Source organism: Oryctolagus cuniculus, chromosome 19 (genome assembly GCF_964237555.1).
Source record: "Oryctolagus cuniculus chromosome 19, mOryCun1.1, whole genome shotgun sequence".
NCBI lineage: Eukaryota > Metazoa > Chordata > Mammalia > Lagomorpha > Leporidae > Oryctolagus > Oryctolagus cuniculus.
In genome coordinates, this window is record NC_091450.1 from 61,931,451 (window position 1) to 61,992,398 (window position 60,948).

The following is a 60,948-nucleotide window of genomic DNA, read 5'->3' on the forward strand; positions in this document are numbered from 1 at the left end:
AAATGGAGGCATAGGAGACCTCCAATAGTTAAAGCAATCTTGTACAACAAAAAGAAAGCCGGAGGCATCACAATACCAGATTTCAGGAAATACTACAGGGCAGGTATAATCAAAACAGCATGTACTGGTACAGAAATAGATGGATAGGCCAATGGAGCAGAATAGAAACACCAGAAATCAATCCAAACATCTACAGCCAACTCATATTTGATCAAAGACCTAAACCAATTCCTGGAGCAAGGACAATCTATTCAACAAATGGTGCTGGGAAAACTGGATCTCCACATGCAGAAGCATGAAGCAACACCCACACCTTACACCTTACACAAAAATCCACTCAACGTGGATTAAAGATCTAAATCTAAAAACCGACACCATAAAATTATTAGAGAACATTGGAGAGACCCTATAAGATATAGGCACAGGCAGAGACATCTCGAAAAACACCCCAGAGGCACAGGCAGTCAAAGCCAAAATTAACAATTGGGATTACATCAAACTGAGAAGTTTCTGTACTGCAAAAGAGTCAGTCAGGAAAGTGAAGAGGCAACCAACAGAATGGGAAAAAATATTTGAAAACTATGCAACAGATAAATGGTTAATCACCAGAATCTACAAAGAGACCAAGAAACTCCAAACAACAAAACAAACAACCCACTTAAGAGATGGGCCAAGGACCTCAACAGACATTTTTCAAAAGAGGAAATCAAAAGGCCAGCAGACACATGAAAAAATTTTCAGGATCACTAGCAATCAGGGAAATGCAAATTAAAACCCTAATGCAGTTTCGAAAACCTCACCCCGGTTAGAATGGCCCACATAGAGAAATCTACCAACAACAGATGCTGGAGAGGATGTGGGGAAAAAGGAACACTAATCCACTGCTGGTGGGAATGCAAACTGGTAAAGCCACTATGGAAGTCAGTTTGGAGATTCCTCAGAAACCTGAATATAACCCTACCATACAACCCAGCCATCCCACTCCTTGGAATTTACCCAAAGGTAATTAAATTGGCAAATAAAAGAGCTATCTGCACCTCAATGTTTATTGCAGCTCAATTCACAATAGCTAAGACCTGGAATCAACCTAAATGCCCATCAACAGAAGCTTGGAGAAAGAAATTATGGAATATGTACTCTACTGAATACTATACAGCAGTAAAAACATGAAATCCAGTAATTTGCAACAAAATGGAGGAATCTGGAAAAATCACGCAGAGTGAATTAAGCCAGTCCCAAAGGGACAAATATATGTTCTCCCTGATTGGTGACAACTAATTGAGCACCTAAAAGGAAACCGGTAGAAGTGAAATGGGCACCATGAGAAACAATGACTTGGTCAGCCCTGGTCCTGACTGTCAAAGAACAAATTACTACTTTATTTCTTTTAGTATCTTTTTATTCTACTTAATACCATTGGTTGAAGTCTTTAATTAACACACAATTATGCTTAGGTGTTTAAATTTAACTGAAAAGTGATCCATGTTAAATACAAGATTGGGAATAAGAGAGGGAGGAGATGTAGTTTGGGGCATGCTCAATCGGACTTACCCCTAATGGTAGAGTTAGAAATGTGCCAGGGGATTCCAATACAGTCCCATCAACGTGGCATGTACCAATGCCATCTCACTAGTCAAAGTGATCCCTTTCAGTTATAATTGATCATAATGATAGGATTAAGAGTCAAAGGGATCACATAGACAAGACTGGTGTCTGTTAATACTAACTGATAGAATTAAAAAGGAGAGAACAATCCAACATGGGAAGCGGGATACACAGCAGACTCATAGAATGGCGATGTCTTAAACAGCACTCTGGCCTCAGAATCAGCCCTTAAGGCATTTGGATCTGGCTAAAAAGCCCATGAGAGTATTTCAGGCATGGAAAGCCAAGACACTGGCAAAAAGTAAAAAAGTGACCTAAAGTGAAAGATATCTTCGAGTGAGATCCCAGCGGAAAGAATGGGCCATCAAAGAAGGAGGTATCTTTCTCTGAAGGGAGGACAGAACTTCCACTTTGACTATGGCCTTGTCTAAATAAGATTGGAGTTGGTGAATTCAAGAGGCTTCCATACCCTTGGCAACTCATTGCAAGAGCCTCGAGGGATTATTTATTACCATAAATAAAAGTGTCAATTGTTAAATTAACAACAGGAGTCACTGTGCACTTACTCCCCATGTAGGATCTCTGTCTTTAATGTGTGGTACTATGAGAATTAGTGGCATAACTAGTACTCAAACAGTACTTTATACTTTGTCAGTGTGGGTGCAAACTTTTGAAATTGTTACTTAGTATATACTAAATTGATCTTCTGTATATAAAGGTAATTGGAAATGAATCTTGATGTGAATGGGATGGGAGAGGGAGTGGGAGATGGGATGGTTGCAGGTGAGAGGGAGGTTATGGGGTGGGAGGGAAGCCGCTATAATCCAAAAGTTATACTTTGGAAATTTATATTTATTAAATAAAAGTTAAAAACGAATAAGAATGGCTGGCACCGCACCTCACTAGGCTAATCCTCCGCCTGCGGCGCTGGCACCCCGGGTTCTAGTCCCGGTTGGGGCACCGGATTCTGTCCTGGTTGCTCCTCTTCCAGTCCAGCTCTCTGCTGTGGCCTGGGAAGGCAGTGGAGGATGGCCCAAGTGCTTGGGCCCTGTACCCGCATGGGAGATCAGGAGGAACCACCTGGCTCCTGGGTTTGGATCAGTGCAGTGTGCCAGCTATAGCAGCCATTTGGGGGGTGAACCAATGGAAGGAAGACCTTTCTCTCTGTCTCTCTTTCTCACAGTCTGTAACTCTGTGTGTGTGTGTGTGTGTGTGTGTGTGTGTGTCTCACTGTCTAACTCTGCCTGGTAAAAAAGAGAAGAATGTTCATGGAAGATCTCCTTCATTTAGAATGAAACAATGGAAAATTTCAAAACTAGTGATAAATTTGGAGTGCCCTAAAAATTCCAAGTTTGCAGAAAGTGTATGATTCAATAGCTTGAAAAAACATATTACTATTAGACTGTCCAGATATTGTTTACAGGAAAGATTCCAAGACAGCTTGTGCTACTAAACTTATAATGAAACAAAAATCAAAATATACAGACTCATGATCTAGGACCAAGATAATATAAGAAACTAAAATTATATATAGGTAACAGCATTGAATTCAAAGTGAAAAGAAAAAAGGACATAAATGTTAGGATGAAATTATGTGGCCAGCCCCACGGCTCAATAGGCTAATCCTCCACCTGCGGCACCGGCACAGTCCTCTTCCTGTCCAGCTCTCTGCTTTGGCCTGGGAGTGCAGTGGAGGATGGCCCAAGTGTTTGGGCCCTGCACCCGCATGGGAGACCAGGAGAAGCACCTGGCTCCTGGCTTCGGATCAGAGCATTGCGCCAGCTGCAGCATTTCTGCCGCAGCAACCATTGGGAGGTGAACCAATGGCAAAGGAAGACCTTTCTCTCTGTCTTTCTCTCTCTCACTGTCCACTCTGGCTGTAAAAAAATGATATTAGTTGAACAACACCAGCATTTAGAAATATACTATTGAAAAGTTCAACATCAAGGGGAAACACAGTCCCATAACAATATCAAAAAGATAAAAGAAATCCGTGTAAGAGTAAAAGGGCAACATGGCACTAAATGATCCAATAAGTTTCATAGATAAAAATTTCTTGACTTTCTTAAAAAACTTTCGTGAATTGACAGCATAATGAAAATCCAACAAACATGACCACCTGTCACAATGCTAACACTGGTATACACTACTATTTGATGACATAATCAGGCAATATTCATATATTCAAGTATAAAGTAAAGATTACATTTTTATCATACTAGGGTATATATTAAATTGTGATTACTATGAGTAGAACTGTTACCTTAAGGAGCAATAATTAAATGACAAGGACAGGGACCACCATTGTACTGTAGTGGGCTAAACCATCACCTTCAGTACTAGCATCCTATACAGGCACTGAGGAGAATCCCGTCCAGTCTTCATCCAATCCAGCTGCCTGCTAATGTGCCTGCAACAACAGTGGAGTGTGGCATAAATGTTCATGCCCCTGCTGCTCTCATGGGAGATCTCCAGGAAGCTCCTGATCCCTGGCTTCGGTATGGCCCAGCCTCAGCCATTGCAGCCATTTGGGAAATAAGCCAGCTGATGGAAGATTTCTCTTTCTCTCTCTCTCTCTCTTTCTCTCATGTGCACATGCTGTGCTACCCTGACTTTCAAATAAATGAATAAATAGATCATTTTTAAGAAGACAAAAATAAATAATAAAATGATAAACATATATAAGGCATTTTTTGAAAAAAGTATGTTAACTTGCAATTAGAATGGAAAATAAATGAAAAATAATGAGATCAAAGCAAAGATCTTGGTAATTACCAAAAAAACTTGAGAAAAAGAAACTTGTATCTATAGTTACAATCTGGAAATTCAAAATTAAAGTGAACTGTATAGTCCTCTAGAATTCCAGTTAAGCTCAAATAGCATAAAAACAGAATTGAGAATGACTGAATGGGTCAAGATAGCTCTGAGAGGGACTGGCAATGTAGCATAGCAGGTAAAACTGCCATCTCCTATGGCAGCATCCAATATGGGCACCAGTTCATGTCCCATCCTATCCCAGCTGCTCCACATCCTATCCATCTCTCTGCTCTGGTCTGGGAAAGCAGAAGATGGCCCAAGTCCTTGCACCCCTAAACTCCCATGGGAGACATGAAAACAGCTCAGGCTCCTGGCTTTGGATACGTGCAGCTCTGGATATTTCAGCCATCTGGGATGTGAACCAGCAAATGGAAGACCTCTCTCTCTCTCTCACTCTCTCTCTCTCTTTCTCTCTCTGTCTCTGCCTCTCTGAAACTCTGCCTTTCAAATAAATAAATAAATCTTAGAAAAAACATAGCTCTGAGAGTTTAGGGGCATAAAAGAGTTACAAAGAGATTTTATATAGTTTCCATTAAGTTGATATCACAAAAAAAGCCACCCAAGAAGGCTTAAATTTAATAGTAGTAGGATTAACTTATAATAGGAGATTTTTTTTGACAGGCAGAGTTAGTGAGAGAGAGAGAGACAGAGATAAAGGTCTTCCTTTTCCGTTGGTTCACCCACCAAATGGCCGCTGCGGCCGGTGCGCTGCGGCCGGTGCACTGGGCCGATCCGAAGCCAGGAGCCAGGCACTTCCTCCTGGTCTCCCACATGGGTGCAGGGCCCAAGGACCTGGGCGATCCTCCGCTGCACTCCCAGGCCACAGCAGAGAGCTGGACTGGAAGAGGAGCAACCGGGACAGAATCCAGCACCCTGACTGGGACTAGGACCTGGTGTGCTGGTGCCACAGGTGGAGGATTAGCCAAGTGAGCCATGGCGCTGCCCAATCGGAGATTGATAACATAAATAGGTCCTACAGTTGAATTAAAAGTCATAATTAACTAAAATAATATATGTTTTAGAACATAAATTTTAATAATTAGTAGAAGGAAGAGTATAAATAATACAATGATTAACAGACATAAAGGAATTTGGTGCACAATAGTCCAGTACATTATTTTACTATCAGAAAACTTTTAAAGTCAAAATAGTAAATCAAGGAAAGTTGAAAACTTAATTTTCATAAATTGATGAAGCCACAGTGAAAAAGTTAACCATGATGGGCTATGGTTTTTTGTACTAGGATTGGCTTGCACTACAACATCATTATGTATAAATGTATACATGATTTTATGTGTATATAGAATAAAAAATTAAAACAACTGCATATGTCAGTATATAACATATTCTGATTACCATAAGTAGCAGTAAGCAGTAATATAGGGAAAACAACAGCGTGACAAAGATATACAGAAAATTGTGTGAACCAATGTGTATTAAGTGTGCATTAAATATAAGTGAAAGAGAAGATCAAAAATGATAAGTAAAGAAAATATCAAGCCCTTTCCCAGAAAAACCTTAAATGAAAGCTATTCAGTTCTAAAGATATTTAAAAATATCCATTATCAAAAGTTTATTTACATTCATATCCCACAAAACTTAAAACTATATCATATGGGAAGGGAAAGTTATATTATGGTCCAAAAGTGCTTTTGATGGAACTGCATACATAAAAGTGGCCAACAAAAGTATCACAGTTTTGAGTATGTTGAAGACCTTCCAACATAAAGTCAGGCCAACACACTGATAGCTTTAGGCATAAGATGGCCTTTCATTAAGTTACTGATCATATACAGGGGTGATAAGAATAAATCCAAAGAGGGGATGGCATTGTGTCATAGTGGGTTAAGCTGCCTCCTGTGACACCCGGCATCCCATACGGGGTGCTGGGTCATGGCCCAGCTGCTCGGGTTCCAATCCAGCTCCCTACTAATAGCCTGGGAAAGCAGTTGAAATATGTCCCAAGTAGTTGTGCCCTTGCCACCCATGTGGGGGACCCTGAAGATGCACCGGGCTCCTGGCTTTGGCCTACCCCAGCCCCAGCTATTGTGGCCATTTGAGCAGTGACCCAGCAGTTGGAAGATCTTGATCTTTGTCCCTCTTTCTCTGTAACTCTGTCTTTCAAAGAAAAAAGAAAAAAGAATAAACTGAAATCCAAACCAAAATTTGAAATGAGGTGTACTCGTTACAATAGAAATTACATTTTCGTTACTGTGTATGGAATTCAATTACTTGATAACAAAAATAATGTGACAAGCACATCTAAGTGATTTTTGTGATAAATAGTCCATTACTTCTACATTAAGGCCAGCGCCATGGCTCAATAGGCTAATCCTCTGCCTTGAGGCGCTGGCACACCGGGTTCTAGTCCCGGTCGGGGCGCCGGATTCTGTCCCAGTTGCCCCTCTTCCAGGCCAGCTCTCTGCTATGGCCCGGGAGTGCAGTGGAGGGTGGCCCAAGTGCTTGGGCCCTGCACCCACATGGGAGACCAGGAGAAGCACCTGGCTCCTGCCTTCAGATCAGTGCAATGTGCTGGCCACGGTGACCACTGGAGGGTGAACCAAAGGCAAAAAGGAAGACCTTTCTCTCTGTCTCTCTCTCTCTCACTGTCCACTCTGCCTGTCAAAAAAAAAAGTCCATTACTTCTACATTAAAAAGAGAAAATAAGAAAAAAATTAAGGAATAGAAATAAAGATCAGGCATAACTAATGAAACAGATATTTGTATCTAGAACTATACCTTCAAAATTTATATATGCACAAACATATACTAATGTATAAATTATTAATATATTTATATACATTTTTTTATCATCAAGGAATGATAGCTCAGAGTTCCCTAATAATCCAGTTCCTGATCAATATGGAATTGGGGAGTGAAGTACCAGATTTTAACTCACTCTCCCTGTCCCTCTGTTGTCCCCTTGTCTACTAATTTCTGAAATTAAATAAAGAAAAAAAATATATATAAAATTTTAGGGCCAAAAATCATTTCATGATCCAGCCACTTCCTCATATAATTGCCAGGATGTGCACAGTATCTAGAACCACAGTGGAAAACTTGAATAATCAACAAAATTTAATAAATGATTGCTCAGAGTTCTATAAAAAATCCAGAAATGCACATATATATTTACACATATTATTTTTACATATAAATCTGTGTATTACCTTGAGAAGAGAGAATGATCAACCTTCACTAGGATAGCTCAAAGACACTATGTACATGAAGGTTTCCAGGACACCCATAGAATGTTGGGGGTGATGATGATCTCACAATGAAAATTTAAATCATCATGGCCACCAGTTCATAGAGCTGGGTTTTATCTACAATAGATTGTTAATGAAAAAAGTGAGCTCTATTCAAATATGAAACAAAAAATTAAACTAAATTTCTAAAATAAAACTTAATATCAAGTTCCATAAAAGTCCATAAAGTCTAAAATAATCCCCTGCTAATGCAAGTGATGGGCTTGGCCCAAGATTGTGCTCAGATACTGTGAACTAAAATTTGTTTGGAGAAGTTCCAGAAAATTAGAACATTGATGGTCAAACAATGATAAAGAAAACCAAATTATCCTGAAGTTTCCTGTGCTAGAATTGGCATAAATTAGGTTATTGATTTTATGATGGTTATAATAAACTTAAATATAGCATTAAAAATAGAAAAATGTGTATATTTCCATATACATTGTTTTTTTTTTTTTACTGTTGGGTGTACCAATGGGAAATTTGGGAAATGCAGAAATAACATCACAAGATGTAATAGAGATAAAAATAGTTCCAAAATTATATTTTAAAATATAGAAAATTATCAGGCATTTAACACAAGAAAATCTTATTCAGTTTAATTCAGTATCATAAAGCTTATACAATACTGTCTCAATCTAATGCATAGAAATTTTAATGTGAATGAATTTTGAGTCCCTAACAAGAAACTGTTTTTAAAAAGTATCCTCAGTAATGTGTGTATAATGTCCTGACATTTTTGATAGACTAGAAAAATAGAGGTTGCTAAAAGAACAATTTTGAGTGGCTTCATGACATTACACTGTGAATGTCAAAAAAAAGAACATGTTTGTATGCTAAAATTGTCTTCCACATGGATATTGATGATATACAAAGTTGAGAGCAATGAAAAAAAAAAGAAATCTGTTGCACATGGCCAGCAATGTAAAATCCCCTGAACAACAGAGTTGTATTATAGGATCAGTGTTTGAGTGAGAAAATACTGGTAGAGAGAATTGTAATTGAAAAACTTTAAAAAGCCAAGAAAATATTTTAATTCCATGAGAATCATGAAAACATACACACTATATATGTAATATGTCTATAATATATAATATAATATAATATATATTATATTATCTAGAGATGAGCATTATGACAATAAGGCCTAGTGGCTTCTGAAAAGTGATGGATGGGAAAGTTGCTGGGACAACTTTCAGAATAAATGAGTAGTTGATAACTTTAAAAGGAAAGCACAAGCCAGAGTGGAGCCAGGTTCCCTGTGCTAGAAATGGCATAGGACAAGTTATTGATGCAATACACAGAATAAACTCAATCACCAACTAAAATACAAAAAGATTCAAGTGTAATGCTACACATTATATTTTGATTGCTGTGAAAAGCACTGGGAAATTTACCTGGAAAAGTGATAGAGTTCCAAGTACATAAAGGGAGTATTTTTAAGAACATCACTAAAATTTCATTTACAAAATACTAAAAAAATTTTAAGTACATAAATTGAAAAAAATGATTACTACTTAATAAAATAACTTAAAGAAAAAATGCAAGTATTTAAATCTAATTTATTGAAAACTTAAATACCAATTTTCACTTTACTGTCTTAAAAAATCATACAAGCATATATGACTTTATAGGTATGAAGAATCCAGTATCCAACGAAAACCAGTATCCACCCAGAGATAATTAGCAAAAGGAGGCAGGCGCCTGGGTGAAAACTGAGAATGATCTTCATCAAAGAAGATGTTTAAAACCCTCACTCTTCTGTTTGGAGTGCCTTAGGCTACTAATACACATTCTGGAAAAGGCGGAGAATGTTCTGGAATGTAGATGCTAGGTAGGATAAAAAATTATGTCTGTCATCTGATATTTGCAGTTTTAGTCATGTTACATTTTATTGTTCTATAAACCAATCAACTCAGCCTAGAAATTTTACTCTATGGTTTTGCAATTCTAGTCAGTTATCCACAATTAACTGAAGCTTGCAAGTAATCAATGTGAATTGATGTGAATCTGCTGAAACTTACTAAAATATTAGAGAATTTCAGAATTTATTTGCTTCTAGTAAAAAAGCAAAATAAACTCTCCCATTGTCAATTTAAAAATATGTTCACATCAAAAATTGCTTTTAACATATCAATGGAATACATGCCCAGAAATGATAGGTAAAGTTTCAGAGGATGGCTAACACAGCATCATCAGTTTCTATCATCCTCCTTCTGCTTAGGGCCACATACCTTCAAGTTCTACCATATTTATCTATTTTATATCTTAAAAACATATTAATGATTTATTTTCAATCAACAACTATTGTGATTTTACTCTATTTAAAAAAGCTTGATTGAGGTACCATGTGTTATTTTGATCCATGCTATTTTGCAATATTTAATAGCTCTAAAACCTATTTTTTTACCTAATTACAACATGGGCAAAATCACAGGGTGTCTTGATATTGTTGAAGACTTCTTTAAGGTGTAGCAGTAGCATGTAGATTTTCGCAGACTTTTGCAGATTTGAGGAGTGGTGCAGCAGAATGAGAATGTTATTGAATTGTACAAGTTCTCTATATTTTACATGTAGGTATATTTGAATTTGTTTATTTGATTTTTTAATTTCATTGTGAGTTTTTATCTTTAACTGCTTATCAGTAAAGAGCCTTGCTATGATTTTAGCTTTATTTACTTTTTCAGTTATACTTTTTGATTTATATATCTTCAGGTGACTTGGTACATAAGGCTCAGATCAGCATATTTTTGTTAATTGATAATTTTTCCCTAAAAATATTTTTTATTCCTTAAGGTCTGTTTTGTCAGATTCAGTGATTGTGAGTTTCTTTTTTTAGTGTTTTGCTGAAATAATGTGTTCCATCTTTTACTTTAACATTTCATAACCTTGGCTTTTGTTTTGTTTTGTATTTTGGTGTATCTCTTAAAAACTGCAAATAAGCTGAGTTTGTTTATCATACCCTTCCTGATAATTTTTTAAAATATTTATTGATATATTTGAAAGCCATAATTACAGAACAGCAAAGAGAGAGGGAGACAGAGAGGGAGAGCAAGAGTGAGAGAGATCTTCCATCTGTTGGCTCACTTCTTCCCAAATGGCCACAGCAGCTGAAATCGAGTCAGTTCAAACCCAGAGCCAAGAGCTTCATCCAGGTCTCTCACTTGTATGGTAGGGCCCCCAGTACTCAGGTCATCCTCTGCTGCTTTTCCCAGGTCACTAACATGGAGCTGGCTTGGAAGTGGAGCATCCACAACATGAAACAGTGCCCATATAGGGTGCTATTGTTACAGCGACAACTTTACCTGCTCCACTGCAATGGCAGCACAAATTCTGGTAATTTTCAGAGAATTTATTTAGCTATGTTTATTGCTATCATTAACACATCTATGTTTATTTTCACCTTAGTAATTCAGAATTTTATTTTATGGAGTTTTCATCCCCTCCCTTTTGGAGATTTGAGCATACAGTTTTTATTATCCTAGACATTATCTTTACACATTTCTCAGACTTTTTTCTTAATAAATTATAAGTTTAAGTTTTTACCTCTTTCTTCAAGATTGTAGGGAGTGTTATAATGAAACTATAATCGCTTCTCTCCTGACTTACAGCTGTTTTTACTCAGAACTGGAGTCCTTTCTTGTTGCAGCTCCACACATTAGACATCATGTTTATTATCTTAAATAGATGATTAGATAAACATGTGTAATTCACATTGTATTTCTCACTATTCTTTTTTGCATCTAACTCTTCTGAAATTACGTCCTTTCCTCTTGAGGGACATGGTTTACCTCACATTTGATGAAGATCTCTTAATTCAACTCTTCGTTTATGTCCATGTGAATGTTTTCATTTTTTTGTCAATCCTGAAAGCTAATTTGTCCAGATATGTGTAGGATTATAGTGACTGCATTCAGTACTTCAAGGATGTTACTCAATTGCCTCTGGTTTCACATACTGAAATGTTTTCTGTAAGTCGAGTTATTCATTCTTCAATCATCTTATCCCTATGAATGTTTTATAATTTTATTTGACTATTTTCTATTAAGAAGTTATGCTTTGATCTGTAGGTGTAGATTTCTTGTCACTTATTGTGCTTAGCACACCCATACTTTGGAAACATTGTTTCTTGCACTGGGGGATTTGGAAAACCACAGTTATATTTTCAAATAATGTGTCTCCAACATTCTTCTGGGCTTAGATGTCAGTCAGATTTTCTCATTTTTTTTTCATTCTGTATTTCCTATCTCTTAACTTTTAAATATTACAACATCATTTCTTAAGCTATGCTCAAATTTTCTATGTCAATGATTCTCTCTTCAGCCTAGAAAGACTAAGACAAAGAATATGATCAAAGTTGTTAAGGATTTTTCACTGAATTCTTAAACATCAGTATGAGAAGGACACTCTCAGTAAAATGCCTATGAACTATTCTTAGTTTCTTAAAGCAGTTTCCTAACTATAACCTAAATGCATATAGTTGATTGACATTTCTCAATGTAAACCAAACATATATGAGATTTTTACAAAAGATTTATGTATTTGCTTAATTGAAAGACAATGTATGTGTGTTTGTGTATGTGTGTGTGTGTGTATTTATGCCAATGCCATGGTGATTTTTTTTTTGAAAGAGTGGACAGGGAGAGAGAGAGACAGAGAAAGGTCTTCCTTTGCCATTGGTTCACTCTCCTATGGCCGCTGTGGCTGGCACGCTGTGGCCGGTGCACCGCGCTGATCCGATGGTAGGAGCCAGGTGCTTATCCTGGTCTCCCATGGGGTGCAGGGCCCAAGCACTTGGGCCATCCTCCACTGCACTCCCTGGCCACAGCAGAGAGCTGGCCTGGAAGAAGGGCAACCGGGACAGAATCTGGCACCCCTACCGGGACTCGAACCCGGTGTGCCGGTGCTGCAAGGTGGAGGATTAGCCTAGTGAGCCGCAGCACCAGCCCGCCATGGTGATTTGAGCACTATATCTTGGTAGTATGTTTTTAAGTCAGGTAAGTTGTCACACTTCCTGCAATGGCCTATTTTCCTCTTAATCCAACACTGAACTGCTAGCTCAGAGCTCTCTTCATGCTATGGCAAATGTGCAGCCAGTTTCCTGGAGAGGTCTTAAGGTCAAATCACAAATTTCAAGTCATTATGTGGAGAGGGTCTCCCTAGAGGCAAGAGAAAACTACAATTAGGGTCTGCATATATTTTATTTAAATTCTCAGTAGATTAAACTCCTTCAAGGAAGAATGTTGTTAGAAAATATTATTTGAATGTAACTGCTTTTTGTCCTAGAAGAATCTTTTATGTTACTCAGCCACTGGGAGTTCTGAGGTCATTTTATTGTTCTGACACCTAAATTATCCTATTCTTGTTAGGGACAGAGATTCTTCCTAATTAACAAGTGAGACTACACTATTAGGTTAAATACCTTCTTCAAGGCTTCTGTGCATTTTGCAATGGCTACATATTTTTCTGCATGGTTGTCTTCTCTTTAAATCTAATATTATTTTTTATTTGACAGAGCTAGACAGTGATAGAGGGACAGAGAGAAAGGTCTTCCTTCCGTGGGTTCACCCCCCCCAAATGGTCAGTACAGCTGGAGCTATGCCGATCTAAAGCCAGGAGCCCGGTGGTTCCTCCTGGTCTCCCATGCGGGTGCAGGGCCCAAGCACTTGAGCCATCCTCTACTGCCTTCCCGGGCCACAGCAAAGAGCTGGGCTGGAAGAGGAGCAACCAGGTCGAGAACTGGCACCCATATGGGATGCCAGCGCCGCAGGCAGAGGACTAACCTAGTGAGCCACGACACTGGCCCCTTAAATCTAATTTTCAAACTATAGTTTTAGTACCTCTTCATTGGGATTAATATTTCTACTCCAAAAGAGATGCCCTGAGGATAGAGAAGATATTGACAAGGCATTGATAAGTAGAGAGCACCTACATAGATAAATGTTGGTGTAACATTTATATAAACATATATATATAAACATATATATATGTGTGTATGTATGTATATGAATTAAATATTAGAAAATTATAAATAGCAATGTTTACCTTTGCTCTATCTGAATTTTACTTGGAATTATTCAGCTAATAGACATGTATGAACCTAAACATATCTTAGTTAATGACAGATTGCATTTCTTTTGGATATATGGAAGAGTTATTTGTGGGATTGGTGCTGTGTCATAGCAAGTGAAGCCAGAATTTGCGATGCCAGCATCCCATATGGGCGCTGGTTTGAGTTCAGTCTGCTCTACTTCTGATTGAGCTTTCTGATAGGGCCTGGGAAAGCAGTAGAAGATGGTCCAAGTCCTTGGGCCCCTCCATCCTTATGGGAGACCCAGAAGAAGCTCCTGGCTCCTGGCTTCAGATTGGCACAGCTCTGGCCATTGCAGCCATCTGGGGTGTAAAGCATCAGATGGAAGACCTCTCTCTCTCTCTCTTTCTGCCTCTCTGTAACTCTGCCTTTCAAATAAAAAATATTTTCTTAGAAAGAGTTAATCTGTACTCCCATGTTTATTGCAGCTCAATTCACAAGCACTAAACTATGGAACCAGCTGAGCAGTCCATGAACCAATGACTGGATAAAGAAAATGTTATTGGGCCGGCATTGTGATACACTAGTTTAATCCTCTGCCTGCAGCGCTGGCATCCTATATGGGCACTGGTTCTCATCCCAGTTGCTCCTTTTCCAGTCCAGCTCTCTGCTGTGGCCTGGGAGGGCAGTGGAGGATGGCCCAGGTGCTCGAGCCCCTGTACCCACATGGGAGACTAGGAAGAAGCACCTGGCTCCTGGCTTTGGATCAGCGCAGCATTGGCTGTAGCAGCCATTTGGGGAGTGAACCAATGGAAGGAAGACCTTTCTTTCTGTCTCTCTCTCACATTGTCTGTAAATCTACCTGTCAAATAAATAAAAATGTTATGTAGTTATATTATTTTATATATATAGTTATATATATAGTTATATGTGCTTTCAGTCATTTAGATAAGGAGCTAAGACTAATGCTTATGTCCTTGCTCCATCATGTGTGACTACTACTTTTTTACACATTTTTATATAAGATGAACAAATTTATATATACATATAGTTATATAGTTATATACACACACAAGCACTAATACTGCGGAATACTACTCAGATGTAAAAAAAAAAAAGGAATGAAATGCGGCAACTAGATAGATGCAACTTGAAACCATTATAGTTAGTGAAGTGAAATAACAAGTCCCAAAAAGACAAATACTATGTTTTTCCTGATCTGTAGTAACTGATATAGTATAAAAAATATAATGAATATGACCAAGATTGACATTTTAATATATTGTGATTGTTTACAGTCTTGTCTCTATTGTTGAGGAAGAGTGTTTTTTTCCTTTTTACTGTTTATTGAATTTTTTACTTAATGAAGGGTTAAGCTTATGCTTATAAAATTAACTTAAAATATTTCATTGTAAAAATTAAAATAAAGATTAGAAAAGCAAAGAGGAGGCAGACTGAGAGTGTGGATGGGAGGGAGGATAGGGTAGGAAGTATCACCATGGTATTAAATCTGTATATATGAAAATACATGAAACTTGCTCATATATATAAATAAAATGTATGAAAAAATAGCAGTAGTCACAAATGATGGAGCCAGGACATAAGCATTTGAGTCTTACCTCCTTGCCTAAATGTCTGAAAGTGCATCCCCCACAAGGGACTTTCTAGCCCCTTGGATTCTTTCTCAAACCATTCAAACCTGCCTCATTCATTTAGCCTGCATAAACTCCTGAGCAAGCCAGCTCAGCCATACCTAATGCCTCAGCTGCCATATGTTCTATCAGCCTAGCCTGTGAAAGCATCCAAGCTCTCTGTCACATCATCGTCCTGTATATATGTTGGTATTGGGCCCCTCTCAAGGTTATTGCTTTGAATAAACTTGTTCTGGCTGTGAGTTTGTATCTCACTTCCTTTTTGTCTACCCTTCTTTCATCGTCTAACCCTTCTTTCCAATATGGGCAATATTCTTTGATGTAAATACAGGATAAAAACCCAAAAATATGATGCTTTCCTCAATATGACACATTTATTCAGATTTTACAAGGTTTCATAATCTATATCTAAACAGCTTCCTTCTAAACTGCACATTATAGCCTATGATTTTCTGAATCCATGAACCAAAAACTTTGTGAGACTTGACTCCATTGAACAGAAGCCAAGAAGATGCTCCTGAATAGCTTATATCTGAAGTTCGGTTGATGTCCACATTGTTCTTATCTTTCTTGATGGTTGAAAGCCACCAACAAGGCAGTTAGAATGAAGATGAAGTGCAAACGATGGGAGCTTCAGTTACTTGAGGGTTCATTAGTTACTGTGGAGTAATTATCTATTCCTGTGTCTAAATCAGAGAATGTCAAGCTAAACATGAATTGAACATACTTTATTATAGATATCCAGCTTGTAAACAAAACAATTGGCCCTTCATATACCTATTACTTTCATCATCTACTGTTTTTCAATAAGAAGAAAAAACAAAAAAGCTAAACCATATCATTCTATCACATTGAAAAAACAGCTAATTAGGCCTGGATTCATGTGAGGCATGACTTCATGAATAAGCAAATAAAGTATAAATCAATGAATAAAAAAAGAACATTAATTTATAAAAATGTTAATAGACCAATTGTCTTTAAAGGTAAAAGGACATTATGTGTCATATACTTCATAAGTTAGTGAAATTTTAGATAGCGATATCACTGCTGTTGATTCCTGCTCCTTGTTGATTACTTATAGTGTTTATTTGGTCATTTGGAATTTTCAGATGTTTTTGTTCCATATTTTTCAGGATTCCCAGATTTTCAACATGATAAACAGATAGGCCATATAAGTTCTATCAGCTATTCCAGTGTTACTCTAAGTAAGTAAAATCTCTATGAAATCAACTAATGCTGCACCCCACCCAGTTTTCCTCTGTGTTTACTGTAAAGAAATTCTAGAGCACTGCTGGTAAAGGGACTGCAGTCCTTTCAAACATTAAAAAATCTATTCTTCTCACATTCTATATTCCATGGGTATTCTTTTAATTTCAATTGAAAAATCTCTCAAGTATTTTCACAATTACACTTTAGTACTCCTTGGTACAACCTCATAGATTCACAGGCAGATTGCTCTAGTGTGTCAGTCTGACTGTGTCATACATACGTCTTGTGATAGAACTTGGAACAACTGCATTTCTTGCAATTCTTAACTGCTAACTTCTTCAACAATATGGTAGCTTTCTCTTAAGCTCATTTTCAGCTAATGAACAAGGAAACCTGATTCTGTTTCCTGAGCTCCATACAATATTTTTTTTTCATTTTATCGATTGCATTTTCTCATCTTTTGCACTTCCTACTCAATTGCAGGAGCACATTTCAGAGGATGTATTAATCATCGTTTCTTGTCACTTCCTTTTTGTTATATTCGCCTGTGTTTCCACTGCAGGTGTAACCCTTTAATAAGTAGGACCTTGAGTATTCATTATTTGTTGCTTACCTGATATAATAATTTTTAAAATCAGAGCAGTGTAGGGTTCTCTCCAGCTCCCCGAATGACCTCACCAGTCGCCCCCCAGGCCGCACCTTCTGTCCTCGCGTGTCAGAACGATGCTCCGGGCAAGCTCCAAGGACACCGCAGGCGGGAGGGACCGCGGCACCACATGCCACCACACCACACCACACCACACCGGAGGAAGCTGCCATTTGAGTCCTTTGGCCATGTACGGTGTTGGAGGAAGGCGTGTCTTCCCTGCTTCAACCCCTTTCCACCCCCACCCCACCACCTCCTCCTTCCTTCCTTCCTTCCTTCCTTCCTTCCTTCCTTCCTTCCTCACTGCTCCACCCCCACCTCCCCGAGTCCCCCCCCACCTTGCTTCTCCTGGATACCCCTTCCACAGCACCTACCTTTATCACACAGTCAATAAAGCTTTCCTCTGAGAAAAAAAAATCAGAGCAGTGTAAAAACAAACATAAATACAACAACTATTTTGTGACCTAGTAAGCAGCATTATGTTTGAAGAATCCCATTGATAATGTAAGTATTTGAGTACTACATAGTTTTATGTTGATTAAATTTTATAGGGTTAATTTTATACATATAGAGTTTTTCACTTATAATTTTATATAAGGGGTATGTTTCACTCTGTAAGAAAATCTTTACCCCTAAGAAGTTAGTAATTGGGGCACTGTTTCCAATTACTCAAAATAAAAGTAAAATTCATTACTTTCATTTTAATAAACTCTGAAAGTACGTTAGAAATATACTCTCCTTGTGAAATAGCATGCTTACTCTCATTTTAGTTACTTCGTTTACTTATATCTTGAATTATTTGGTACAATGTGCTTGAATAGTGCTCCAAGTTAAAAATTAACTATCCATGCAAGTATTCCTTGACAGAAATGTTTATGACCTTTATATGTAAAGAATGATGAGTTGTGTCAATTAAATATCTGCTTCAGAAACCTACCATTACTCTTGCAGTATTATAGTTCATTTTTCATGATTTTAAGAAAAATTAAAGTGTCTGTTGTTTTCACTGTTTTCATGTTTGTGTGACAATAGAAGTAGAAACCAGACTTGGTGATGTCTTCTGTAGTCTTTGACTCCAACATCTATTATGGAGTATATGGTGTTTTAGATCAATCCCAAGTAGATCAGATTTCTTTTGTATTCTTTGTGCACATCTTTCTCAAATTATGTTAAGATTAATCATTAATATCAAAGTGTACAATCTAGAAAAAGAGAAACACATAATGTGTACTCATAGTTGCTGATAGGTTGCAAGATAAAGTAAGTAAAAGATTCACATATGTTAAGAGAAATTACCTTAGTGATAAATAGCAGGAATATGTTAGCAGCAAGAAAAATGTATTCATGATTTCATTAATTAAACATTTGATGATTGTTACTGTGCAAAAGATACTGTCTTAGGTGGGGGTAGAGACAGCTCCTTCTCTCCTAGAAGGAGTCTTGCAGAAAGATGCAGTAGCTTGTATGTACTTCAGGGCACAATAAACTGCTGGGGAGCAGTGGTGAGTGGGAGAAAAATCATTTGTGTGTGTTGATCATGAAAGGAACTTGTGGAAGGCTTTTATAGGCTATTTTGTGTTTAATACAAGGACAGAAAGAAGGTTAAAAGGACATGGGTGGGGCTGGTGCTGTGGCTCACTTGGTTAATCCTCCACCTGCAGCACCAGCATCCCATATGGGTGCCGGGTTCTAGTGCCGGTTGCTCCTCTTCCAGTCCAGCTCTCTGCTGTGGCCCAGGAGGGCAGTGGAGGATGGCCCAAGTGCTTGGGCCTCTGCACCCACATAGGAGACCAGGAAAAAGCACCTGGCTCCTGGCTTCAGATTGTCACACTCCAGCCATAGCAACCATTTGGGGAATGAACCAAAGGAAGGAAGAACTTTCTCTCTGTCTCTCTCTCTCTCACTGTCTATAATTCTACCTGTCAAATAAATTTTTAAAAAAGGACATGGGCAAAGGCACAAAGCAATAAAAACACAATATGGTTTCAGTGAATAATTTATTAATGTGGGAATTTGAAAATTATTGGAACTTATTTATAGGCATGACAGATTAAACCAATTGCATTTATTTCCATTTTATCACTAGCCCCACTAAAATAGTAAGAAAGGGCCAGTTTTAAATGGGTGTAAATCTGAGGGTGTATGAGAATGATCATGAGAGAAACATTTTGGAAGGTATAAAGCTTCCAAGAACATAACTGAGGTAACAAATCAAAGAAATCAAAAAATTAATGGGCAGCAAAAGTCAAGAGAAATTTGAAGACCTCTGATGCAAAGAGAAAAAACTGAAATAAATAAATCCTTAAAAATCTATGTAAAGAACAAAATAAAACTTGGAAAACCGTGTTCTCTAAGAAATAAGAAAAATAATCTTTGAAAGTGTGGGGGTGGGTAAAGAACCACTCTAAATATTTTATATGAGGGACGCTCCTATGTGAAAATCATGAAAAGGTGCAAGGGATCCTCCTTACCCTGTGACATAAAAGCTTTTGGATGAGTGATGAGCAGACAAGGAGCTTTGTCTCGGGATGATTAACCTGGCAACAATCGACAGATTACACCAGGGAAAAGAGACAAGGGGTTAATATGGAAATTATACAACAAAAGGAGTGGAGGGTGTGAATTATAGAAGGGGTAATGGGAATAGAGAATAGTATACTTAGAAGATTTTACACAAAGAAGTTAAAAGGAAAGAGTAATCATTTAGATAGGCAGGCAGGAGAACTAAAAACAGTTAAAGGGTTGACAGGATGAGTGTCAATTTCAGCTGTAAGTTTCTTGCATTTGAAATACTAGGGTAATTGCAGATAGAAATGTTATTGAGTGTTGCTCAGACAAGTGGTCTCTGAAAACAGATCTAAAGAGAGGCATTAGCAGCATGAAGGTCATTGGCAATCTTGCAGTGAAGATGGAATGGTGGGGCTGAAGTCCAATTGAAATGGGTTTAAGAGTCTGTGTGGAGAAACCAGAAACAACACGAATAACTCTGACAAGAAGATTTGCTATAAAGAGCTCACAACAAGAGTTCAAGAGAAGGTTGTATTAATAGAGAAGAAAATATACATGTTAGTTGGTATTTGTCTCTTTTATAGCTTATCATTGATTAAATGAAATGAAAACTTATTTTAGATCTGTGGTGGCAGTTGTGGTCAAATGGTTTAAGCCATAACTTAGAATATCCACACCCAACATCAGAGTGAACAGGATGGAGTCCTGGTTGCATTGCTTTTGATCCAGCTTTCTGCTAACATATCTGGAAAGTATCAGCTGATGGCCCAAGTTTCTGCCACCCATGTGGAAGACCTGAAGAATTTTCTGACTCTTTCGATGGGCCTCCCCCAACTGCAGTTATGGTGGGCATGCGGTGAGTAAAAAAATCATATGCAAGATCTCTTTCTTCTTTTCTCTCATTCTGCCTTTAAAATAATTAAAAGTTTTATTTTTCAAAAAAAATGTCATTTTAGGCCCTTATTAGAATTAGTTTAAAATGTAGTGAAATCCTGGATTTGTAATAGAAAATCTTTAAAAGATATATATTTTTTAGGATTTGTTTATTTATTTGAAAGGAAGAGTATTACAGAGGCAGAGGCAGAGAATTAGAGGTCTTCCATCTGCTGGTTCTCTCCCCAAATAGCTGCAGTATTTGGAGCTGGGCCGATCTGAAGCCAAGAGCCAGAAGCTTCTTTCAGATATCCTCATGGGGCCCAAGCACTTGGGACATCCTCTACTACTTTCCCAGGCCATAGGAGAGAGCTGGATCGCAAGTGAGCAACCAGGACTTGAACCAGTGCCCATACGGTATGGCAGCATGGCAGGCAACAGCTCAACCCACTGAGCCATAGAGTCAGTCCCTAAAAGTTGTAATTTTGATATCACCTCATGGTCCTAATCAAGATAATCTTTGTGGAAAAAAATAAAAAATAGACTAAATTCTACCAAAATTCATTATTTTGCTAATTATTTTGTTTCTCATCATTAGTTCATTGCAATCTTCATTAATAAAAATAATTGCAATCATTTGGTTTCAAATCTTTTGAATTTTGTCACATTTACTCTCATACTATCTGTATGTAATAGATATGGATGGAAAAATTCTTGATAAATGAGTTTTCCCTCCCAATGGGGTCACTAAAGAACAGATGAGGACAAGATGCCATAGTGCTCCTAGGCAGGCAGGTCCATGCCCTAACACTCTCTTGGACCAATGGTCAAACACTTCATTTAGGAATCTCTACGGGATTATCAAGTATAGTTGCAAAATCAGATACTAACATGAAGGCAACTAGTTTCTAGTAAAAATATAGATGTTTACCCCATAGACATTTAGTTGGTTCCTTTAATAATGACATCATTGACATTGGCATTGTGGTATAGTGGTAAAATTGGCACCTGAGATACCAGCATCCCATATGGGCACCAGTTCATGGCATGGCTACCCCTTTTCCAATCCAGCTCCCTGATAATGGCCTCAGAAAAGCAGCATAAAATGGTGCAAATACTTGGGCCCCTGTCACCAATGTGGGAGACCTGGAGGAAGCTCCTGGCTTCTGGCTTCAACCTGGCCCAGCCCTGGTCATTGCAACCATTTGGTGAGTGAAAGAGCAGGTGGGGGATTCTCTCTTTCCCCCTCCCTCCATCCCTCCCTCACTTCCTCTCTCTAACTCTGAGTTTTAAATAAATCTTTTAAAAACAATGAGGCTTCTTTTTCAGCCATTTCTGTAAATCAGAGAGCTAAAGGGAGAGTGATAGATGTGTGCATGATGCTGAGTAGGTAAGGAACTTGCTTCTTTGATACCTGGTGATAACACTATATACAAGATGTTATTTTGTAGTAATAGTCCAGTAATGATGTGGGAGAATATCCAGGATGTTCTATTTAGGGGATCACCCTTTTCTCTTGCTGCCATGTTTAGCTCTTATCTGTTATCTGATTTTCTGTCTCATTTTAACCTCCACTCCAGGCTGACAAAAACCTCCATCTCTGTTGCATTTGCTTGGGCTTTTTGTTTTAAACTTTGTACCCTAGCTTCCTTTTGTCTATCACAATAAAACTGCACTTCCTTAAAGTTTTATTTTTTTATAAAATTTATGCCATCAGTTGAATTATTCTTACACTACTTAATCATCTTGTTTTATTTTTTATCATTTTTGGCAGAAATTAGGGTGTCCTATTTTCACTGTATATGACCATCTCCTTGGTAGACTACAAGTGTTGAAGAAAAGAGCCATCTCTTATCTGTATTTGGCCGGCACTGAGCACAATGCTGGGCACCTAGCAGGACTCAGGATTTAGCCAACTGCTATGGTCCCATATTACAACCCCAAACTCCAAGGAGATGTTCCTAGTAATGGAAACTTTGGGAAATGATGAAATCATGTAAGTACAACCCTCATGAATAAGATTAATTCCCTTATTTTGTTTTTGAAAGGCAGTGTTAGACAGTGAGAGAGAGACAGAGAGAAAGGTCTTCCTTCCATTGGTTCACCCCCCAAATGGCTGCTATGGCTGGCACACTGCGCTGACCCGAAGCCAGGAGCCAGGTGCTTCCTCCTGGTCTCCCATGTGGGTGCAGAGCCCAAGCACTTGGGCCATCCTCCACTGCCCTCCTGGGCCACAGCAGAGAGCTGGACTGGAAGACGGGCAACTGGGACAGAATCCGGTGCCCCAACCGGGACTAGAACCCAGTGTGCTGGTGCCACAGGTGGAAGATTATCCTATTGAGCCACGGCGCTGGCCGAAACAGTTCTAATAACTTACTCCAACTATTCAAGGAGATATAAAAAACATTATACACGTTAGCAGATACACAAGAAAACAAGGAGCACATATAATTTCCTAGAGCTGAAGACTGTAAGGTCTGAAATGAAATATACACTCTATAGCAGTACAGATTAGTTCCTGCAGAAAAAAATATGTCAACTTGAAAACAATAGAAATTTTCTAAAATGAAAGTCAAAAACAAATTGATTTTTATTTTCTGCTTAATACCTTTGGTTGAACTCTTTACTTAACATAGAATTAGTCATAGGTGTATAAAGCCAATTGAAAATAGATCCCAGTAAAAAATAAGAGTAGGAATAAGAAATGGATGAGCTATACATTTCAACACACATTCCCACAGACTTACTCCTAAGGGTATAGCTAAAAACTTGCCATTGGACTCCAAATCCCATTCAGGTAGGTGGTACCAATGCCATCTTACTTGTTAAAATGACCATATTAAATGTGGAATTGATCATATAGATAGGATTAAATGTCAAAGGGATCACATAAATAAGACCAAGTGTCTGATAATAACAATAGATAGAATTAAAAAGAGGAAATGTTCCAACATGGGAAGCAGTCCACACAGCAGATTCATAGAATGAAAAATGTCCTGAACAGCACTCTGACCTCAGAATCAGCCCTTAAGGCATTCGGATGTGGCTGAAAATCCCATGAGAGCATTTCAGGTATGGAAAGCCAAGGCATTGTAGCAAAAAATGTTTTACATGAAGGATCTCTGTGAGAGAGACCCCAGTGGAAAGAAGGGCTATCAGTGAAAGATCTATTTTTCTCTGAAGGGAGGAGTGATCTTCCACTTTGCTTGTGGCCCTGTCTAAATACTGACAGAGTTTGTAGATTCAAAAGGCTTCCATAGCCTTGGCAGCTCATGTCAAGAGCCTCGGATGATCACTGACATCATAAATAAGAGTGTTAATTGTTAAATCAACAACAGGAGACACTGTGATAATTCCCCATGTAGGACTTCTTTCCTTAATGAGTTGAGTTGTACTATGAGAATTAACTGTAAAACTTATTTTCAAACAGTTACTTTATACTTTGTGTGTTGGGGTGTGCAAACTGTTGAAATCTGTACTTAGTATAGAAATGGTCTTCTGTTTATCAATTAAAATCAAATCTTAATGAAGAATGGGATGGGAGAGGGAGTAGGAAGTGGGACAGGAGTTGGGGTGGGAAGGTGGGTATGGGGGGAAGAACCATTATATTCCTAACACTGTATCTATGCAATTTGTATTCATGAAATAAAAGTTTTCTTAAAAAAGAATTGAAGAACCAAGAAGAATTGCCCTAATACATGTGTAATTCAAGTAACTGAACAGGACGGAAAGTTATGTATATAAAATGATTGAACATATAATTAATGAAAAATGTCTGAGGTTGGTAAAAATCTACAAACCAACAGATTTTTTAAAATGTTAAACACAAGTAAAAGAATGAAAAAACTACACTATGGTCCATTATGATGCAATTGCATTACAGTGGTTTTTATGACATCACAACGGTTGGATTTTCACATCACAATAGTGAATGAGATCATAATTGTATACAATAATACAGTACTTTGTTTTTTTTACATCACAATGGTTTTTATGATATTACAATGGTTAATGACATCAAAAAACATTTCATGATATAATATTGGTTTGTGATGTCACGGCGGTGAATGACAACACAATTTTTTTTTTAATCTCTTTTTTTTTTTAACTTTTATTTAGTAGATATACATTTCCAAAGTACAGCTTATGGATTACAATGGCTTCCCCCCCCCCCATAATTTCCCTCCCACCTGCAACCCTCCCATCTCCCACTCCCTCTCCCATTCCATTCACATCAAGATTCATTTTCAATTATCTTTATATACAGAAGATCAATTTAGTATATATTAAGTAAAGATTTCATCAGTTTGCCCCCACACAGAACACAAAGTGCAAAATACTGTTTGAGCACTAGTCATATCATTAATTCACATTGAACTACACATTAAGGACAGAGATCCTACATGAGGAATAGGTGCACAGTGACTCCTGTTGTTGCCTTAACAAATTGACACTCTTGTTTAAGGTGTCAGCAATCTCCCCAGTCTCTAGTCATGATTGCCAAGGCCATGGAAGGCCCCTGAACTCGCCGACTTTGATCTTATTTCAACAAGGCCATAGTCAAAGTGGAAGTTCTCTCCTCCCTTCAGAGAAGGGTACCTCCTTCTTTGATGTCCCATTCTTTCCACTGGGATCTCACTTGCAGAGATCTAGAGATCTTTCATTTAGGTGTTTTTTTTTTTTTTTTTTTTTTTTTTTTTTTTTTTTTTTTTTTTTTTTTTTTTTTTTTTTTTGCCGGAGTGTCTTCGCTTTCCATGCCTAAAATACTCTCATGGGCTCTTCAGCTAGATCCAAATGCCTTAAGGGTTGATTCCAAGGCCAGAGTGCTGTTAATGACAACACAATTGTTAAAGGCATCAATTATTGATTTATAACATCACAATATGAATGATATCACAGTTTTTATGACATTACAATGTTTGATTGAGAAATTAGCCCATCTGAGACCAATACTTATCAAAGGATGGACTCAGAAACATTAAAGAAGCAGACGCGTGGCATTCATTGTTAACTGTTCTTAAGAGTACAGGTGGCAACATGCATTTTGATCAGAGACTCAGCTCCTTTTATCTTTATTATTCAGAGGTCCCTTCTGCCAGTTTCTCATTGTTCATGGTATCACAATGATTAATTTATGACATCACAATGATGAATCACATCACAATTTTCACGATGCAGTGATTAGTTTACGGCATCATTATTGTGTGGTTATGATGTGGTCATGGTAAATTATGTCACGACTCTTTATGACATCACAATGGTTTATGGCATCACAGTGACATCACAACTGATGACATCACAAGCATTGGATTATCACATTAGAATTGTGGATATCATAATTATTCAACATCACAATAGTTGGATTATAACATCACAATAGATCATACTACAGTGATTGATTTTTGACATCAAAATGGTGAATGACACTACAATTGTGTGGTGGTGGTCTTTCCTGCTCTCTGTCCCAGTGCCCACTGTGTAGCTACAGGGTGACCTCAGGCCCTGGTTTTCAGTTCAGGAGGATGTGTGCCATTAATCAATCCTACCTGTTCTGGGGCCTTTAAATATGTCACACTCCCCTGAAGTGGCAACCTGCCACAGCCTTATGGAGGTAGACACTGATATCTGCCCAAGTCATGCCAAGAAATGCCAAACTACCACACTAAACCACACCAATGCCAAACTGGTAAGCACTCTTCCTTGGGGTTTCTGGCCAGAATCCATGGCAGGATATGTGCCATCACTGAGGTCTAGTGTACCATTGGAGATGTAGTTGTGGTTTAGATCCACTCGGTCTGTAATTGGGTCTCAAACTCTAGGATGAAGCAAGCAAGAGAGGAATACAGAGATCTAGAAGCTCACAGGAATGTGTGTGTACTTCAAAGACAGATTCTGATACTTCCCACTTGATAATCCTCTATTTCTGCAGGTCTGTCAATCCTAGCAGCATGCTTGTGTGATTGGGACACACTGTTTGGATATACCTGAGTGCTGTTAATGGGCTCACAGCATGTCACTTATTAATATTTTTGTATTACAGTAACATAACAATATTATAGAAGACTTGGAAATAGTACAAAGGGAACTATGTGTACTTGCTCTATCTGAGTTCATGTAAGTTATTATTTGATTCTTTTCAGAGAATTTCTAATATTTATTGTCTCAGCATGACTTAGCATTTCCACATCTTTGATGGTAAGCATAAATTATTATTTGAATACCTATCTATTTTTTAGGTTCAGACTGCACTATAATATAAATCTGTAGATAGAGGGGAGAAGTATGTTAACAAGCATTTGTTTTAAGACATACATTTTACTATCTTGCTTTTGTTTAGAAAAACATGAGTTTGACTTTATTAATTTTGTTTCATAAGTGTGTAAATAAACATATACACTAGTTAACAACTTGTTCAAAATCGTGCTTATGGAAGCTGCAGAGCCCCTAAAAGAACCAAAATAAATCCACAAGTTTAGATCGCATGTTATTGCCACTGTACTTTCCCAATGGCTACATGTATCTTCTCTGAAATTTTTACATAACCCTGAGTCCCAAGCATACAAATATATACTATTTAAAAGAGTCATTTAGATGCTGGATAAGTGACACTTTTAAACAAAAAGGGGGAATGACACAGGCAGTGGTTACAATGAAACTTCACATCTAAAACCACTTAGAGGTAGACTTTTCTAGTTATATATTGTGTGCCCTCAAATTAAAATGTATATTAGTCAAATTTTCTGACAATAAACTTCAGTATTTTCTGAGACTTAAATATATATACCTTTTGGGGCTGGCGCTGTGGCATAGTGGGTAAAAGCCACTGCCTGCAGTGTTGGCATCCCATATGGATGCTGGTTTGAGTCCCAGCTGCTCTGCTTCTAATCCAGCTCTCTGCTATGGCCAGGGAAAGCAGTGGAAGATGGCCCAAGTCCTTGGGACCCTACACCCCATGAGAGACCCAGAAGAAGTTCCTGACTCCTGACTTCGGATCAGTGCAGCTCCGGCCATTGTGGCCAATTGGGAATTAAACCAGCAGATGGAAGACACCTCTCTCTCTCTCTCTCTCTCTCTCTCTCCTCTGTAACTCTTTCAAGTAAAATAAATAAATCTTTAAAATATATATATATATATTAAATATATATAATATATAATATATATAAAATATATATTAAAATATATATATTATATATAAATATATATAAAATATATATATAAAAATATATATATTTTATATTTATATATATAAAAGGTATATATATATCCTTTTATAATCCCAGCTAGGATAGTTACCATTTACTACTCTTTTGCTAGAAATTCATTTAGAAATCTCTCTACCTAAATCCTTATGTGCATATCCTCACAGGAAGCTCAGTGGGATCCAACCAGACTCAACCCCAAAACAGCAGTCTCCAAAGCATATTATAAACAAACTCTCAAAATCTGGAATCTTGTGGAGAATCCTAAAAACAGTGATAGAACAGCCTGCAGAAAACCCATTAAGGTAACAGCAGATTTACTCCCATAAAACTTACAGGCCAGAAAAGCATTGAGTCATGTATTTAAAAAATTGAAGACAAAGATGAAAAGAAACAATAAAAACCAATAAACAGGGATAAAATACCAACCAAACTGATCCTCTAGAAATGACAGAGAAATAATTGTTTACCACACAAACAAAAACTAACAGAATGTATCCCGACTACATGAGCTCCACAAGAGATGCTTAGTGGAGTTCCACAGAAGTAATTAACTTAGGGCCAGCCTTGTGGCACAGTGAGTTAGGGTACCACCTACAACTTTTTTTTTTTTTTTTTTGGACAGGCAGAGTGGACAGTGAGAGAGAGACAGAGAGAAAGGTCTTCCTTTGCCGTTGGTTCACCCTCCAATGGCCGCCGTGGCAGGTGAGCTGTGGCCGGTGCACCGCGCTGATCCGAAGGCAGGAGCCAGGTGCTTATCCTGGTCTCCCACAGGGTGCAGGGTCCAAGCACTTGGGCCATCCTCCACTGCACTCCCTGGCCACAGCAGAGAGCTGGCCTGGAAGAGGGGCAACCGGGACAGAATCCGGCGCCCCGACCGGGACTAGAACCCGGTGTGCCGGCGCCGCAAGGTGGAAGATTAGCCTAGTGAGCCGCGACACCGGCTTACCACCTACCACTTGTAACACTACAAACACACATTCAAATGACAGCTCATGTCCTGGAAACTCTGCTTCAAATCCATATACATATACAATAATGTTTACATGTTATATAACATACATATACATATAATGCTGGAGTTAAAACTATTATCACATAGTTGATGAATATTTTACATTATTAACAAACAAAAATTATACTGTAAAAAGGCTAAAGTTTTAGGTAAATCATGCTTTCACATTGCTGCCTATAACATATCTGTGGAACATAATATTTTATAGATACCTAATACAATTCTATCTGCAACAGAATGATGTAAATATTGCTACTACTAACACTGTTGCTTTTAAAAACTGTCAGGTGACTAATAAAGTGTCAAAGATACAAATCATAATTATCCTCTATTCAAACAAATGCTTCCAACTTATGCACCATTCTGGACTTACTGTCTCCTATGTTGTTTCACTAACTGCGCTTCTATAAACTAAATTTCACAATGACAGGAACTCTCTTATCTTGGTCATGTCAGCAACTGGTATGTGTTGGCTTGCAAATCAGTTTTAATATATAACAATATATAGCTAAAAGAATTGAAGATACTAAAATTATATAAATCCCATTTGTAACAAAATACAATATATGCAAATGGATATCATGAGATACACATTGGATAAGTTGAAAACCATATATTCTACATGAAACTACTTCATCTAGTATAATATTATCCAGGTTTTGAAGATATTGATTTGCTTCCTTGAAAGGTGCAGAAAGATTTCCCCTTTTATGGTTCATTCCCAAAAGATCTGATCCAGCCAGAGCTGGGCCAGGGAGGCACTGAAAGGCTAGATTGTAACCTGGGTCTCCCATGGAGCTGACCAGAACCAGCTTCACTTTCCCATCTGAGCCCCCCCCCCATTAATGGATTGGGTTTTTTTAAAGATTTATTTATTTTATTTGAAAGTCAGAGTTACACAGAGAGAAGGAGAGGCAGGGAGAGTGGGAGAGAGGTCTTTCATCTGTTGGTTCACTCCCCAGATGTCCGCAATGGCTGGAGCTATGCTGATCCAAAGCCAGGAGCCAGGAGTTTCCTCCAGGTCTCCCACGTGGGTGCAGGGGCCTGAAGCCTTGGGCCATCTTCTACTGCTTTCCCAGGCCATAACAGAGAGCTGGATTGGAAGTGAAGCAACCGAGTCTTGAATTGGCACCCATGTGGGATGCCAGCACCACAGGCAGCGGCTTTACCTTCTACGCCCCAGTGTCAGCCCCATTAATGGATTTGTATACAAGATTCTGAACTTACAGGAGTCAGGTGTTGGATATTATCAAAAGAATGATGGGGTCCCACAAGATGATAAAGTATGGAAAATATTTTGTTACAGATCCATTTTTTTATCATGTACACAGTATACCCAGTAGGATGTGTACATTAAAAATAAGCCATGGTACAGACAGAATTTTGTTAGTTAAATCATTTTGTCAGCCATGTACTCTATATGGGGATTTAGAAACAGCTGTTCCTCCCCCCGTCACTACTCAGAGAGGCGGCCTGGGCACTGTTCCTCTATCTCAGGTGCAGGGAGCCTCCTGAAGGTCCGTTCACAACAGTCAGCCAATACCCACTGCCCTTTGAAAGTAAACCAATCAATCAGAGCTGGAGGGCCCTGCCAATAGGTGCTTACCATTCCTGGTCACTGGGATTTGGCATGCATGTGCAGAGCATGGACCGTGAGAGGCGCAGGAGGTTGCATGCATTAATGTTGTGCCTTGGCAATAGTGCTTGTGAGCTGAGATGGAGCATATATGAGGGAGATCCAGACTGGGATCTATGCTCCTGACATTGACCTGGATGAGCCTCGGCTGTTGGAGGCACTTGGGGAATGAACCCACAGATGGAAGATCACTCCTTTCCCTTTCAATAAAATGAAAAAACATAAATAAAACAAATCCCATGTGGAGTCCACACCTTAGCCTGGACCTGAATGATATCATTTGAGGTTCTTGTTTTTTTCTGCTGGGAAATATTATTAAGGCACATTCTAAACTGTCAGAGGAGTTCAAATAATGTTGTGAGGAGAAACCAGTTTTCCTTCTCTGATACCAGATGTGTACCCAAAGACCCCTTTATATCTTGTATTAGCACCATTTCTTAGATGGTGAAATGTCCCATGCCACTCTTTTCCAAAGTGACACCACAATGTGCTCCCATAATCTGTTTTCAGTAACAAATTCTTCCAAGTTGTGAGCAATCACCACCTCAAGTTTTCAGAATATTTTTGTATTCTACCTTATAAGAGAAAGCAGAGATAAGAAACTAGTATTTGCTGATTGTTATAGTTTCAGACAACTTATTATGTGTTTAACATTTGTAACTTGTAATTTCTCATGGTCATCACAACTGTTTTGAAAAGGATGTTATTGTAATTACTTTTTATTATTAGGCAACTGTGGTTCAGAAATATGGATTATTAGTCCATGATTCTGTAGTTAAAAGTATCTGACCCATGATTTTGTTTTCACCTTGCCTGGATCCCAAATCCATTTTCTTGCTCCTTAGCCTAATTTCTATTGACATGTGCAGCACAGAGATAAGAAACAGATCTGGGGCCGGTGCTGTAGCACAGCAGGTAAAGCCGCCGCCTACAATGCCAGCATCCATATGGGTGCCGGTTCAAGTCCCGGCTGCTCCACTTCTGATCCAGCTCCTGATGTGGCCTGCGAAAGCAGTAGGAGATGGCCTAAGTCATTGGGCCCCTGTACCTGTGTGGGAGACCTGGAGGAGGCTCCCGGCTCCTGACTTGGAGCAGCTCAGCTCTAGCCATTGCGGCCAATTTGGAAGTGAACCAGGGGATGGACGACCTCTCTCTCTTCTCTCTCTCTCTCTCTCTCTCTCTCTCTCTCTCTCTCTCTCACACACACACACACACACACACACACACACACACTCTGCCTCTCCTCTCTGTGTAGCTCTGACTTTTAAAGGAATAAATAAATCTTAAAATAAGAGATCCATGTCAGATAAATTCTAAAAGCCAGTTATGTGTTAATTTTGCTTTAGAAATGTCCTAATTAGCCAAGGTAGTCCAAGTGTTTGTCTATATATTTGACTTCTTCAGTGGCAACCACTATCTTTTCACCATGAAACCTCTGGGATAGATCTCACTTATTTATAACTGTAGGGCCATAGATCATAAACCTTAGAGAGGAAATAATTTAAGGAATATTTACATGTACACTAAGTTCTTTTTAAATAGCATATAGTTATATAACATTTCTTCATGATTTGTCTACTTCCTGACTTTCTAATTTGGTAATAAAGATACCCCTGGCTTACTCCTCTGAAGTGTCTTTTATCTCTTTTTCTAATGCTAATTATCTTACTTGATTTTCTTCATTATCTTTTCTTGATTTTTCACTTTCTTTCTGATTTTCTTGTTTCTTTTGTTCTATTTTTTTCTTTCAACTGAATATTTACCACTTTTCTGTAGACAGAATTAAAAGCACATAGAAAATTTCAGGATTTTAATGAATCTTGGGGACTAATGAAACACATGTATTACTCCATCCTGCATTTAACATCCAATTCACACAATTTTTTAGATGGTTGGGAACCTTAGAATTCAGGGTCTATAGTGATTTATTTTGATATAGTAATTAGCAGGAATGAGATGTGAACTCAAGTTTCTTAATTTCAATCCCAGGACTCCATATTATTTGTCATTGTGTATGTGAGTTTTTTTTTTCTTTTTTTGAGAGGATGCAGGTCTAGAGTACTCAGTACAAAGATAAGAAGGAGAGAATGTACAGTGGAGAAAGATAAGAATAGATCTAAGAATAAGAAATGAGAACCAGGTTTTCAGAAGAATAATACTGGTATGGTTAGGAATAAGGGTTTTGACAAATAATAAGAATTGGGGTTTTCTGACAATTTTGATAAAGGTTAATGAGAAGAACAAAAGATACAGGATTTGGGGAATTTTCTAGATAGGTATATTATTTAGGTAAAAATTCCAGGGGCAGGAATGATATAGTGTGGCTGATCAAGATGCTGCTAAGGATAATCACATTCCATATCAGTGTTGGTTTGAGTCCTGACTACTCTGGTTCCAATGCATATCCCTGCCAATGTATCTAGGGAGCAGCAGTTCAAGTATTTGAGTCTCTGCCACCCACATGGAGATCCAGATATAATTCATGGTTCCTGGCTTTAGTGTGGGTCAGCCCTGGCTATTGCAGTTATTTGGGGGACTGAGTGAGCAGATGGAATAGCTTTCTCACTCTCTGTCTCTGTCTCTCTCTCTGTCTGTCTCTCTCCCATCACTCTGTGTGTGTGTATGTGTGTGTGTGCATGAGTGTGTGTTTGTGTTGCTACTCTGCCTTTAAAATAACTACATTTTAAATGGTAATATATTCAATGGAATTTGGAAAATATATTCTTTTTTTTGGAGGAACTAACAAACTTCAAAGTTTCTGTTAAAGGGTGTTCAAGCATTTTGAACCATTGAGAGAAGTCTGTGGAGCATATGATAAAGTGATATCTTGTACTTTCACCCCCAATTTGTATTAGGTGATAAAGCACCTCTTGATTACTCAGGGACTGGAGGTTGCTGAGCTACAGTGAATGCTGGTGTAGGGCAGGTGAACCCTCACCTCTCCCTCTTTTCTCAGTTTTCTGATGTTCTGATGTACATGTGATGTGTGTGTAAGGGTATGGATAGGATTGTGCAAGCAACTTAGTCATAGAGTGTCAATGGATAGCTGATAGAAAGATAACTTTTTTCTTTTTAAAGCATTTATGTGTTTATTTGAAAGGTAGAGCTACAGAGAGAGGGGGAGACAGAGAAAAGTATTATCCATCTGCTGTTTCATTCCCCAAATATCCTCAACAGCTGGGGCTGGGCCACGTCAAAGCCAGGAGCCAGGAATTGGGTCTCCTCATGGGTAGTAGGCACGCAAGGATGTTAGCCATCTTATCCTGCTTTCCCAGGAGCATTAGCAGGGAGTTGCATCAGAAGCCAGGACTTGAGAACATTTGAAAAGCCAGGATTTGGGAACAGTGCCCATAAGGGATGCCCGCATCACAGAAGACAGTTTAAACTACCATACAATAACCAGGCCCTAGATTGTTTATCTAAACATGATAGATTATATGTATTCAAGCATTTGTCTGTTTCTTTTAGGTTGTCCAATTGGTTAGCCAATAGCTGTTTACAGTAGTTTCTTATGATTTTCCACTCTTGCTTTTCTTTGTTAGTCTGGCTAAAGGTTTATTTTGTTCATATTAATAAATAGCTTTTTGAATACTATATTTGTTTTAGTTTTAATTTCATTTACTTTTACTCTAATTCATTTCTTACATCCTGCTAATTTTTGATTTGGTTTGTTCTTGTTTTCATAAGTCCTTGAATTACATTATTAGATCATTTATTTGATTATTTCAAAGAGTATGTTCTCAACACTTTTTTTTTCTTTTCCTCTACTTCAGGTGTCCTTATAATATGATTATTTATTTAATGGTTTCATACATGTCATGCAGTCTTCCTTTATTATTTTTTCATCTTTTCTCTTTATTTTCATCTGACTGGATTATTTTAAAGTATTTCCAGATTAGAAATTATTTCCTCTATTTGATCTTTTCTGTTTTTCAAGCTCCCAGTTGATTATTTTTTTTAACTTTTATTTAATGAATATAAATTTCCAAAGTACAGCATATGGATTACAATGGCTTCCCCCCCATAATGTCCCTCCCACCCGCTACCCTCCCCTTTCCCACTCTCTCTCCCCTTCCATTCACATCGATTCATTTTTGATTCTCTTTATATACAGATCAGTTTAGCATATATTAAGTAAAGATTTCAACAGTTTGCTTCCACACAGAAACATAAAGTGGAAAATACTGTTTGAGTACTAGTTATAGCATTAAATCTGAATGTACAGCACACTAAGGACAAAGATCCTACATGAGGAGTAAGTGCACGTGACTCCTGTTGTTGACTTAACAAATTGACACCAGTTGATTATTTTTATTGAAGTTTTCATCTCTGAAATTTGCTATTTCTCTTTGATGAAAGTGTAAGACAAGCTACTCAAGGAGTTGTAGCACCAGCAGCAACAGTCCCAGAGTTTCAGGGTACCAGCGGATGGGTTCAGTTCCCACAGGACATGCAGAAGTTATGCTTGAGTTTTCCTCTGGCCCCCTATCACCCTATGGTAATAACTCTGGGATGTGTTTTCTCAGATTTGGTCCTCTTGGATGAATCCCAGCTGCTCCTGACAATTAGTTCCAAAAAATCACAGGGAACTTCCTGGATGAGACAGAATGAGCAGGTTTAGCTCTAGGGCTTTGATCCAGAACTCCCAGGAGTGCAGGATTCACAGGGGCCTATTCTCTTTTCTGTAAATTGCCCTGCTGTCTCTGGGGTCTTCTGGTACAGAGGGGTTTCTTGATCCTCCTAAGGCAGGTTGAGCAAAGTATTCTTGTGGACACAACTCAGCCCTCAAGACTGTAAAAAAATCAGTGAGGCTGTGTAACCCCCCCACTCTGCAACAGGGGTGTTGATGGGGGTTATGATGTTTTCTGCTTGCATGTTCTGACAATATTTTGTGCCCTAAAAGGGAAGCTATGGAGCCCTGGGTGGTAACAGCAGCTGTTATTTCCCTCTCTCTTTCTCTCTCTCCCTCCATCCCTCCCATGGTTTGCCTTCAGAGTCTTCATACTGTTTTCAGATCTTGCCATTTCCTTACTGAAGTTTTTTCCTTAGCTGTCTCCTCATTTCTGATATTCAGAATCATTTCCCAGAAAGCTGATATTCACCAGTTAAATGGCTTTGGTAGGAGTGTAGGGCAGTAGATGCAGGAAGCAGCAGCAGTACTGCTGGGCTTTGTTTCCCTGCTGGTTTTTGGAGTCTTCCATTTTCAGTTCTCATCACTTATTTAGTGAAGTGTTCCTTTAGTCAGTCTTATTAGTTCTAACATTGTATAGTTAGAAGTCTTTTCCCAGAGATATGGTGTTCCCTGGCCAGTGCCCTGGGCAGGAGTGGAAGCACGCTCTGTTTCTTCCTCTCTGCTGTTTTTTTTTTTTCCAGTCTCTGTGCAATTTGTAGTTCTCATCACTTCTTTACCAATGCTTTTCCTGAGACAATCTTGGGAAATGTGTTTTTTCTCTCATTGTTCTGAAACTTTTCCTGGCTGAGATGGATGCAGATCCTATTTTCAGCCATGTTCTCCCATTTGTATTTTACTAAAAAAGTTTTTTAAAAATGGGTAGTAGGCTGGCACCATGGCCCACTAAGCTAATCCTCTGCCTGTGGTGCCAGCACCCCAGGTTCTAGTCCCAGTCGGGGCACCAGATTCTGTCCTGGTTGCTCCTCTTCCAGTTCAGCTCTTTGCTGTGGCCTGGGAAGGCAGTGGAGGGTGGCCCAAGTGCTTGGGCCCTGCACCCACATGGGAGACCAGGAGGAGGCACCTGGCTCCTGGCTTCAAATCAGCACAGCGCACCAGCCATAGCGGCTATTTGGGGGGTGAACCAATGGAAGGAAGACGTTTCTCTGTGTGTCTCTCTCACTGTCTAACTCTGCCTGTCAAAAAGAATGGGTAGTAGATATAATGGACTTAGAAAATTATCACTAAGGTGTGATAAATCATCAATATTTCAAATAAAAAGATAATACTGTGGTTTACTACCTTGTATCGTAATAGAGACCTATGCTGTTTAGGCATAGTCTTCCTTAACAGATAAGCTATGGGTCATATGTAGTCTTTGGAAAAGAGTGGAATTTAACAATTGGTAGACTTTCAAAGTCATAAAAGTTTTGCAATTGTCTATCATAGAAGCCTGCTTATTAAAGTGAGACTGTTTTTAATCGGTTGGCACTCAAGTTGTATTTATGGTATGAGATAGTGTCTGATGGGGTGTCATTCAGAAACAAGAGACTGACATTGGTTGATGAGAGAAGCCCAAAGTCACTGATTGAATACATTTAAATCTGGTTCTGGAAGCCTACTTCTTATCATGGCTACAGGTCAGTTCTTTCGTAAGTTTGAGGCAACATTAATCAGTTGTTTTCTGTTTAAGAGTTGCCTCTTTGGGTGGGCATTTTGATTATCAGTTAAAATGCTGGTTAATATACTTGATTCTCACACCAGATTACCTAAGATCATGACCAGCCCAGGTTCCCAATTCCATCTTAATTCTAATGCCTGGGAGGCAGCAGAGACATCTGAAGTAACTGGGCTTCTGACACTGTGTGAAAGACATTGATTGAGACTTTGGTATGGCACCAGGCTTCATTGCAAGCAGTCCTAGCCCAGCCTGAGTGTTGGGGCTATTTGGGAGTGAATCAGCAAAAGGGAGCTCCCTTTTCTCATCCTGTCTCCTTCTGTCTCAGCATCTCTTTCTCTTTCTATCTCTGCATCTCAAAAATAAAAATTTGCCTTCCATTATCCAAAATTTTAAAATTGTAGATCTATTTTGGAAGGCCAAGTCAAGACTAGTTGTTTAATAATGGCTTTCCACAATAGCTCCTTTTTTAGATGTTTAGTCCAAACTAGAAGAGTTATCTCCATATTTTGTAATTAATCATTAACATTGTTTTTATTCTCAGTACTTTTGGGGGCTCATGATCAACTCCCAACACAATAAACTCTTAAAATTTCAGTTTTTAAAAATTTATGTAGGTAGATGACAGTGGTAGTCTTCTGCATGTGTTCACTTCATAAAAATTTAACTATAATTTCCTGTTGGTAAATACAGGTTTTATGCTAGAATTGGATACTAGGATAAATTATTATAAAAATGTTAATTATTTGATTTTCAGTCAAAATAATTAAGAACTGAATATTCTCATCTGCAGCCTATATATAAAGATATGTGGATATTTTGAGTAATGGACCCCCCCAACATATTTCTTAGTTGCTTCTTTCTTGTCACACATGCCTCAATTTATTTTAAAAACTTTGTTTCAATCAAACATTACTATTTAAAAACTAAAAACAAAATGCTTATATAGTTATTACTCCCATTTCTAAGTCAGTGTTTTAATCAGTGAGTGCCAGCAATTTAATGTAGCATTCACAGTTATTGTATCTTTCATTTCATAATTTGTTTTTGTGTATTTTATACTTTTCTTTTCAACTTTGCTGGAAACAAGCAGATGTAATGTGCCTAGTATGTGTGCTCACATTTGTAACATAAGTAAAATTATTTTCTTCAATTCATTTCTTTTTTTTATATATTATCTCCATTTCAAAATTTTCCTTGTGGTTGGTTATAATTTTTTATAAATATTTTCATGTGGCACTGATAAAGAGACAGGGAGAGAGATAGAGATAGATGGAGATAGAGATAGATGGAGAGAGAGAGATAGAGAGAGAGAATGAGAAAGAGAATGAGAACAAGAAAGAGAAAGAGAGAGGGAGCACTTTTATCCTCTTGTTTATCTCAAGTGTCCACAATGGCCAGGATTGTATAGGGAAAACCTGGAAGTCACAAAGTCAATCCAGGACTGCTGCATTAGTGGCACCAATCAAACTACATAATCCATCTCCTGCTGCCTCTGAGTTCTGCACTAGCATGAAGCTAGATTGGCAGTCCAAGCTGAGAACTAAAATTGGGGATCCCAGTATGATATGGGAGCATATTAACTGAAATCTTAACCACTATGGAAAACACTCATCCCAATATCAACTCATATATCACATAGTATCAAAATTGTATATTTACATATTTCTGAAGGAGAGTATATACGTGGAACCTTCAAGGAAATTAATATTGTGAAATATCATGCATGGGGGTCAAATGTGTTTTGTAACAGATACATTCCTAACGCCAATTTCCCACAAATTATTGAAATCCTCATGTGCATTTCCTTATATATGGTTAGTACATCCTAAATGTTTTTTAATTAATAAATGAATTGCTTTGTCAGTGGATTCCATATAAATCAATGTTTTAAATAATTACATCCATTCAAAAACTTTGATCTGGTTATGTTGTCTTCTTTTTTGAAACTCAGCTGTCACTTGTCACATCAATAAAGTTAAGAATCTTGATCCTTTAGCCTTTCTCTTATACCATTTTATATCCTTCTTTCTATATTCCAGCCACAATCTTAGATGTTTGTTGCCACATCATAGTTTTCCCCCTTGTCTTTATGTAAGTATGATTTCTATGTAATAAAAGTCATATTTACAAAATGCACAATTTGGTACCTTTTATATGTCTACACATGTGAAACCATCATCATGAACAAGTTACTTAACATATCCATCACCCAGAAAAAGTGTCCTTGTACGTCCTCATATTCGCTAATCAAGAAACTGCCAATAGTTTTCCAAAATACTGGAGCCATTACCAATTCTCACCAACATCATATGAGAATTTCACTTTCTAAGTATCTTCACAAATACAAAGTATTGTCTATTTTAAAAACATTAGCCCATTCTGCTAGGCATTATGTTAGAAATAATATTATGTGGTTAATATTCATTTCCAAAATAACTAGTGATTTTGAGCACCTTCCCATGTGCTTACTTGTCATTTGTACATCTTCTGTGTGGTGAACCATTTTTTAAAAATGTTTTATAATTTTAGAATTAGATTGCTTCTAATGCGTTGTGCTTGAAGAGTTCTTTATATTATAGATACCCATAGATAGATAGATAGATAGATAGATAGATAGATAGATATCAAGCATTTTTGCAAGGATATTTTAACTTGACTTGGAGAAAGAAGGGTTAGAGTGTGGGAAAAATCACTGTTACTAAACTTGTGTATATGAAATTCATGAAGTTTGTACATCTTACATAAAATATTTCTATGTTTAAGCAAAACAAAGCAACAAAGAGAAAATAAAGAAACTTAAATGAAAATTAATTGAAAAATAATATATTTTGATCAGGTTTTAAATTTTCATTGTGCTTCATTTGTATCTGTTCAATTATAGCTTTTTATTTTTCTGTCATATCTAATGGATCTTTCCTAGAGGGAAGTCAAAACATCTTATTCCATGCTTTGTTCTAGCGGTTTTATTATTGTTTTCAGCTAAAAATTTGGATTTATTATACATTTGGCATTCACTGTTGTAAAAGATGTTATGTATGAATGCAATTTCATTGTTTCAATATAAATATGTAATCATTTTATTACTGCATATTAATACTGTATTTTAATTACATGCATGTCAATACATGCATTTTAATACTGCATGTCTTCACTGCATTGTTATTGTGCATTAGTCAAAAATAACTGCTTGTTCATGTGTGCATCTATTTCTGAATTCTCTATTGTGTTCCATTGACATATGTCATGTTCTTTATATCATTACCACTCTATTAGAATTATTATATTTTTATTTTTTTATATTTTGTTTTTTCTTACAATTAGTATATATATAATAATTTTTGAAATCAGTCTGATTCTATTCTTTTTTCAGAATTATTTGGCTCACCTAAATCCTTTGCACTTCCATATGAATTCAAAATTAATTTGTCAGTTAACAAAAAACCTATTGGCCTGCTTTGAATTAGAAATTGATTGATTCTAAAGGTTAAGGTGGGGAGAGGAATGATTTAATAATAGTGAATCTTGGGTCTCATGTTGTGACACTTTATGTAATGTTGCTGCTTGTGACACTGGCATCTTGTATTGGACTGCTGGTTTGAGTCCCAGCTGCTCCACTTATAATCCATTTTTTTTCCTAATGCACCTAGGAGAGTAGCAGAGGATGCCTCAAATACTGGGACCCCTGCCACCCATTTGGAATATCAGGATTGAGTCCTTGGCTCCTTTTGTGACTGACCCAGCAAATGGAGTCTCTCTCTCTCACTTTGTCTCCTTCTTTCTGTATCACTCTGCCTTTTATAATAAATATGTAAATACACAAAAATAAATAAACAAATAATTCTGAGAATAGTAATGAGCAAAGTTCTCTTCATTTATAGAGAATATTTAGGCAATAATCTTTGCAACTGTTATTGCATAGATCTATATTTCATATTTCTCAATAAAGTTGAGATAATAGTAAAATTCTGATTTGTTTTTTTCTGGTATGCAGTAATGCAGATGATTTTTTTAATCTTGAGTATGCATTCTCCAATCTTGCTAAAATTATCTACTCATTCTATGAGTTTTTTGGCACATTCCATCAGATTTTTAATGTGGAGTATCAATTATTCTATTTCTCCAATTAATATCTTACTAAAGACAGTCCATATTTCACATTTGTGGGATTTTTTATTTAACAGGTAGAGATATAGACAGTGAGAAAGAGAGACAGAGAGAAAGGTCTTCCTTCTGTTGGCTCACTCCCCAAATGGCCGCAATGGCTGGCACTGCACCGATCCAAAGCCAGTAGCCAGGTGCCTCTTCCTGGTCTCCCATGTGGGTTCAGAGGCCCAAGCACTTGGGCCATCCTCCACTGCCCTCCCAGCAGAGAGCTGGACTGGAAGAGGAGCAACCAGGACTAGAACCTGGTGTCCATATGGGATGCCAGTGCTACAGGCGGAGGATTAACCAAGTGAGCCATGGCACTGGCCCCTGCATTTGTGGGATTTTGTAACAACTTGTCTGCAATTCTAATGTGACAGAAGCCATAGTTAATCTGTAAATCAGCTCCAATAAAACAATAAAACTTTATTACTAAAATAAGACACTGTCCTTCAAGTTAGAGTTTGAGGTTGCGGTTTTCCTACCATGATTTTTGATAAGGCTTGTGAATAGGACTTGAATGCCTTTTAAATCTTCAATAAAGTAGTGAAAACATAAATGGTCTTGTTTCTGATATTACAGGCAAAGTATTCAGTTTTCATTATTACATATATTAGCTGTAGGTTTATAATAGATGCTGTTTATCATGTTGAAAAAGTTTCCTTGTATGCTTAGTTTCCTGAGATCTTTAGTCACTAACGAATGTTAAGAGTGTGTCAAATGCCACTACCCACTATAGTGATCACACAGTTCTTCTATTTGTTTTTTGATGTTGTAAATAACATTGATATGAATAACATTAATAACGGTCAAGTATAAACCCTCATTCATTTGAACATTACTTATTTTCCATGTACTGTTCAATTTTATTTACTGTTAAGTTTAATGCAAATTTTATTTATTTATTTCAAAGGCAGAATTACAGAGAGGAAAAAGAGAGAATTACAAAGTTGGGGAAGGGGAGAAGGGGGGATCTTCCATTTATACTATTTTACAATTTATACTATTCCCATTATACTATTTTACAGAGTATTTTCACTGCCCTAAAAATCCTCTCTGACGGTTCATCCCTTCCTCCCCCATCAAACCCTGTCAACAACTGATCTTTATATTGTCTGCATGACTTTTGCCTCATTGAGAATGTCACATACTTAGAATCATATAGTTTATACCTTTTCAGATTGGTTTCCTTTACTTGATGATATGCCTCACAGTTCCTCCATGTCTTTTCATGGTTTGCTAGCTCATTTCTTTTTAGCATTAAATACTATTCTGTTTATGATATGATGTGGTTTACTCATTCATTCACCTTTTGGGGGTTATCTTGTCTGTTTGAAAAATAGTTGAATTTGTATATTCTTATGAAGAAGTTCTGTTTCTTGAATTAGCTACCTCTAATTTTGGTTCAGGGTAATGCTTATATTATAGAATGAGGTCAAATTCGATCCTCTCTTCTTTTGGAAATGGTTTTATATAGTCTCCCGATTTTTAAAATTTTGAGGGTATTCACCAGTGTAGATCTGGTGAATCTGACATTTTCTTAGTGGAAAGGTTTGTAACTATGGCATTATTTACATTTAGACATACAGAGCAATTCAGTTATCTATTCCTTCTTGACTGAGATGTGGTAGTCTCTGTCTTACAAGGAATTTACTTATTTTATATCAGTTGTGATGCTTATTCACATAAATTTCACATCATCACACTGTTATTCTTTTAATATGTATAGAGTCTATAATAATATAACATTATTCATAAGACAAATTGATGCTCTTATTAGGTACAGTTAGGTCTTTCTGACTTTATGTTGTTTATCTTCCAGCTTTTATTTGTTTCTTCCTTTTTGTTTGTTTCTTTTTAGATTAATCAAGCACTTTTTATGATTTTGTCTTCCTTCTTCTTTGGGGAGGATTATTAGCTATAATACTTGGTTTTGCAACTTTAATAATTGCTTTAGCACTTATAGTATAAGATTACCATTGTTTTCCATCAAGTAACCCTACACAACATCATATGATAGTAATAGTCTAAAAAATAGTAATATTCTACTTTCATTTTCTTTTCTGCCACCTTCATCCTTCTTGGGTCTGTGGGATTATAGTTTTTATTAAGTTGAGAAAATATTTTTTTCCATTTCTCCTTCAGATTTTTTCTGCTTTTCTCTTTCTTTTCGGGTTTATATTAGACATTTGAAGTTTTCTCACAGTTCACAATGCCTCAGAGATGTTATATTTTCATTTACTATGTAATTTGTGTTTGTTTCCATCTGGTATCATGACAATCAATGACAATACAACTTCAATCTCTACAACTCTAATTTTGTTTTAATAAAATACTTTCTATGCATCTACTTATTTCTTGAGCTTTATTTTATTATATAATTAAATTATTTATAAACAGCTAGCTCCTTTCAAGTCTTGTTTTTATGCTGCGATGGATGGGTAAGAACAATTTTCAGCATAAGGTCAATTCCCCACTCCTAATGCAAAATCATTCTCATGAATTCATTAATCATTACATGACTTAGAAGTTTGTCAGCCTGGCTGATGGGAGTGGATGCCTTGCCATGGAATTCTAGGTGCACCAGGAAGGATTTCCTGTAACATTTTCCAGTATATACCCTTGGTTTTAGGTAGTTTTCTGATGGTCAAGCACTGCTCATGGCTCTGCTCAATACCCAAGTGGGACCTCTGCAGACCTCCAGAGTTCCTTCCCAGTACTGTTCTTTCCTTGCTGGTATCCTGTGATATCCAACTGCCTCGGTGTTACCAGACTCTCAGGTTCATGATGTCTGCCTCAGATCCATCTCCCTTTTTCGTGTCCTAGAATTCCTTCATGTTGGGAGCTGGGATATTTCTGAGTCTTGATTTGTTCACTTTTTATCTTTTTATGGATTATTGCTTTATTCTATGAAAAGTGTTACTTAATGTTATTTGCCTATTTTGGTTTTTACTGTTTCACGTAAGAAGGTAAACCATTTTGATCAGTGGCAAACCACAGCTGAATGCCTGCATATACTGTGTTCTGGCTGGATTGTCTTCTTCTCCCTTTGCTTAGCAGCTCTCTCTTGATTTTTCATTTCTCAGTGTACCATTCCATTCCTCAGGGAACTCTTCCTTGGGATCAGTGTAGATCAAATTGTATTATGTGGTTATAGAATTCTGTCTTCTTACAGCATATCTTAATTTAGAGTTGTAATTTTATTTTTTCTTCTCCATTAGACTTTAAGCTAAGTAAGAATAAGGATCTTATCTATCTTATCTGAAGAGCTTAGTATGATATTTAACATTAAGAACATATGAATGTATGTATGTGAAAATTAATTGAGGGCCGGCGCCGCGGCTCACTAGGCTAATCCTCCGCCTAGCGGCGCCGGCACACCAGGTTCTAGTCCTGGTCGGGGCACCGGATTCTGTCCCGGTTGCCCCTCTTCCAGGCCAGCCCTCTGCTGTGGCCAGGGAGTGCAGTGGAGGATGGCCCAGGTGCTTGGGCCCTGCACCCCATGGGAGACCAGGAAAAGCACCTGACTCCTGGCTCCTGCCATCGGATCAGCGCGGTGCGCCGGCCGCAGCGCGCCGGCCGCGGCGGCCATTGGAGGGTGAACCAACGGAAAAGGAAGACCTTTCTCTCTGTCTCTCTCTCTCACTGTCCACTCTGCCTGTCAAAAAAAATAAATAAATAAAAAAATAAAAAAAATAAAAAAAGAAAATTAATTGAACATTATATGCAAAAATTCCATAATTTATACCTCTTCTTTTCTCCCTTATAACAGATTCTGTAAATTTACTAAAAATGCAGGATGAAATACTTTTCTATGACAGATTAATGGAATCAAAAAAATTATTTTGGCTGCTGATAGGAAAAATTAGATATGTGGAAAGTAAGATTAGTATAGTACAAAAAAGCTCTTGGTAGTAAAAAATGAAATCATAACTGGAGCATCAAACAGTAGAATGGGAATAGGGATGCTGAAGTTTGAGGAATGACATCCTACTTTTAAGGAAATGTTTAAACTATATATTTTTCTAAAAATATTAATTTGAGCAAGAGTGAGAGATTGCATTGGCTAGTAAACTCATCAAAAGCCTGAAATGTCCTGGGCAGGACAAGCACCAGTGCTAGAAGCTGAGTCTTGCACCTGAGTGGTAAGAACCCCATTTACTTGATCCATAGGCATTGTCTTCCAGAATCTGCTCTGGCAGGAAGCCAGAAGCAGAAACCAGAGCCAAGAATTGCATGCAGGTAATTCAGTATGGGGCACAGGCATCATAACTGCTGGATCAAATGCTCATCTCTGAGCTATTCAATTTACACTGACAATGAATAGGAAAATTTGGGGTGCTGGCACACTTTCAGAGGTTTTTACTGGAGGAAAACCTTCTTAGTCTTGTGGGATAAGAAATTCTTGGAAAATAATATTTTAATTTCATAACTGAATAATTCTGAAAATTCAATACTTATTTTTCAAAATCATAATTTTAATGGCAGTATAGAAGTCCACATATGAAATTTTCATTATTTTTTTTTTTGACAGGCAGAGTGGACAGTGAGAGAGAGAGACAGAGAGAAAGGTCTTCCTTTGCCGTTGGTTCACCCTCCAATGGCCGCCGCGGCCGGCGCGCTGTGGCCGGCGCACCGCGCTGATCCGATGGCAGGAGCCAGGAGCCAGGAGCCAGGTGCTTTTCCTGGTCTCCCATGGGGTGCAGGGCCCAAGCACCTGGGCCACCCTCCACTGCACTCCCGGGCCACAGCAGAGAGCTGGCCTGGAAGAGGGGCAACCGGGACAGAATCCGGCGCCCCAACCGGGACTAGAACCCGGTGTGCCGGCGCCGCTAGGCGGAGGATTAGCCTAGTGAGCCGCGGCGCCGGCGAAATTTTCATTATTTTTAACAACTGAATTTTTATTGCTTTCATTTTATGTTAATATAATTAATGCCACAAGGAACATCTTATATATAAATCTTTTAGATTTCTAATAATCTTGTGTAAATTCTTCAATATTTAAGTATTAGTTTATGATATTGAAACTTACTGAAAAGTCTTTAATGTTCTTAAATTTTCAAGCAAGTCTGTATTCATTTACAACTCCAGTAATTAAGTTTAAAATGACCATTTTCTAAATCCAAAATGCTTTTTAAAATTATTGTTTTATTATTAATTGGAATAAATATAAAATGAAATCTTTTCGCACAGTTAAAATTATTCAAAGTTCTACACTTAAATGGCTTATTACTCTTCTTTAATGAAATTAGACAATGTCTTGCTCCAACAAGAATTTTAAAACTGTTTATAGGGGCCAGTATGGTTCCACAGTGGGTAAAGCTGCTGCTTGCAATGCCAGGATACCATATGGATTCTGATTCGAGTCCCAACTGCTCCATTTCTAATCTAGCTCCATGCTAATTCTCCTGGGAAAGTAGTGGAGGATAGCTCAAGCCCTTGGGCTCCTGCACCCATGTGGGATACCCAGAAGAACCTCCTGCCTCCAGGCTTTGGCCTGGCCATGTTGGGGGTGAACTAGCAGATGGAAGATTTCTCTTTCTCTCTCTCCCTGTCCATCTCCCTCCCCACCCCAGTGAGATAATAAAACAAGTATTACCAAGAAAGAAACTTAAAATGTTTATGTGTATGGTATCAAATACAATATTCTTTATCCATGGATTATAGTACTTTGCAGATGTATGCTGTATAAAAGATATTGGATGGTGATGTCCTATATTGTGATTAATTTTCAAAAAATATTGAAATAGTTCATGAAGATGGAATGTTATTTTTAATAAATATGACAGTCATAGTAGTAACTTATTAGAATTTGCTACCTTTAAATTATTTCTTAATTAAGCATTAATAATGAATTTTTCAGAAATGTAATTTGTAACTGCTGAATACTTTAAAATTATTTTTATTTATATTTTTCATTTCATTCAAGGTCAACAAATTTCCTTTATTTTATATATAAGATTTAAGAACACAGTGATACGTCCTACCCTACCCTCCCTCCCATGCATAATCCCACACTTCTTCCTTCTTCCTCTTTTATTCCCTCTCAATTTTTATAATGATCTACTTTCAGTTTACCTTATACTCACAAGATTAACTCCGTACTAGTAAAGGGTTCAACAACTAGTAAGAATAACAAAAAAGATATTCCTCAACAGTGGAGTTAAGGGCTGTAAACAATCATCAAATTTCAAAATGTCAATTTCATTTCTATACAATATGTTTTTGATACTCTATTACTTACCACAGATCAAGGAAAACATATGGTATTTGTCCTTTTGGTACTGCCTTATACAATGTTTTTCAGTCACTTCCATTTTGTTGCAAAAAGACAGAATTTCATTCTTTTTTATTGCTGAGTAGTATTTCATGTTCCATAATTTTTTTAGCCAGTCATGAGTTGACGGACATCTGGGTTGATTCTATTATTTTAGCTATTGTGAATTGAGCTGCAAAAACCATGGGGATACAGATAACTCTAAAATTATTTTTTAATATGTACTGCAGATACTATTAAAAGAAACTGATCAGTTAGTGAAATTACTAATTTTCAAGAATATCTGCCCTTTGGAAGAAAGTAAAATAAGAATTGCAAAATGTGCAAATTAGAAAGGAAAATATTTGAGAACATAGAAATTAAATTAAGGAAATATAACAATTTAGGAATAGAATCACACTTTTCTAACAAGATGATTTGTAAGATAACCATATTTAACTGCAGATTTAAAGAAAGAAAAAGAGAAGAAATGCTGATATATTGTGTGAAAAACTGGGAAAGAATTAAAGAGAAAAGAAAGATGAAGTAAAAAGGAAAACTTAAACTGATCTTTAGAACCCTAGAGATGTGACAGAGGATTGCAAGAAATAATTTGAATCAAGTAGATGACACTTTGGTATTTCTAGCTGTATTTGTTATTACTTATAATAGCCCTTTATTTAAAATAATTTAATTAGATGTAAAGCAAAGAAAAATATAACATCTTAAAATAAATTATGATAGTTATAGCAGAGGTTATTTATTTTAAATCTTGGCACAGATAAAGCTTAGCATATGTCTTATGAGTAAAACAATGGAAACTAAGTTGAATTTAATAGTTAATTTACATATTTTTATGTTAAAATTAATGCTCAATAGTTCTGAGATTATTGTGAAATTCGTTAAATATTTTGTAATGACATTATTATATATACCATAGCTGCCTATATTTTTTGCTTATTTATTTTGAAATATTTTATTTACTTGAAAAACAAATTGACAAAGAGAGAAAGAGAGAGACAGATCTTCAATTTACTGATTCACTCCACTAATGTCTGCAGTGCCTGGGGCTGGTCCAGGCCAAAGCCATGAACCTGAAACTCCCAAGTGGGTGACAAGGGCCCAAGTACTTGGGTCATGTTCCACTGCATTCCCAGGTACATTGGCAGAGAACTGAATCAGAAGCCAAGCAGCTAGGAGTACAACTAACACTCCAATATGAGGTGCTGGCATTGGAGGAGGCAGCTTAGCTTACTGTGCCACAATGGCCAGCCCTTTTTTTCATTTAGGATGCCAATAGAAATGAAAAATTTAGGTGTCAAATTTTATTCAACTTTCCCACAAATAAGTACATGATGACAGGCCCAACACTCTGTACAGCCTTCATGGTAGATATCCTAGACATTATACTTTTTCTTTAGTAGGTAAAAATCTTTAGCCTAAAAATGTTGACATTTTCTTTTTTTTAGTAGTTTTCTTAATTAATTAATTTTTTTTAAGGAATACAAATTTCACCTTGTGTCCTTTCCTCTGATTTTGGTGGATTGGTTTCCAGAAGAATAGTGAAGGAACTCCTCTTGTGTGGAAACCTTAAAGTCCTGTTTTATTGTACACATTTTTCCTAATTGCATAAAATCAGTTGGAGGGGTCAGCCTTGTAGCATAATAGGTTAAGCCGTGGCTTGTGACACCAAAATCCCATATGAGTATTTGTTCATCTCCCAGCTGCACCACTTCTGATTCAGCTCCCTGATAAGGTGCAAATCTGCTTGGGCACATATAGCAAGCCAAGTGTCTTCTTTTTTAAAGACTTATTTATGTATTTGAAAGAAAGAAGCAGACAGAGAAACAGAGATATTCCATCCACTGGTTCATTCCCCAGATGACCAGGATGGCCAGGACTAGGTCAGGAAGAAGCCAGGAGCCAGAAACTTCATCCAGGTCTCCCATGTGGATGGCAGGGGCCCAAGCACATATTCTTTATCCAATCATGAGTTGATGACATCTGGGTTGATTCCATATCTTATCTATTCTGAATTGAGTTGCTACAAATATGGAGGGTACAGATAACTTTTTCCTATGCTGATTTAATTTCATTTGGGTACATTCCCAAAAGTGGGACAGCAAGGTCATATGGTAGATTATTTTCAGATTTGTGAGAGATCACTATACTGTCTTATATAATGGCTATAACAGTTTACAGTGTAATCACATAATCCAGATTGAAAGATACAGTGTATCTGCTTTTCTGTAAACAAACTAACCTTCAGGTTATTTCCCTGTTTAAAAAAGTATGTCCTCAGGGCCCAGCACTATGGTGTAGCAGGTAAAGCCACTGCCTGCAGTGCTGGCATCCCATGTGGGCACTGGTTTGAGTCCCAGAGGCTCTAATTTTGACCCAGCTTTCTGCTATGGCCTGGGAAAGCAGTAGAAGTTGTCCTTGGGCCCCTGCACCCTACATGGGAGACCCAGAAGAAGATCCTGGCTCCTGTCTTCAGATTGGCGCAACTTCTGCAGTTGTAGTCATTTGGGGAGTGAACCAGCAGATGGAAGACTTCTCTCTCTGTCTCTCTGCCTCTGCCTCTCTGTAACTCCACATTTCAAATAAATAAATAAATAACTTTTTGTGTGTTTTTTTTTTTTTGTTTTTGTTTTTGACAGGCAGAGTGGACAGTGAGAGAGAGAGAGACAGAGAGAAAGGTCTTCCCTTTGCCATTGGTTCACCCTCCAATGGCTGCCATGGCCGGCGTGCTGTGGCCAGCGCATGACGCTGATCCGAAGGCAGGAGCCAGGTACTTATCCTGGTCTCCCATGGGGTGCAGGGCCCAAGCACTTGGGCCATCCTCCACTGCACTCCCTGGCCACAGCAGAGAGCTGGCCTGGAAGAGGGGCAACCGAGACAGAATCCAGCACCCCAACCAGGACTAGAACCCGGTGTGCCAGCGCCGCAAGGTGGAGGATTAGCCTAGTGAGCCGTGGCGCCGGCCAAATAAATAAATCTTTAAAAAGCAAACTTGTCCTTAATATTTACAACAAAGACCAGACAAAATTATTTCATACATTAACATTTATAATTTCAATCTTTAGTAGTAGTGGCTTAAATGGGCAAACTGATTTTATTAAATTTGAGTGCATATTTATTTATTAAAATTTGAGTGCCTGTAAAATAGAGATAAAATTTCAAATGAAAAGCAAATACTAAAAGTATAGTGTGAAAGCACATATATATATATATATATATATATATATATATATCTCAACATAATCTCTAAGACAGAATACAACATTATTTTCTGATCAGTAACCTGGAATAACCTTTAACAGTAGCCTGTTAGTAAATTTGAGTGAAAAAATATTTTTGCTGTTTTTAATTTTATTTTACTCTTGACTCTGAAGTCTTCTTTTAAAACCACCTCCTCTGAGAGAACTTTCACTTTGACTGTGATCTTGTCTAAATAAGATTGGTGTTGGTGAGCTCAAAAGGCTTCCATAGTCTTGGCAACTCATGACAAGAGCCTAGGGTGATTACTGACACCATAAATAAGAGTGTCAATTGTTAAATCAACAGGAGTCACTGTGCACTTACTCCTCATGTAGGATCTCTGTCCTTAATGTGTTGTACTAGGTGAATTAACGGTATAACTAGTACTCAAACAGTACTTTATACTTTGTGTTTCTGTGTGGGTGCAAACTGTTGAAATCTTTACTTAGTATATACTAAATTGCTCTTCTGCATATAAAGATAATTGAAAGTGAATCTTGATGTGAATGGGATGGGAGAGGGAGTGGGAGATGGGATGGTTGCAGGTGGGCGGCAGGTTATGGGGGGAAAAAGCCACTGTAATCCAAAAGCTGTACTTTGGAAATTTATATTTATTAAATAAAATTTTAAAAAAATCACAAATCACTAAAGTGTTACATTAAAGTATTACATTAAAAATGTAATAAAAAGTGAAAAAAAATCTTCCATGTTCAGGGATTAGGAGAATCAACATCATCAAAATGTCCATACTACCAAAAGCAATTTACAGATTCAAAATGATCCCAAAGAAAATACCAATAAGATTCTTCACAGATATAGAAAAATGATGCTAAAATTCATATGGAAACACAAGAGACTTTGAATAGCTAAAGCAATCTTATATAAGAAAAAGAAAGCTAGAGTCATCACAATACTTGATTTCAAGACATAATACAGGGCAGTTATAATTGAAATAGCCTGGCTCTGGCACACATGTAGACAAATGGGGCAGAACAGAAACTCCAGAAATAAATTCATGGATCTACAACCAACGTTACAGAAATTAAAAACCATGCTGGGGGCCAGCACTGTGGGATAGCAGGCTAAGCCTCCTGCAGCACTAGCATTTCATGTGGAAACTGGTTTGTGTCCTGGCTGCTCCACTTCCAATCCATATCTCTGTTTATGGCCCGGGAAAGCAGTGGAAGATGGCTCAAGTCCTTGGGCTCCTGCACCCACGTGGGAGACCTGGAGGAACTCCTGGCTCCTGGTTTGGATCAGACCACATTCCAGCCTTTGTGGCCATTTAGGGAATGAACCAGTGGAAGGAAGACATCTCTCTCTCTCTCTCTCTCTCTCCCTTTCTCTCTGTAACTGCCTCTCAAATAAATAAATAAAATCTTAAAAAAGAGATATTACAATTCATATCACAGAAAGATCACTAGGGCTGTTAACAGCAACTAATAAATCAACAAATTTGAAGAAAAGGTTAATTTATGGATAAATACAACCTACCAAAACTGAACCTGGAATAAATAGAAAACCTGAATAAACCAAAAATGAGTAACAACATCGAATTAGGAATAAAAAGATCTCCAAATAAAAGGTCAGCACCAGATGGTTTCACTACTAAATTTTATCAAGTTAAAAAAAAAACTAACATCATTCTTTCTTAAAATAAAAGAGGCAATAAGCGTTTGGCATAGTGGTTAAGAGGCTACATTCATTTTATGTTGGAGAGCCTGTATCTGTATTCTGTCGTCACTCCCAATTCCAGCTTCCTGCTAATGCATACCATAGAAGGAAGCAGATTATTCAAGTACTTGAGTCCCTGCCAACTGGACACAGATTGAGCTCTTGGATCCTGTCCTTGGCTAAGCCTAGTCCCGTTCTTGCAGAAATTTTTTTTAAGATTTATGTATTTATTTGAAAGCTAGAGTTACAGAGAGGCAGAAGTAGAGAGAGAGAGAAAGAGGTCTTCCATCCACTGCTTCAATCCCCAGATGTCGGAGCTGCGCTGATCCAAAGCCAGGATCCAGGAGCTTCTTCTGGGGCTCCCACATTGGTGCAGGGGCTCAAGGACTTGAGCCAACCTCTACCACTTTCCCAGGCAATAGCAGAGAGCAGTATCAGAAGTGGAGCATCCAGGACTCAAAGTAGTACCAATACAGAATGCAGGCACTGCCAGCGGCAGCTTTACTGGCTACGCCGCAGTGACAGCCCCATCTTGCCAAAATTTAAGGAGTGAATCAGCACAAGGTAGGTAACTCTGTATCTCTGCCTTTAATGAATTAAAGAAATGAATTTAAAAATTTAAAATACAAAATAAGGTCACAGAAAATGTTTAAAAACAAGTATTAGCATGAGCATTTGGTGCAGTAGCTAAACACACCAATTTTGATACCATGTCCCATGTCAGAGTGCCAGCTTTAAGTTCAACACCCAACTTGTGATTCAACTTCCTGTGAATGCACCCCCTGAGAGGCAGTAGGTAGTGGTTCAAGTTTTTGGGTCCTTGCCACACATGTGGGAGGCCAGGATGGACTTCCTGGCTCCTGTGTTCAACCTGGTTGAGTTGCAGCTGCTGTAGGGTTTTGTTTGTTTTTGTTTTTGGAGGGGGCGAAACAGCTGATGGAAGATCTCCCTCCCTCTGTCTCTCTGCCTTTCAATTAAAAAATCAATAAATAAGACCATTTAAAAAAGGATGACAGAGAAAACAATTGCAATTATGTTACATACTAACCCACTTAACATCAATAATCACTTTAAATGTGCATTATCTAAACACATCAAGGATAGAGATTGATATGGGGAAAATCAAACCAAGATCCAACTTCATGCTGTCTATAGGAAAACCATTTAAATATACAGACACATGGAGGGTATTGGAAGTCATTTCGGTCGAACACATTTCCTTTGCATAGTAGGAATACATTCAAGATGTATGTTGTACAAAATGGTGAGAATAGTTAATAACAATGTGTTCTACTATAGAAAATAACAGTTTAGACTTAAGTATTCTCATCATGAAAAATAGGTATATAATGGATATGATAATTGCCTTAATTTGTTCATTAAAATTATATAAATATTTCCAAACATGACTATGTGCTAAAGACATTTCATTCTTATCAGCTTAAGACACATATAGGGGCCAGTGCCATGGCTTACTTGGTTAATAGTGTGCCTGCAGTGCCGGCATCCCATATGGGCACTGGGTTCTAGTCCCAGTTGCTCTTCTTCCAGTCCAGCTCTGTGCTGTGGCCCAGGAAGGCAGTAGAGTATGGCCCAGGTGCTTGGGCCCCTGCACCTGCATGGGAGACCAGGAAGAAGCACCTGGCTCCTGGATTCGGATCTGCACAGTGTCGGCTGTGGTGGCCATTGGGGAGTGAGCCAATGGAAGGAAGACCTTTCTCTCTGTCTCCCTCTCACTGTCTATAGCTCTATCTGTCAAATAAATAAATAAAAGACACAACTGATTAAAAATAAAAATAGGGGCCAATGCTGTGGCACAGTGGGTTAATGCCCTAGCCTAAAGAGCCAGCATCCTATATGGGCACCAGTTGGAGACTCGGCTGCTCCACTTCCCATCCAGCTCTCTGCTATGGCCTGGGAAAGCAGTAGAAGATGGCCCAAGTTTTTGGGTCCCTGCACCCACATGGGAGACTTGGAAGAAGCTCCTGGCTCCTGGCTTCAGATTGGCACAACTCCAGCCATTGCAGCCATCTGGGGAGTGAACTAGCAGATGGAAGACCTCTCTCTCTCTCTCTCTCTCTCTCTCTCTCTCTCTCTCTCCTCTCTCTGTGTAACTCTGACTTTCAAGTAAATAAATAACTCTTTAAAGAAAATAAGAATAAAAGTAAAAATATGCTCCTGGAGCTGTGGCATAGTGGGTAAAGCCACCACCTGCAGTGCCAGCATTAAATATGGTTGCTGGTTTGAGACTCAGTTGCTCCACTTCTAATCCAGCTCTCTGCTATGGCCTGGGAAAGCAGTAGAAGATGGCCCAAGTCCTTGGGGCTCTGCATTCATGTGACCCAGAAGAAGTTCCTGGCTCCTGTCTTCGAATTGGCACAGCTATTGCTGCCAACTGGGAAGTCAACCAGCAGATGGAAGACCTCTCTCTCTCTCTGACTCTCCTTCTCTCTGTGTAAATCTGCCTTTCAAATTAATAAATAAATCTTTTAAAAATATGCAGAAATACAGTCATTACAATACCAGTCCAATGAAACCTAGAAAACAAAACATTCATTTCTGACTAATCAGGATTTAGGTCAAAACACTACATTGGTTATACAGTGAGACAACAGGCAGTTCTACTAGAAATTACAATGCTTCCTACCAGTTTTCCTAAATAGGACAATAAGAAAAAAGTTATAGAACTAAATACTGGCTGGCGCCACGGCTCACTAGGCTAATCCTCTGCCTTGTGGTGCTGGCACACCGGGTTCTAGTCCCGGTCAGGGTGCTGGATTCTGTCCCAGTTGCCCCTCTTCCAGGCCAGCTCTCTGCTGTGGCCAGGGAGTACAGTGGAGGATGGCCCAAGTGCTTGGGCCCTGCACCCCATGGGAGACCAGGATAAGTACCTGGCTCCTGCTATCAGATCAGTGTGGTGCGCTGGCTGCAGCACGCTGGCCACGGTGGCCATTGGAGGGTGAACCAATGGCAAAGGAAGACCTTTCTCTCTGTCTCTCTCTCTCTCACTGTCCACTCTGCCTGTCAAAAAATAAAAATAAAAAAATTTAAAAAAGAACTAAATAAAAAATATAAATCCACCATTTGTAATCAGTACATAAATGAACAGTGTAAATATTCAACCAGTGGTCACTACTAATTAGCAATATGTTACCATTCAGAAATGTCAGTTAACACTAGGTGGAGTAAATAAATAAATAAGGTCACTCCAAGTGCTGGGAAATCAAAAAGTAAATGAGAGCATATGCATGAAAAGTTAGATACTTAATCCTTCTACTCCACTAACACTTCATACAGAATTAGAATTTATTCACAATCTATAACCTAACATTTCCCATTATTTTAAAAAAACTACCATGAATTAACATGAGGAAATAAATTAAGAAAAATATTATCATAAATATCAAAAAATAAACCAAGAAAAACTCACTGTTGAGCATAATATATTCTAAGCTACAGCAAACATTAAAAAGAACCTAGACTCATTCACCAGTGAGGGCAGAGGTTGAAGAGATCAAGAAGACCTCTGGGGGCCAACATCGTGGCAGAGCAGATAAAGCTGCTGCTTGCAGAGCAGCCATCCCAAATGGGTGCCTGTTCCTGTTTGGGCTGCTCCACTTCCAATCCAGCTCTCTGCTATGGCCTAGGAAATCAGCAGAAGATGATCCAAGTCCTGGGGCCCCTGCATGCCCATGTGAGACCAGAAAGAAGCTCCCAGCTCCTAGCTGGCCATCTGGGAATTGAACCAATGGATGGAAATCGATCCACCCCCCCTCTACCTCTGCCTTTCAAATAAATAAATAAATCAAAAAAAAATTTAAAAAGACAACCCTTGAACTGACCAAGGCCCATTTATTTGAATGGGTAGTCATTCCATGAGTGTTTAAATTATTATTTTTATCTAGAATTAGCAGAGGCTTCAGATTCAGGGCTCACTCCCACCAGGCACCTCCAGGCAGAAGCCAGTGCAAGACATGTGTCTTCTCTTTCTGGTCTCCATCTCTTTCCTCAAGTTTTCTGTGGATCTCACTCAGAGTTTTCATTAGCATAAGCTTAGCTATTATAGGAAAGGGTGGTTATGAAGAATCAGAGCCACTCCAATCAGGAAACTGCAGGGGTCTTAAATACACATGGGCCAGAGATTGAGGAGAAAAGAAAATATATTTTTATTATACAAATCATAAATAAATTCTCAAATTCATAAACCTGTTCTCACCCAGCAAAATTTGATCTTCACAGATATTCTGATTTCATACAAACCATCGTCTGACTAAACCAACTCCATGACACAAAATAAAGCTGCTGTGTGCCCAAAGTGCATTTGCTTTTCAGGTCTCACACCAGTTAACTAAGATGCATTTCCCTTGGCATTTACAAAGGTTCTACTCCCTACACAAGATTGAGAGAATACAGTGTGCATCAATCATTTTTGTCTTGTCCCTTCAATACCAGCATCTAGTTAGCTGATATTAATATGTCTCCAAGGAATGAGAACTGTGGTTGAGAAAAAATCTTAATGTCCCAAAGAGTGAGCTATCTTGATGGAGGGTATATGTCGCTTCCCCTCTTCGCGGAGGAACGACTCAGGACCCTGCGCTGTTCTTTTGCCTGCTCAGCCCTTCCCAGGTTTGCTGCTGGTCCTTCCTGGGTTGGCTGCCGATCCTTCCACCTCCATGGAAGGGCGGCTCCCCCTGCCACTTTCCCCACTTCCGCGGGGGAGCGGCACACCGCCGGCCGGCTCTCTCGGGGGCTGCTCAGATGTTATCCGGATGTTCCCCTTAGATGTTCCCTGTGCATGTTGTCTCTCTCCTCCTTTATAGTCCTCTTCCACCAATCCCAACTCTGCTACCCACACGCCGAGTACGCTGCTCTCCTCCAATCAGGAGCAGGATCAGCTCCTGCAGGTTATTGGTCGAACTGGAGGCAGCTGTGTAAAAGTTGTTTACTCCTCTCCCAGCGCCATATTGTGGGAGAGCAGATGCATAGAATAAGTCTTAATTTCAGTAACTTAGTCTAGTCCGAGTTGCTCCCCACAGGTATATAATAGATTCCCTAGTTTTAGGGCACCAATTACCACCCTGGACTCTCCCTCAATTTACTGTTGTTCTTCAGGAAGATGAGGAAGGGGATTTGTTAGACTCTGTTGGGGCACTGAGGCCCTGTTAGGCCACTGGGCCTGCACCACACCTTCAGGCCCGATGAAAGTGGGCACAGATAGATCATTTAAAGGTTGGTGAAATATTTATTGCTTGGGAAAGCCCTGCACCTGGGATATTCCAAACTGCTAGACAATGCACTGTAAATTTCACAAAGGAGCCTTTCTGCATGTCCCCCACCCATCTTATCAGGGTCAATGTGGTACTCTGCACCTCCCCCAACAGGCCGCTTGAGAAGGGACACTGCTGCTGCACAAATGGAATGAAGCCTGGCTACAAAACCCTTGCCCTCTGTGTGGGCAGGCTTAACCCCCACTCTCTTTATCCCCCACTTTGGGTTCATCCCCCAATTAAAGCAAAGTCTTATCTACTTAAATGGGCCTCCTTGTCTGTTTTGAACCCTAAAATCCTAAAACCTATCAAGGATAACATTCACTCTGCATTCCTACAGAGACCATCACTCACAAAGAGTTCTGAAACCCAGGAAAAGGAAGAGAAGGGTGTAGGGACCAGTGGTGTGGTGCAGCAGGCTAAAGTCCCAGCCTGCAGCACCAGCATCCCATGTGGGCACCAGTTCAAGTCCCAGCTGTTCTACTTCCAAATCAGCTCCCTGCTAATGTGCCTGGGGAAGCAATGGAAGATGGACCAAGTCCTTGGGTCCCTGCACCCACTTGGGAGATGCAGGGGGGAAGCTCCCAGCTCCAGGCTTTGGATCAGTTCAGCTCCAGTCATTCCAGCCATTTGAGGAGTGAACCAACAGATGGACGATCTCTCCCTCTCTCTCAGTCTCTACCTCTCTTTGCAACTCTGTGCTTCAAATAAATAAAGTAAATCTCAAAAGAAAAGAGAGAGAGAGAGAGCAAGGTATATTGAGAAGACACTACTCTGTAAAGTTTCTACTAAGAATCTCACACTGATGATGACATTCTGAAAAAAAAATCTCTGCACTTAATATCAGTAAAAGGAGACTGCAAAAATTTTTTTAACTTCATTTATATTTACTTGATATGCAAATAAATGAAGACAGACAGATATCTTTCATCTACCATGCTTACCCTACATGCCAGCAACAGCCAGCAATGGGCCAGGCTTAAGCCATGAGACAGGAACTAAATCTGGGTTTCTGATATTGGTGGCCAGAACCCAAGCCACTGCCTGCTGCCTCCTAGGATGTGCCCTAACTGCAAACTAGGTCAGAAACAGAACCAGGACTTAAACTCAGCACTCTGAGAGGTATGTGGGATCCAAGTGTCACTTTCACCACTGCTAACGTGCCCACTCCAGGACAATGATTTCTTATAGCACAATGTAATGTAGGCATTGTCTAGTTTTCTGTAATGTATAATATTCACAGACAGAAAACAGCCTTTTAAAGAGCTACTGATTGTTTTCTGGGGGAAAAAAAGACAAAATACTGAATCTGAATGAAATTTTTCATGGGGAAAAACACTGGGGAAAACAAACAAACAAAAAAAAACATGGGGAAAAACAACTGCAGAGTTGAAGTTGGCATTTGGTAATGTGGGAAAAGATCTGGAGATTAAAGATCTAGTCCTCTCTATTAAACATTGTTGATCCCCTCTGAAACTCGTGAGGACTGAGGTAATCCTGACTGAGAAATTAAGCAGTGAGAACAGGTGTAAAAAGTCATTAGGATAAATCCCTCATGTGATTAATGGCCTCTCTCCCGCGGTCTGCTATGAAGCCACCTGGGATAGGCCTCTCCCACACTCCATCTGTCCACGTGGTGTCAGTGCCATCCTAAGCCTCCACCAGCAAAAAGACCATCACCACACACTGCCCCTCATCCCTGGACCAAAAGTGTGCGGTAAATATACCATTCCTTTCTACCATACCCAGCCTGCTGTTCTGTTACTAGCAACAAGGAAACTGACTCAGACCCCTAGGGAAAACTGAGCTATGACTTGAGACCCCGTTGGCCAACTCAAGGAAATTAGGTCATGCGTGAAGTTCAGATTCTCCCTTCTCACACACAATCTGGAAAGGAGAGGCCCAGGGTTCAGGCAGAGTCACTGCACACCGAGGCAGGGCAGCACACCAGGGTCCCAGCTGCCGGCCCACCTCACCTCCTGTGGGCCAGGAAACCTCACACACTCACCGCTTTCCTGCGTCCTCCTCAGGGCCCTGCGGTGAGGGAACTTCAGAGTAGAAGCGTCTGAGCCGGCCGGGGCTCTCTCAGGAGCAGAACCAGGAAGCTGAATAAGGCAGCAACTGAAAGATCCCCGAGGGACTGCAGTGTTGCCCTGGCGGGCTTGATTCAGCAGTTCATCCGAACACAGAGGCCGCATGACGTCACAGAGGACGTATCCAATCAGAATTGTTCCTAGCCTGAGGGTGGGCCCTTGGGGTTGCGCCGGGTTGGGGAAGTGAGAGGCGGGGCTTGGCCTCAGGTCTGAAGCTGCGTCCTTGGCAGCTGGGCCCTCAGGACTGCAGGGGCCGCTGCCAGGCCCTCAGGATTCCTCTCCTGAGACCTCTGCTTCCCTGTCCAAGATCCTGTTCACTTCTTGAAACTGCGAGCTTGTGATAATCTTCACGCAAGTTACAGTTTACTGACTATTGGATTCTGGGCCTTTTTTTCTTTGTATTTTTGGCATATTTTTCTGTTAGGTCATTTGATTTTATTAAATACGGATTTGAAGAGTTATTTCTTATACAGATATTCATTTTCTAGATTGTACTTTGTCTGTTACCATTTTCTATTTGCTTTTTTATGAGTACCTAGTAACCCTCTTGTTTGTGTTGATCCTATACCCAATAATTTTGCTTACTTCACCTATCAGCTCGTATTTAGTTTTGGATAGTATTAGATTATCTCTATCTATACTAGTATCATTAACATGTTAACAGTTCTGTTGCTTAAAATCTGACCCTTTGGATAAAATTTCCTTTTGTTTGCTTTATTTCCCTAATTATGCATCCTGGACAATGTTGAAGAGAGAAAGTGAGAGGAGAAAGCCTTGTCCAAGTTTACCCCCCAGGGAAAAATCATTCAGTGTTCTGTGTTAATTATGCTCTTTATTATTACTTCATTGTAGCCATCTTAATTATAGTAAGGGAATTACTATTTTTTTACTTCTGTTAACAGATTCTTTTTATGGTTAAAAGCTGAATTTTATTAAAAGTTTTCCAACATTTAAAATCAATGATCATGTGATGTACTTATATTTTTCTTACACATGAATTATTTACTTGATTTATTTTGGAATGTTAATCACCTTTGCATCTTCTAGTATTTCATACTTGTTATCATCACTTCTGTTTTCATATTTAGTTTAAGAATAATATTTTTGCTTAAAATATTTGTGCCTCTTTTTAAAAGTGCATGTTAGGTTATTTTCACCTGATCTGACTGTGTCACCAATGTAATACTGAATTCAAAAGAAATTAAAATATATTCCCTGTTTATTGCTACTTTGGATGAATCTGGGAAAATGAGGAACAATCTTCCTTGTATGTGTAGAATTTTCTATAAGTCTGAGTCTGAAATTTTGTTTGTGGAATTTGTTCATTGGCTGATTGGATTTTTCAAATATTGATTCAACTTATTTAACTTATATAGAAGTTTCTACTTTATACAATATCTGGGTTATGGTATATTGGTTTTTAAAATATGGTGACTTTTTGTATCTCTCTAAAAAATTTTTACTC

General features: G+C 38.4%; 1 long non-coding RNA gene across 2 annotated transcripts; it reads right to left on the minus strand.

Annotated features, from left to right (window-relative positions):
- Nucleotides 1-25,333: 25,333 nt before the first annotated feature.
- Nucleotides 25,334-59,776, minus strand: LOC138847159 (uncharacterized). 2 transcript variants are annotated; one of them, XR_011384812.1, is made up of 2 exons: nt 59,399-59,776; nt 25,334-25,415 (listed from the first exon to the last, which is right to left on the minus strand). It is a non-coding gene; the product is annotated as an uncharacterized lncRNA (long non-coding RNA). The 2 variants fall into 2 exon arrangements; XR_011384813.1 differs by lacking the exon at nt 59,399-59,776 and adding an exon at nt 47,177-50,159.
- Between the last annotated feature and the right edge of the window lie 1,172 nt (nt 59,777-60,948).